At 44.2% G+C, this 52,945-nt stretch overlaps 3 protein-coding genes across 7 annotated transcripts in view; 2 read left to right on the plus strand and 1 right to left on the minus strand.

The window, feature by feature from the left end:
• LOC308315143 (solute carrier family 26 member 6-like) overlaps positions 1-4,666 on the minus strand; it is a 26,859-nt gene extending 22,193 nt beyond the window's left edge. The window contains exons 1-2 of the mRNA XM_080762982.1: positions 4,299-4,666; positions 720-859 (exon numbers count right to left, since the gene is read on the minus strand). Coding sequence (XP_080619108.1) covers positions 720-859; positions 4,299-4,438 — 280 coding nt within the window. The 5' untranslated portion in view covers positions 4,439-4,666. The remainder of the gene's footprint in view (positions 1-719; positions 860-4,298) is intronic.
• An 8,129-nt stretch (positions 4,667-12,795) lies between these two features.
• LOC308315283 (kelch repeat and BTB domain-containing protein 12-like) lies at positions 12,796-25,130 on the plus strand. Of its 4 annotated transcripts, none has more exons than XM_080763177.1 (11): positions 12,796-12,922; positions 14,328-14,532; positions 15,277-15,458; positions 16,122-16,254; positions 17,490-17,723; positions 18,084-18,442; positions 19,298-19,574; positions 20,722-20,869; positions 21,313-21,510; positions 22,812-22,991; positions 25,008-25,130. In XM_080763177.1, the coding sequence occupies exons 2-10, from the start codon at positions 14,362-14,364 to the stop codon at positions 22,970-22,972; spliced, it is 1,863 nt and encodes a 620-aa protein (XP_080619303.1). In that variant the 5' UTR covers positions 12,796-12,922; positions 14,328-14,361; the 3' UTR covers positions 22,973-22,991; positions 25,008-25,130. The 4 variants fall into 4 exon arrangements, with proteins under 4 accessions (XP_080619303.1, XP_080619302.1, XP_080619301.1 ...); XM_080763176.1 differs by lacking the exon at positions 25,008-25,130 and adding an exon at positions 23,341-23,355 and having other exon boundaries at positions 22,812-23,021; XM_080763175.1 differs by lacking the exon at positions 25,008-25,130 and having other exon boundaries at positions 22,812-23,129.
• LOC308315282 (NUAK family SNF1-like kinase 1) lies at positions 24,353-48,785 on the plus strand. Of its 2 annotated transcripts, XR_013964011.1 has the most exons (8): positions 24,353-25,426; positions 35,532-35,652; positions 36,334-36,485; positions 39,626-39,691; positions 44,436-44,555; positions 44,692-44,824; positions 45,678-47,532; positions 47,765-48,785. XR_013964011.1 is itself a non-coding variant. In XM_080763174.1 (7 exons), exons 1-7 carry the CDS (start codon positions 24,944-24,946, stop codon positions 46,955-46,957), a joined length of 2,355 nt encoding a protein of 784 aa, XP_080619300.1. In that variant the 5' UTR covers positions 24,353-24,943; the 3' UTR covers positions 46,958-48,785. The 2 variants fall into 2 exon arrangements, 1 of the variants encoding a protein (XP_080619300.1); XM_080763174.1 differs by having other exon boundaries at positions 45,678-48,785.
• Positions 48,786-52,945: the final 4,160 nt, after the last annotated feature.

The following is a 52,945-nucleotide window of genomic DNA, read 5'->3' on the forward strand; positions in this document are numbered from 1 at the left end:
CTACCACTTTGCCACTTAAACCCTATACTTATTACTTGGTTTGTTCTCAGGCCCCCTAAATCTGAGAATAACTGATCTACAAGCTCACAACTCAGCAGGGTTAAAGGTTTCTGAACACTGTGTTCGTCAGTACAGTATGTAAATGGTTCCCAAACTGGCAAATGATTTTGGGCTGCCAGATGAGTAGCTTAATGTGCAACATTGTTTTCTCAATCAACAGCAAACAAACCAACATACAGTATAATTATATACAGGGTATCTGCATTTTTCTAAGGTGACACTTAAGGACAACCTTTTAAAAAAATCACTAGTAACCATGCAACAAACAGGCACAAAATGTGAAAATACTACAAGCTCACATGTCAACGGCTCACATTGCGAGGCGTTGTGAGCTTGTAGTTCGGTTATTTGAACAATATTGGAACAGATAGTCAAACTAAATGTAATGCCTCAACACCTACAAGTGCTTAAGAAAAGGCACCAATCCAATTAAGCACTCAAAAAAGTAAAAAAAAAAAAAGAGATGGTGGCTATAAAATCTAAGTACTTTATTAATAAAGTTAAATCACCAACATGTTTCGACTCACAAAGGAGTCTTCATCAGGACAAGTATGAAGCATACAAGTGCTTGTCAGGGTGGGGTCCCCAGTTCAAATATGAGTCTTCTGAGGGGGAAAGTTTGGGAACCTGTACAGTTTATTGACTATACCTATACGCACCCTGTGGCAGATGCATGATGCCCACGCTGACGCCAGCAATGAGGTCTCCCACGCCGTTCTCTCTGATGGAGTAGTGGGGCAGCCAGGAGAGGACAGGCACACAGCCCAGGACCATCTGCTTCAGCCTGGGACCTGAGCATCTGTGGCCGAGGAGGGAGGGACAGAGACATGGGTGAGAGGAACGTCTCAGACGATCAGCAATGGTGGACAAAGTTAGCCTGGAAACCAGACGAATCTGCCACAGCTAAAAAGGAATTGTCCATCTGGCCCTGCCAGGCTATAGGACAAAGTACTCAACCCAGTGCTTAAGTCAAAGTACAGAAGATACTCCTGGTCTATAGCATTCTAAAGTACAAATTGCAAAGTAGCTAGGGCTGTCACAACTATACATTTAAGTTGATTCATGATTTCATTGTGATTTTGGCATTGAACATCGGAACATAATATGAATAAAAACGTAGTTTCTGTTTGCCCTTTAGGCTTTGTTCGTAATACAAAATATGCACTTGCAGATCTGCTATTTCTGCTTTTTATTGCAATATTTTGAAAATGTATGAAGATGTTTAAATATGGAAATGATTATGCTATCCGAAAATAGCCAATCTACAAGCTTACTTTGCAACGTAATAAACTCGTAGATCGGCAGTTATCAGCAAAGATACAAAGGAAAAAGGCAGTAGACCAAGTAGAGCCCTAAGTGAACCTTGGTCGACTAATTATATAGGGTGGTCCATGTGATTGTTCAATGACCTTGATTGGCTTTTATTTGTCTGTGGCTTGTAGTTGCAGGTCTGACGATGTGCGTGGTTTTCTGGGGGATGGCGGTGCAGTATAGTCTCTGTAGTCGGGACAGCTGCAGTACTCTGATAAACACATTTATCAGCTGGCCTTGTAGAAGGGTGACGCACTGGCTGCTCCGTCAGGCTAACACAAGATAACCTAGTGCCTCTTCTCACGTGCTAGGACAGAATTGTAATACTGCTATATGCAGTTTGCGCCGTGTCACATGCATATCACAATGTAACAAAGTTAAAGACAAAACAAAAAATAAAACAAGTAAATCACTCTCTGCCTCCAATCCCAGCACTGGTTCTTCCGGGCCAATTGCCTAAGATAGTTGGTGAAGAGGATTCGGCTTGTGATTGGCTGAGAAGGGGCATGGGGGTCGCTTCACGTGACACGATGGTGTTTTCTGCCAGTCTTTTTGGCAGGATCATGCGTGTGCACATCCGTGCATGATGTGCATGCACGTGCACGATTGAACGCTTTCCCCTCGATTCATAAGCCAAGTACCCAAATGGCTATTGCATAACAGGTTTACAGGTGAGTAACCTCGCGTCACCAGGCTTTCCACCTCTGAGGAAAGCCTGGTCTGTGTTTCTAAAGCGATGTGTGACCGGATGGTAAAATAAAAAAAAGACAAAAAAACGTTTGGTTTCCGGCTTTTTCGGCGTCACTTTGTTTTGGTCCACCCTGTTTGTTTTTAGTAATGCCAGTCGCGACCAGTTGGAATAAAATGGATATATCAAACAAACTGTTCCAAGACGTACTTGAAGAAGCGTGTCGAATTCATACCGTATGCCGCATCAAGGCTTTTATTGGGTAGGCGCTAAAATTATGATGTCCTTGATCACAGGGAATTTTGGGTACTTCTGATTCCAGTTTGTGGTTTCCTGCCCGATGACTACAAATGAAATCAGTGACTACAACATGACGTACCATCCACTCCCGACCGGATCATAAACCCGAAAAGGAACGCTTCCCAGGCTAACAGGTGAGTGAGTGTGCAAATGCATCCTGACTCCTCAAATTTGACTGGCTTATTTGATTGATTGCTGCCAAGCCAATCAATCGAAGCTATATGGGAAAAAAATATCGGAACAGGAAATGGGTAGGCTATGCCACCTTTTGGAAACCTGAGACTATACAGTTATATACACAGAGCCGATTATTGTCAACAAGTACATTGGGGGTGACGCAAAATAATCAAATATAAAACAAAGTTAATGTATAGCTATTGCAATCTTCGGCTGTGTTCTTTGCTAATCTGTGCGCATTCCACCTAGCCTACTAATTGAAGTGTTGACCGACAACTGTCTGCTCTTCAAACTGTGTCCTGACTCCTGAAATCCTGAATCATTCCCATCGTGAGTTAATGTTTTGTAAAAGATGTGGTACAAATAATACATCGCAGGGCTTCCGAGTTCCGACCCCAAGAGCCCTCACTGTGTGACCTTTGCCCGTGTCCCTGTTTGGCTGTCTGAGCTTGCTCATGTGAAACAAACAGTCGAGGCATCACTCAGCACTTTGTAACCGGCAGCCTGCTGCCTTGGGATGCTACAGTTGCATAATGGACAGTCTCTCCTTAGAGCCAAATATAAGCATGCAAACACCACTCATTAATCGAGCAGTTGAGACGAATAACAGTCTAAGTCCATACTAATTATCCATAGTGTATAAATCATAGTTAAATGGTCAGGACATATTAGAGCTTTTCTGGTAGGGGTCAGAATATTCATCTCAAAATGTCAATAAGTGACTGACACTCTCTCTGCGCATGTGCACACACACACACACACACACACACACACACACACACACTCATATAGGCCCCTACATAAATGGTAAATCGTGCATTTATATAGCGCCTTTATCCAAGGCGCTTTACATAGATTGGGCATTACCATTCACCCACCCAGCTCTATACCTCCTGAGCCACAGTCGCCCCTACATGCTTTTATAGCGCAACGACAGGCCTATGCATTTTGTAATAAAAAATAAATAATAATTTAGGCCTAATCAACCTACATTTTAATCAAACAATCAATCAGCAACTCACTGTCAGATATAGTTTCAGTGAGCATAAATTAGATTCATTTTAAAAGCATAGGCCTATAGCCATGCACATGCAACACACATCACTTTGTTTAGACATATTTGATGAATTCATGCATTCACTGTTCACAAGCACGTTTCAGAATGCACACAAATCAATCACCATCTTCATCATCTTACATCCAAAGTAACAACCTGATAAAAGTGCACAGAGGGAGAGACGCCAGCAGTGAGCAGCACTCGACTGTAAGTTTTTCTTTGTTCCAACATGATTCTACGACGTGACGTCCAAGTTCATACAGTACATGACCCATATAGCCTAACATAGCCTAGGCTATGGGTCATGTTTTTGTTAGATTGTAAACAGAGTTGGAGAGAGTTAAATGAGCTAGTAGCCTACAAGTATAGACTGCATTAGCCTACAGACCGGCTCTTTCTGTTTTAGTTTTAGTTTGGTTGTAGGGTGTGTAGGCTACAAGTTGCGCACAGTGTGCATGTGGCACACTCCTTTGATGGTCCTTTGGCACGTGCTCATTACGCACCAAACACACTGTGCGGCGTGTGCGCTGGGAGTAATCGAAGTTACCAGAGCACTGCACATTAGGCATTTTATCATTGTACTACAGTACATTCTGCTCCGTTCGTAGACTCAAACGGACCAACAGACGTTTGCAGCAGCAGCAGGGACCCTCTATCATAACATAGGGGCACTTGTCATTCTGCCCTCGTGTATTATCTGCTCACCTGAGATAATCTTTGACCCGTTCAGCCACGGACGGTTTGGTGGAGTGGGTCTTTTTGCGGCCCAGTTTGTCCAAGTCCAACTCATCCAGAACATCCCTCTGCACAAAGAACTCTCCCGCCGAGCGCTCCCTCAACTCCATGGTTATTTGCGTGAACAAGGACTTAAGCTAATTAAGCATTTCTTTTAGAAGTTGTTTATCTGCTTGAATGGGTCCACGTTCCTTGCAAAACTGCCCTATAGCCTAGCTACTTGTTAAAAAAAACTAAAAACTAAACTCAATATAAATAAATGTATATAGCTATATAAATTTCACAAAGAGTAAAATATAGAGTGAAAGTTGTTTTCAATGAAGACTGGCTGAGCTGTTAATGGCCTTACCTTTTGGACTGAGGCGTGATGTCACTGTCCTGCTCTTATGAACAACGGCCACACCCCCAACCCTGCCATGTCCCCATATCAGTCCCCATAACAGTCACACCTGGGGAAACCTGTGTGTGTGTGTGTGTGTGTGTTGTGTGTGTGTGTGTGTGTGTGTGTGTGTGTGTGTGTGTGTATGTGTGTGTGTGTGTGTGTGTGTGTGTGTGTGTGCGTGCGTGCGTGCGTGCGTGCGTGTGTGTTATGATTAACTTTGGGAAAACTACAGCTGCTGAGCTGCTACCACACAAGTTAAAACAAAAATATAAACTTCTGCTTTAACACAAAATAATACAATCCAGTCCACACACCACATTCAGAAGTTTTGAAATGTTATCACTATATAAATATATCTGCAAACGGGAGTCAATGTGGCGTGTGGATTTTATTTATTTACATTTTTCTTACATGACGAACCCTTGTTTTTGACCAAGTAGGTCTGTCTTTTTCTCAATTCAAAACAAAACCTGGCGCGCCAGTACTGGGAAGGGTCTCGTGATTAGAGAGCTTATCTTTTTGGCACGTCTTGTCAGGGTTGCAGTATTGGGGGGTTGGAGAGGAGTGTGTACCCAATCACAGAACACACAGACAGCCACATGAGGAAGGTTGAGGTGCAGGTAGAATAAGTCAGGGTAGAGGCCTGATTTATGAATGAATGAAAACAAATGAAATGCTGTATTTTGAACATGTTAAAAGTAAGTAACAAAACAACAACAAAAAACTATTTTGATAAACCCAACCCGACTATACTTATTCTCACTCTCAAGTCATCTATTATTACATCTGGGAGAATTATAGACAGTAGACAACTACATATTTGTGCCCATGGATCGCAAGGCATTTGCTGAGTATGCGGAAGACAGAAGTGCTTTGTCACCATGATACGTCACTGCGTAAGTAATAGTTATCACCATGACACTTCCCCAGTTGACCATTTACATAAAGACAATGATTTATTGTATTACACATTTTCTGAAATTGTAGCTTACTGTAAACTACTGTGGAAGGGTTATTTATCAGATATTAATGTACTTACATTGACAATTTAATATAGGTATATGGTTTTGCCGGTAACAAGACAACTCACCCCGTTTCTGTTCTCCTCCCAGAATTTCCCCCAGTGAGGGGTGGGAGAGGCTGGACAGCAGACGGCTGGACTTTGAATTTCTCTAACTATAAACTTTCATGACAGCAGAACAGCCTAAGTACAAATATAATTAATGAAAAGCTACTACAGGGAATCTGTTCACAGAAGTTGTTGTAGAATATGTGGGGATTATCTGACGAGGTACCATTTGAGTGGGCAAAACCTTACATAATAAATAATACAAAATTGTTTATAGGGTCAATATAAGTAAAATAATATAGCCTTTCTACAGGAGTATCTTTTTTCCATAAATTCCAAAAATAATACAAACAGCCAATAGCATATTACAAAGTTGTCTTTTTTAACAATATATTTATTGCGTTTTTCTTTTTTTTAACAAACAGACAATACAACAAAACAATACATAATACATCAGACAATACAATTACTTAAAATGAAAAACAAACAAACAAAAAGCAAAACAAGAACATACAGTACATACATAAATACAGTATAATAAAATAAAATAAGGGCACTTAGAATGGTAACAACAACAGAGTCCTTATGGCCACAAGACCAAACAGCTGCAGAGAATACAATTAGACCTTTTCAGTTTCCACCATTAAATGAGATAAATCATTAACCGTAATATATTGGATAAACCGTCCCCATATCTTATCAAACATCTTCTGTTTATTCTTCAAAGTATAAGTAATTCTTTCCAGAGGAAGACACAATGATAACTCCCTAAACCACTGAGCAATACTGGGTTTGCCTATCTTTTTCCCACGATAAGGCTATAGCCCTTTTGGCTTGTAGTAAACATAAATCTTTTGTTCACTACTCTGAATCTTATGGCCAGGTGGGTAAAGACCTAATAGAAACAGTTTCGGGTCAAGCTCAATATCTATTGACAATATCTTCTGAATCTCCCTCCTCACTTCTTCCCAGAATTATTTCACTCTTGGACATGCCCACAGACAATGCATATTACAAAGTTATCCCTGGTGAAAACTCCGGGAGGAAAAACGGGCAAGCACCGGGGTGAGTTGTCCAGTATTCGTTTTGCCCACTCAATTCATATTTAATGTTCCAAGGAGGTCTGGCTCATGGACTAAAAACTGGTTCTGAACTGAACAGGCCAACCGGTGGAAAGGGGTCTCTCTCTCTCTCTCTCTCTCTCTCTCTCTCTCTCTCTCTCACACACACACACACACACCACACACGCGCGCACACACACACACACACACACACACACACACACACACACACACACACACACACACACACACACACACACACACACACACACACACACACACACACACACACATGACAGGGACAAGGGGACACTGGGGACATCTGGAGGACAAGTAGGGATGTGCAGGAGGAGACTGGAGGCACCACCACAAGTCAAGAGGCACAGCTGTGACATGAGTCACATTCCTATATTGACATTGTTCTGATTAAAACGGCAATGTCTTTGTTGTAGGAACATATTTTTAATCATTCAAGCATTCTGACCATTATGTCCACACGCCTACATCTTTAAAAGGACTACAGTGTTGTCTTTCAATTTTGACTTTCACAAAATGAAAAATATCCCTTTTTCTTGTTATAGATGAAGCTCAAGCTGAGTTAGAAACCTGAGCTCCTGTGTGTGTGTGTGCGTGTGTGTGTGTGTGTGTGTGTGTGTGTGTGTGTGTGTGTGTGTGTGTGCGTGCGTGCGTGCGTGCGTGCGTGCGTGCGTGCGTGCGTGCGTGCGTGCGTGCGTGCGAGAGAGACAGTACTTCCCCTTTCTCCTTCTTTTGTTAAGATATTTTGTGGGGTTTTCTGTCTTTATTGATAGTACACAGTGGAGAGAGACAGGAAACAGGAAGTGAGAGATGGGGGGAGTGACACTGGCGCAGGAATCGAACCTGTGACTCACTGTCAGGTTGTATAGAGCACCTTAACCACTATAGATAGCGGCACGCCCCCTTTCACCTTGTGACTCCTTGTCAAGCCATAAATGCCAAATGGAGAGGATAATCTGGATTCCTACTTGATAAAGTTGGCAGCTCCATCCATCATTGAACAATTAATAATGTTATGTTTGCCTTGCCTTCGGTAGTTTCCCCTGGGCCCGGGAAAAGACTGCCCATAATTGTAAAATGAGGAAACTATAGTCATGGCGCTTCTTGGGAAAGTTAATCGTTATCCTACTCCAAATTTGGACTCTCCCCCCTCTCTGAATCAGTTTAAGGCCAAGACCAGAGCTTCTCTTTTTCCCCCCAGACACTTTCTATATTTTCTCCAAAGAACTCTTCCTCTTGACCTGTTCTAAAGTCTAAACCCCTCTCTCCTGCTGATGTTTTTCAAATGAAGTGGTCTTCAATTTAAACCCCACCTCTGCACAAATGCAGAGGTGATCTGCACCTGTTTTCTTGTTGGGGGGGAGGGCCCAGCACTACATACACGTGCTCGTGCTGCTGTGCATGTTTTCTCTTTAACTTGAATAGATCACCAGTGGGCGTCTCTCCCCCTACTGGCACACATTAACTTCAGTCGCTCACTTGGGAATGTGATAACCAGTGATACCATGTCTGTTTATTATAAGCGACTTTGGGCTTGTTTTTCAGTGAAGTCACTTTGTAAATATTGGTAGTTGCGGGTTTTTTGGGCTTGTTTCTATTTTTTTTTGGTGGATGGTGGTGGATTACATGGATTACAGATGTACACACGTACACACAGAGACGTGGTGAATTTATAGATAGATTGGCTGCCTCTAAGCCAACTGGAGACTTAATAAAAACCCATAGTCTGAACGGCATAAAATCCCATAATCTGCAACGCTGCAACGCTATGTAGCTAGAGGAAGCCTAAGGCCATAACAAAACACAGTGAGTGAACAAACTAAAGAACGTAGGAAACGAACGAAAACAGCCACTACAAAAGCTTGTTGCACCTGGCAGTTATGAGTCATTATTGTAGTATCCTTTTAGCTTCAGCTGCAGGGAGCATTGAGTCCTATACCTTTCACCAATAGCTGACTGTTGATGTAGTCATTGGTCCTGAGAGAATATTAATATCAAAAAGAATTAAGTCTAGGAATTAGTAAACATGGACTCATGGAGGCATATTTTCATTCGACTGGCAGACGTGCATGCAATAACATTGAACCAAAAAAAGAAAAGATTACAATCTTGTAAACAGACTGCAAGAACTATTAGCAAAGCAATGATATTTTGTTCTTCCTCCAAAAGTGGTCTTAAAAATACCTAAAATGTATATTAGGTTTCCCACTTGCTTGCAGCAGGTAGTACAAATGTCAAATACAAATGCTTTGTACTACTTACACACTCATAGCCATTCAGGCGGAGATCAAAGAGGTATAAAAGTGATGATTTTAAATCTTGCACAATGGATGTAATCTACATTTATAAACACAAGATCAAGATGGATGGCACAGGAAAACAGATAAAGAGATATAAAAAGATAATTCATCACATATTCTTATTGCCGTGACGTCTGTTGTTCTGTTCGCTACCAAAAATATTGGTAAATAATTTAACCAGAGGAGTAGCTGGTGTTATTTTGTATGTGCACCCAGTGATGTAGAGGTAAAACATTGGTCCACAGAGGTCTGCTTATCTTTAAACCACTAAAACTCTATACTTCGTTGACCAGGGTCCCCCGGGGTCTATAGGTCCGCTCCTTTTTATCCCTCGTCTAAACCAAATCTCTTCACCAAAAATATCTAATCTACAAGCTCACACCACAGATTGTGGTACTAACTAGTATTTGGTCACGGTGCCTTTTTGTCGGGGGCGGTAACTTGGACATAATACCTCCCGCTATTGACACACTGCATGCTTCAATATATTTTTTGTATATCTAGGAAATAAAAGGTTCCTGGTTCGATCCCTGGCTCCCCTAGTTTGGGTGTCTTGAAATGATGTTATGGCTTCAATTTTGTTATAGTATGTAATGTTTTATTATGGATACTGTTGACGATGATAGCGGTAGGCCTAACCGAATTAAGTGTCCTTGAGCAAGACACGGAGCCCCTAGCTGTTTGCATGGTTTTCTCTGTCATAATTTGTTAATGTATGTGAATGGGTGAATGTAATGCACATGAACGTACCATTTACCATTGACCAAAAAAAGACTGACTGACACAGCACTTTACAAACATTTGAGTCACAACCAATGAACATCCCAAAGGACAAGACGCGCCTCCATCCCCTCAGCCTGTAAATGAGCAGCCATGGTCACCAGAGAGTGTGCGTGCATGCGTGCGTGCGTGCGTGTGTGTGTCCGCGAGCGAGTGTGCGTGACTTATGTACTACTTAAGTGTCCTACTTAAGTGTCCTGAACAAAGGATTGCCCAATATCAAAGGTGACAATAAAGTTGTTATTGCCACAGCACAATTAAGGGCAACTGACCCTTGAGTAGACTTGATTGCTGATGTCCACAAAGATTTACTGTGCAAAAAGCATGGAATATGGATGTGTATATTACATGAAACACACGTTAAACTTTCCAACAAACTCCAGTAAACTCCCGAATTGTACCATCACACCTGTATATTACTGTATATTACTGTATATTACTGTATATGCTGCTAAACTTGAGGTTTACGGGCAAATCTAGTGCCCATAATTGCCCGTTATCTCCTCTTTTCTTTTCTAAATTTTTATCCCACGATTTTGTAACCCAGTTTTCTTTTCACCCAGTGCCAATTATCTAATGTAATCCTGGGCGCTACACTTCCTCTGCCAACCTGGGGGGGGCAGCGGACTGACCTCATGCCTCCTTCTATGCATGAGGAGTCCAAGCTGCTTCTTTTCACCTGACAGAGGGGAATTTCCCCGGCCGGACGTAGCGCGTGGAAGGGACACGTTATTCCGACCAGTTCCTTTCCCCTCCATCAGGCGCCCCGGCTGGCCAGGGGGATGTAGTTTTAGAGACCAGGATTACTGCATGTTTTTGTGAGGGTATCTACCCTAGGGGACACGGGGAGAACATGCAAACTCCTCTTTTCACACAACAAAGCAGGTGAGCTATGATGATGCACTGAAAATAATTATGGAACAATCAAGTGTGAAATGTTGAGTGTGACATGTAAATGTTGGTGTGGTATGTTTTCATCAGCATCAGAGGCACTTCTAGAACTTGCATAATACTGTTAATAGTAGTCTTTATTTTTTATTTATCAGGGATAATGATCTTCACAGTCTGTTCCAACAGAAAAACACATACCGGTAATATAGAACACAACATAACACGAAGACAAATACAAATACAAGAAGTCCCCAGTATACACTGAACCATCATATCAGTGAGGCAGTTTGTTTAGTGCAGTTACCAGTTATGGTTGAAGGGACTAAAACAAAACTTATAGCCATTTTTCTGTATCCTCTTCCAGGTGGCATGAGTCTGAAGTGACAATGTAGGGGATGATCGGTGTCATTTGCTATTGCGAGTGCCTAAGGTGTGGTGGCTTTATCATTATCTGAAAGTGTGTGTGTGAGCAGTCTGATAGAGGCAATATACAGGTTGGTAATACTGAAAGGTTTTTGTTTTTGTTAGTCATGGACAATGTAGTGAAGAAATATGGGGTCTCACGCACAGCTGAGTGCTGGAAGTGCAAGGATCCACCATTGGTGGGCATCCTGGTTCACACTCTGTGGGACTGTAATGGAGAGTTATTGGAAACAAATTCATAATTGTATCTGATAAAGGTTGATTTTCCCTTCTGCCCTAGGCTTTATATAACAAAAGCAGTGACCCAAAGCAGGTTGCTCACTGTGATTATGTAGATTTCATCCTCACGGCTATCATGATTGGTAGACAGGTGCTGATGCAGGGGTTGGAAAGCGTCGGGAGTCCCTCGTTTCATGACTGGTTTGTGGAGATACAGTAGGCAATGTTGCAGCATACGAAGAAATGGCATATGGGAGGTCCGACAGACTAGATAAATATACCCGGAAATGGGGAGGATACATAATGCATATTGCTGCCAGAGATCCCATTGTGGTGTTAGAGCAACATCCCTTTTTTCTCCATTTTATTTTTAATTAATTTGTAATTGATATTACCCAGGTTCAATGGCATTGTCTTCATTTATTTTTCCTTTTTGTATTGTATTGTATTGTATTGTATTATCTTTTCTGTAAAGGTTTGGTAGTGTAATGTATTGTATTTTATTATTTGTCTAGTTTTTTTTCATTTGTTGTCTTAATTGTTTGTATGATTCTTTTATGTACATTCTCAGTTATTCCTTTGTGCCTAATCTGAAAAAGCAATACAATTTGAACATGGGGTCTCATTTTGGCATTTTGTTGAAAGTTGTAAGACTTTAGTCTTGGGATAATTATTATAAAGAGAACCAATAATCAAGAGGGATTTATTTGTGAATCACTCATACAGGTAGGCTTACTAGGCCAGGGGTTCTCAACCTGTGGGTCGGGGGTCCCCAAATTATATATTTTTTTGCAGCTGAATGGCTGGAAAGTGGAAATGAAGAGTTTACATAAAGTACACATAGTACATGCATACACTTTCCCTAATGATTATATCTGGTTTCAGTATTTATTTATGGTGTAGGCTATTGTCTCTATTATTAAGGTTATTGTACCAGTCAATTTATATTGGGGGTCTGGAGGGGGCCGGGCGGGGGTCCCGAGACATTGCCAAAGCATTTCTGGGGGTCCCCAGCCGGTATAAAAACGTTGAGAACCCCTGTACTAGGCTACAAGCAGCAAAGTGTTTGTGGGACACCTTCACAAAGACTGTGCTAACATAACAATACAATATAACTAAACTTTCATTACTATTTAATTTTGAGGAAGCACAGTTGTGTATAAATATTTGAACGTTTTCCTGCATGTGCATGCATGGACAGTGGACACCTCCACAAAATGTGGACTGCTGGTCTATTTAAAACCTCTTTACTAGTGAGCATGTGTCACGACGAGTCACAGGCAGAAAATAGCATGGCACACTTAACTACCAGCAACAACGCACGGACAGCAGTCCGTGCAATGTTGTTTGAAAATACAGAAGGAGGCATAATTGAGATCATCCTGCAAACCACTGTGAGGTGGCCTGGAGTCCTGGACAACCTCTCAAAACGGGTATGTCAGTCAGTGCTCTGAGTGCACACACAAAAAGAATCCATCCATTCAGAATCATAATGCTGGGAACTGCTTTGTCTGCCGGGTGTGCGGTTACCTGTACGCAGTATAGTAGCCTATATTTAGCACGCTGAGTGCCCTTACTGTACGTTCTCCATAACTGTATTGTTTTTTTACCACTCAGCTATAGTGAGAGTGGTGCACAGCGTAACTTCAACAGTCGCTGGCCGCCCTGCTACCGTTGCACTCTAGTACCAGTGTCATTATGCTGCAGGCCTATAATAGCCTTGCCACATTGATGACCTGAACATTTTTAGTGACTACTTGTCCCAGGGCTATTTTAAATGTTTTTGGTTTTGTTTTGTTTTGTTTTTGATGAAAATAAATACATTTTATTTTACCACTAGTCTAATTCAGGGGTCTATTGCCCCTGTAATTTTCCCCCCTCCACACACACGACTCTCTGCCCCCAGTTTAGGCCATCTTTATCAGTGTACAAATTTAACCAAATGCACCCATAAAGTATTTGTACACTGTCAGAGGTGAGGGTCCATTTGATTTGTGGTCCCAACCTTGAGAACCAGAACCATGCAGTGCCCTAATCAGTAAATACTGTTCAGATCTGGGAAGGGTAATGTTTGGATAACAGCAAATCTAAAAGTAACTAGTAGTTTTAAAATAATTGTTGTGGAGTAAAAAGTACAATAGGCCTATTTGCCTTTGAGATGTAGTGGATTAGAAGTATTTATCTATTATTTTTTTGAAATTTGGAAGCACTCCAGTAAAGTAAAAGTACCTCAAAATTGCAGACATCTTCAATCCACCCACTGCTCGACTTCCATCTAGAATGATAACCAATTTGGAAGAACCCCCCACGGCCCCACCAGCTGACTTCACCATCCAATCAGCTTGGAAAAGGGAATGGTAGTCCAAGGAGGTCCCAAACAAACACCTGGTGTCAGACTGGACATGGCCCCTGCTGGGCCAGCCTTCACAAATGGGGCAGTAGCCCAAGCCCACTGTGTGTGCATGGTGAGGAACAAACTATGGAGCACATCATTGAAGTTTGTCCTCTCCAAATACTGAAAGGGAGATTATAGTCCCCCTCCATACAGCAGACTGCAGGAGGCAACCGCTTGGCGTAAGGACTTTGCATTCGCTAAACCTCAAAGTTGTAGGAGAATTCCATGATAGAAGGCTTTACCTTTATTTGTAGTTGTTACCCCCCCACCAAAGAGGTCCAGGTGTTATTTTGTGCAAAAGTGAATTATTGGCTATGAGCCCTCAATGGGGGTTGGGTTTTTGTTCATTTCCACCGCTGCTATATTATACTGTAGTCCTATATTATATTCTTTCTAAATTGAACAACTCATTGAGAAATGTTGTTCTACTGGCTGAGTGACAGTGACAGAGGTGGTGCAGCAGAAGGCTAATAATCAATGGATGCTCCAGTGCTGGAGAGTTCTCAGACTGAGAATGGCCTGACTCTCCTGAGGCAGCTGGACAGAATGAGATCAACTGAAGAGCTCACAGACGTGGTTCTCCTGGCAGAGGGCGTTGCCTTTCCTTGCCACAGGGTGGTGCTGTCTGCCTTCAGTCCTTACTTCCAGGTAATGTTTGACATTGCCATGACAGGACATTGATTGATTGATTGAAATCTTTATTAACAGTTTGCAGAATTACAGTACATTTCAAGCACAAACTCAATACAAAGACTGTTAACTGTGAGTGGACGACCCAATTAAGCCTTACACTTGTTTACAACAGGGTCCACATTGTTCAATTCATCAAAACATTTAGAGACAAACAGTACACAGTAAGAGAAGTCTTTCCTCTTTCTCTACTTGTCTTGTAAATATGTCTGTGCTTGTAGCTGCTGTACTCTGCATGGTTCAATTTCAAGAAGTATCAGGGAGTTATGGTTTTTGAAATATTCATTAGATTAGTTATAGTTTTTCAGTTTGGTGTGTGATTTCAGTTTTTAGGCTATGCTATGCTATGTCCTGCTATGTGCATAAATCATTTTAGGAATTGACATTTTAGCTAGTTTTTATTTATTCTGAATTGTGGGTTTTTAGGTATTATGGAGTAATGTTTGATTTATTAAAACTGAAAAAGGTAGGATCTAGGATGAAAGAATGCATGGTGGGAAAAACATGTTTTAGTTCGTTTTGCAATGTTATTTTTGTCTTTTTCTTTTTAGTCTTAGTTTTGGTTGACCCTGAAATTGGTACATGCAATTAGGAACTAAACATTAGGCCTAATAAATCATGTCTATAAATCCATACAAGCCTTTGTTGTGCTACTGTCATAGTGTCTGCTAGCTGTGCGTTCTATTGTCTACTGTCTCTCAGGCCATGTTTACATGTGGTCTGAGGGAGACCCGGGGTGGAGAGGTGGCCCTCAGGGACACTCCTGCCCACAGCCTGGAGCTCCTGCTGGACTACATGTACCGCGGAGAGCTGCACATCTCCAACGACAACATCCAGGGAGCGGCCGCAGCCGCCTTCCTGCTCCACGTAGAGGGAGCCTTCAGGTGAGTGACGTGCTCAGGTTATATATTCAGAATGGACTTTATTGTCACATCACAGGTTTATCAAAGGTGTTGAAATGTTTGTTATTTCCATGAGATAAAGGGGAGAAGAAGAAGGAGAGGGGGGCAAGGGGGAAGAGAGAGAGATGAATAAAAACAAACAAATTGTCTAAATATTTGGACATATACCGTAGCTTTCTATCCGGTAACTTTACTGAGGTAAGACATAAAGGTGTGCGAGCATAGCAGCAGATAGATACTGCACAATGTACATGACATGCTGGACGTTATGAGATAAAAATAAATAAATATAAAATCATGCTGTACATGGGATTAAGTGGCCACGTGTCGACCACTTGTTATATTAACAAATACATACCGAGACCAGTTAGTGTTTTTGGAACAATTACAAACCTGCTACAGACCAGGGAAGGAAGGCCTTCATCAGAGCAAGAATTTACCAAGTGAAAGTTCACTTTCGCCAGGCCAACACTTATTGGTTTTTAATGGTTCCAAATTCTGAAATGACTTTCAATTTACACTATCCTAGTTATTGCTATGGCAATGGATTAACAAAATCCATCACATATTAACGACAATTACATTGAGCCAAGTGTCTACAAAGTAGAGATAATCGTCTTCATGTCATCATTCTCACCGCTTCAGGTTGTGTCAACGATACATGGAGGCCAGCATGGACGCGTCCAACTGCGTAGGCCTGTACCAATGGGCCAAGGACCTGGGCACCACGGAGCTGGCTGATTGTGCCCTGAAATACCTGTGCCAGCATTTCACTCAGGTTCTCCAATTTGCTTCGGTTCTTCAAAGTTGAATTATGCAAAGTATGAAGTGATCGTATGAACTACAGTAAATATTTGTGGGCCTCCTCGGCCAACAAAAGATGCTCCTGCTCCTTTTGGACAACTCGCTTTCTCTTAGAACAATTTGGTCTTCGATTAATTGAATACTTTATTAATAGTTTGCAAAAGAGTAGAGAGGTTCAGTTTTCAAATAATGCTTAAATTAAGGATAACACAAAGTTCCAGAGGGCTTGTTTGTTTCCATTCGTCCCATGTGTTCAATTGATCAAGACATATAAACACATACATGCATACATACATACAAGAAATCATCAATACTAGGAGCAGTAAAAGTATCTATAGAAAGTATCTACTGAAACAAACAAAGTATTTACAGAAAAACAGTGGGGGTCATTTATTTTGGAAAGCTAGGTGACCTGTCCAGTTGCAAATTGTGCTCTTTTATGGCGGTTTTGAAGGAGGGTAGGACTGGGGAGTCACTCCTTTTGATGGCTGGTGGTAGGGTGGGTGCAGTACTTAGTTTAGACAGTTTTTGGTTTAGACTAGTCATTGGTTAGACCAGTCATTAGTCCTACAACTACAACCTATCTCAAACCCTCACCCTAAACCTAACCTCCCACAGGACAGCACACCTAAACCTAACCTTAACCCATGTCTAACGAATGACTAGTCTAAACTAAGTATGCACCCCGGTAGGGCATTCCACATTTTGGTAGCATAATACCGGTAGTAGAATTCATCCCCATGTTTGTACCGAATCTCTGTCTCCTTTTGTACTTTTTCTCAGGACTCACTCAGCATCAAATATGATCAGACTTTGCTGTGATTTAGGACTCCGGTGACATTCAGGACTAGACCAGATCATCACAGCCCATATGGGGATGATCTTTACGTCATTTCCAGGACGTCTTCACCAACTAAATAATATAGCTTATTCTGGGCTAGATCTGACTAGTTATGATATGACTTAAGTTAAGTCCTCTATCAGACTCTCTCCAATTCATCCAGGGACGTCTGTCTTAGTGGGCAGAATTTATGAATCAGGTGATATTCTGGGCCAGATCTGACTAGTCTTGGTTTGACTTGATTTGGCCCCAAGACGTCACTAATAAGTCAAGGTCCTGACCGTGCTTGTTGGGTAGGTTTCAAAAAGAGAGTATCGGCTTCAGGGTGTATCTACATCTTCTTCTCCCCTGCTCCTTGTTTCTTGCAGGTGTGTGAGGAGGAGGAGCTTCTGGAGCTGGACTCCCAGAGTCTTGGCGCTCTGCTGAGCTCAGACGACCTCAACATCTCCCAGGAGGAGAGCGTGCTGGAGCTGGTGCTGCGCTGGGTGGACAGGCGCAGGGGGGACTCCCAGAGCGAAGCCCAGGCCGCAGAGCTCCTCAGGCGGGTGCGGTTGGAGCTCGTGGAGCCCGGATTCCTCCGCAAAGCCAGGAGGAGAAACCCGGTGAGGAAGGGAGAGAGTGAGAAAGGGAGTTCAAATTCCGTACACACTCATCTGCAATTTAGAACTGAACACCCTAGACTTCTAATCTAGAGGGCCAAATAAATCACGCCCCAATGTTTTTCTATAAATATGCTTATACTTATACTGCCCCTATACTGACCTGATCTCTTGTATAGTATTGTATGTCTTGAATTGAATACACAGGACCACAATGGAAACAAGCCCTCGGGGTGTTTTGTGTTATCCTTTTAGCATTATTGTATAACTGTTACCTCTGTACCTTTTGCAAACTGATAATAAGGTATTCAATCAATCAATTAATCAATACCATCATGCATTCACAATCCATGCTGCTCCCAGGTTCTGCTGCGTGACGCCGAGTGCTTTGGCATGATCGATGCCGCTCTGCAGACCTCAGGCCTGCCCAAGATGGCGGCTCCCCCGCGGCCGGCCCTTCGCTATGGCATGGAGACTGCCAGCCTGCTGCTCTGCCTGGGAGGGGTGGACGAGTCCGGGGTACCCGCCCGCCGTGGGGGCCGCGCCGACCTCAGCTTTTGCTTTGTGCCCCGAGGCAGGCGCACGTACTACATACCTTCTCCACTGAGGGGCTCCGGGGGCAAGGGTCAGGTCACGGCGGGAGTGGTGACGCGAGATAACAGCATAGTGGTGGCTGCTGAGGCCGAGGACGAGCACAGGATGAAGAGGCTGGACTTTTACAGGTTTGTGTGCTTACGTGGGGGGAGGTTGGAGGGAGTTCTGTCTGTTGCACACAGGAACTAACAAGAACAAATGGCATGAATGTTAATTATGTCTGAAAACAGGGCAGTCCCTCGACCTCCTCGGGAGGCGGTTTTTCTCACCCAGGCCAGCCAGCTGGGTTTGCCGGCCCCCGTCACGGTACAACCCACCGTTCGGACGATATCGGCGTTTTAAGATTTAGAAGCACCGGCCAGCGAAAGCCACCTTATGTCCTCTCTGAGGAGCGGACCACCCCCCTCCATACCATTATGATTGTTTCCGCGAAGAAATGCCCTTTTTTCATTCGCTAAATGTAGCACTGGTTACCCCATGCAGTACATGGAAGCATGCATGCAGGGGGCATTATTTATTTTATTTTATATTAGTATTTGATCTCAAATCCCAGGTGCATCCATGCGATGTATTTTCGTTCTTTCAACTTAGAGATCATGGGTTCCATGATCGTTTCTTGTCAGGCAAATAATCATGTTTGAAATGGGGACCACCCCCAAAGTCCGGAACTACTCTGCCGGGGCTGGGAGGTACAATTCAAGTGGTGGGACTAGGCTCTGTGGGAATGGACCTGGGCCCCTCCTATGTCTCACCAGGTCCACTCCTGCTCTCACCAGGAGTACAGCGAGGACCTGTGCGTTGCACCAGACTCCCAGCACCAGACACTTCATTCAGGAGTGGTGGATTCTTGAGCCGCAATGGTTCCCGCAAAGCTCCACCTGGGCAACAGTGGTACTGCAGGATCCGCTTGCGGCTTGAATGGAATATTATGCGAGGCCCTCCCTTGCATAATATTCAATGGCCCCCCCCATCTGTGTCTCCAGATACGAGCAGCAGTCGGAGGACAGCGGCTGGGTGCAGCTTCTCTCGGCGGGATACAGAGACATGTACGCGCTGGGGTCGCTCGGTGACTCCATCTATGTGGTCGGCGGCCAGATGAAAGTGGGCCACCAGTACGTCATCACGGACAGCGTGGAGAGATGGTCGCTGAAGAGAGGAGGCAGCTGGCTCAGCTTCGCCCCTCTGCCGCTCCCCCTGGCCTGTCACTGTGTGGTCAGTCTGAGGGACCACCTCTACGCACTCGGGGGCTGGACGCCACAGGTACGGCACGCACTGGCCGCTCAGTCAAATACATAGTCCAAAATATATTATTAATATTATTATTTAACCACTTAAAACAGTGGTTCTTTTTTTCGGTCCCCCAAATTGATACTGTATATATTTGTCCGCGGACCCCCATCTGAAAATGTTTTGTGCCAGGGAATAGGGACCCTCCAGAAGAGAAGATTTGTGTTAAAACATAAATCACACTTTCAAGATTTGTTTGTTCAAACATGTTCCAAAGAAATAGCAGATGTAGAAGCTCACTGTGAGATTGTAGATCTGCTATTTTTAAATAGCCAACGATATAAATGGATAAAGTGGTTAAATTGATTGTGATGCTCTATTTTCCCCCTGGAACCCTGTCAAGGACCCCTGGGGGTCCCCGAACCCCACTTCACAATAACCATTCCACATGAATGTGTTTTTGACAACTTCTCTAACCATTCCACATAAATGTGTTTTTGACAACTTCTCTAAACACCAGAGTAGCTATATGGACATGTGCACAGACAAAGAAACAGACAGGCAGACCCCCTTCTGGACGTTTTTTGTACTGAACTTAATTTCCTTCTGGGTTCATCACAGTTCACGCTATATTGCATTTGCAGACAGGATGCAGTGTTTCCCGCGCTCTCAGTGCATGCCATTCCTCACTCCCTCCCTGTGTCTCTCACGGTGTCCCATAGGATGAACCGTTTTAGTATAAAAAAATACTATAACTACTAATGCTAGTACTGTTACCATTGTTGCTATATTATAAGGGTCTCTGCTATAGCGTAAGCATGTTTTTCTATACCTGTGCCTTATTGTACATTTATATGGTATTACATGTTTAGCTTTTTTCTCCCTACCTAAGGGTATGCTGATTGTGGATACTGCTGAAGACTTATACACAAAATTATTGTTATTATTGTAATAGTAGCACAGTAGGTACTTTGTGGACTGCACACATTTTTATTTTGCTTCTTGTACTCACTAGTGCCGTGATGAATAAGATTGTGATTCCTCTCTCCCTCCCTGCATGTCTCATCGTGGTGTCTCATATGGATGAGGTGGAAAGGCATGTGTTTGTTTATAATAAACCAGTTCATAAGAAACGAATCAAGTGAGTGTCATGCGGATAATTCCTTTCTCTGTCTCATAGGATGAGCCAGATGAGGATCCAGACAGGCTGAGTAGCCGTGTGTTCCAGTTTGACCCGGGCACAGACTCATGGACACAGTGTGCCTCCATGAAGCACTGCAGGTATCGCTGTGGCTCGGCGGTCTTCAACGGGGAGATATACGTCCTAGGTCAGACATCATCAATTTCAATGGGGAGTTGCATTCCACAGTTTGGGAGCAAGACGGGAAAACGATTCTTAAAAGTCATTAAATTGTATGATGGTTTACTAACTGCGAGAAAACAATGTTGCACATTAAGCTAATCAACCTTGGACACCCACAAAATAATTTGGCGGCCCCCAGTTTGGGACACATGTACTGGCCTAGACGACGAATTACATTTTTAAATCTGGAGTCTGAAGAGGTGAGTGCTGGGACGCGAGGTGGAGTCTGAAGAGATGAGTGCTAAGGTGTGAGCTTGTAGATCAGCTATTATTTGCTACTTTTGTAGCAAATAATACTGTACTTGTAGCATGACAAAGTAGGGCATTTTATTCATGAAAAAAAACCAATACATAATGAGTCAAAAATATGTACAGTAGATACAAAGGTTTGTGTGTGTTGCTGTTCAGGTGGTATAGGTTGTGAGGGGGAGGACAGTGGCCAGTCTCGTCGCTGCCTGAGCTCGGTGGAGATCTACAACCCGGAGGCAGACGTGTGGCGAGCGGGGCCGTCGCTGCCCATGTCCTTCCTGTCCCTCCGAACCAACGCCTCCAACGTAGGCGTGGTGGACGGAAAGCTCTACCTGTGTGGATACTTCAAGTCTGCAGGTCGGTGCCCCGTCAGTTAGAAAGTTCTCGGTCAGACTGGATTCCAGAGAGGCCTGGCATGGCTTTCTCTTCGCCTAACTCTTGGCTTTCTTTAAAGCAGTGGTTCTCAAACTTTTTCATTATATGTATATTTGCCCGCAGACCGCCATCTGAATTGGCTTTGTGCCAGATACCCCACAGAAGAGAGGATTCATGTTTAAAGAAATTCAAAATTATTATAAAGTTGTCGATATTTTAAAAGATTTTCAAAAGATCTGTGCAAGCTCACAATGCAGCATGAAGTGAGGTGACATGTTGTGAGCTTGTAGATCTGCTATTTTTGAATTGGTTGAAATTATTGTGATGCTATGTTAACTACTACTTTGGCTAGGGAACTGTCAAGTATAAATCAGGCATATAATATAAAGGCTGGTAATGTCAAGCCCTACAGTAATAATAGCCTACATATCAAAGTGTTATTTTAAGATTAAAGGAGAAGTTCACATACCAAAAAAGAACCTTTTGTGTCATCAAATTACTGGCTTAGGACTTTTTTATTTTTCTTTCAATAAGTTGTCAACTTGGTGGAGTGTGTGTGTGTGTGTGTGTGTGTGTGTGTGTGTGTGTGTGTGTGTGTGTGTGTGTGTGTGTGTGTGTGTGTGTGTGTGTGTGTGTGTGTGTGCGTGCGTACTGTATGTGTACAGTGTACTGCTTTATGAATTTAAGTTCCACGCGCTAAAGAGGTGGCATATGTCACACACACACATCACAAATGTGGGTCTAAAAACAGATGCTGAATGAAATTAAACACATCCTGTTGTTGTGACAACGCAACAACACGCCCTGGGAAACCGAGTCAGGCTGCCAGGGAAATGATTATGCAGCAGCGTATTGGAAATGAGATTTCGCGGGGCGGTGAATACTGTACTTACATTATGGCCTTGTTGCGTGACAACCACTGGTGTAAAGTAACTAAGTGCATGTACTCAAGTACAGTATTTACTGTATTAGTATTAGTATTAGTAGTATTAGTATTTCGAATTTTCTATACTTTTACTAAATATTGTACTTTTTACTCCACTACAATTTATTGAGCTTGAACTTGAAATGTGACATTTTACACAATGTACTATAAGCATATTTCGATGCCAACATACTTCTGTGCTCTTTCTTACTCGGGTGTATGTTTTGAACACAATACTTTCACATGTCACAGAGTATTAATTTCCGTACATTTGCAGTATTATAGATACTTTTACTTGAGCATAACAAATGTGAGTATACTTTGTTCCTCCCCTCTCTCTGCATGGTGACAATAACAGACCGTCATGAGATCATTACCAAGGAGATTCTGGAGCTGGACCTGGCGGACGGCGTCTGGACGGTGGTGGAGAGGCGGGCGGCCATGCACGACAGCTATGACGTGTGTCTGGTGGCGAGCCTCAACCCGCGGAACCTCATCGCGCCAGTTGAACTGAGTTGAATGTTTCCAGTGGTGGAAAGTAACTATACCGTATAGTACATGTACTTATGTACTGTATACACTTTAACCCATTCTGACCTGAGATCAGATTATAAAAATGTCTTCTACATCCAGTTTTCTGAAAAAGCTTATGTTTCTATGTCAGTCGTTCTTCGATTTTTCAAAAATAGCAGACCTACAAGCTCGTAGCGCGCCACTCGGTGGCACGCTATGAGCTTGTAGATCTGCTATTTTTAAATAGCTAAAGCATAACGTAATGCTAACACCAAAACAGGTTCCCGCCCCAAAATGGGTTAAGTAACATTTTTTGGTATTTATTTTGTACTTTGCCTGCCAATACGTTTGTACATTTACTCAAGTACATTTAGAATTCCAGACTTTTTATACTTGTATTTCTATATTGCTATTGCAGTAGGATACTTTTAAGTAAAAACAATTGAGTTCCTTTTCCCCAATACATTTGTCTATTGACATTAACAGTATAGTCCAGGGGGTCCTCTGGTCCCCCAGCAAACATGAGGAACAGTTTAACCACTTAAGCCCTATTTCCATTTTTTTTCCCCAGTCCACCAAACTTCAGACATATGATTTAATATCCAAGCTTTCACTTAGCTGTCGATTTTCTTTTTTCTTTTTTCTTTACCAAACTTCAGACATGATTTAACAACTTTCACTATGTGTTCTACCCAAATGAATACCATGAGGCCTCAGCCTCAAGAAGTCAAGATACTGCCTTTTGAAGGCTAAAATGAAGGATAATATTCAGCATAGCAGTAGGCCTAAGTTATAGCAAAATCTGAAATCTTTAGATTTTACTCCATCTTCACGCTTTATCATAAAATAATTTATTATAAAGCAGCATATATTATAAAACATTTTAGACTTTTCTTAAAGGAAATGTTACTTTTTATTTTAATTCTGACCAGATATATTATATATTTTTTACAGTTTGGCATGTCCAAAGATATGGTTTTCGGTTTGGATTTTGTAACTTAACAAATGTGTTACAGGCGTGTTCTGTCCCCCGTGAATATATTTCCCATCACTATATTCATAATAAAATTTAAAAGTCCCTTTCATTTTCTCTAGAATTGATCATTTCATATCCACCAACATTTCCAATCAGTGCCGTTTTGTTTTGAGAGACACAATGAAAGTCTTTCATTTCCTAACTTGTTGTGGCAACAATTGGGGCTCAGGAGGTATAGCTATTGTCTGTAGGCGGCAGTAGGCCTATGCTTTATTAATGTTGCATTATTGCAGTGGCTTAATTTCACATTTGTCTGTATGAATTCAAATCCAGCTGTAGGCTACCTCCAGAGTGGCTTACCTCCAACTATTTATGGCTCATTTTATTTACTTGGCATCATCAACCTTCAACCGTTTTCTCACCAGCTATATTATCATCACCCCAGAGGCCCAGACTACGCTGACATTAGTCTTCTAGGGCTATTAGGCTAAAAAGTCAACGAGTTCCCGAATTTATTTTCCTGAGCTTGCTCCCTGCTAAAAATGTCAACAAGCAGACGATTGAAGTGGTGATTTAAGCATGACAGTGTGACCCCGCACTGCATACCAAGCATTCCTTGTTCCCTCTGCCGGTTTAGCCGCTCAAACGTTAAGGCTGTCTGTCGGAAAGCCCTAGAATGCTCCTAAAAGAGTGCGGCCGGCGCGTCTGCACGTTGCTATGACAGCTGGCGTTGGTATGAGCTGGCTGGCTGGCTCCACCCAGTGACCATGTGGTTTTCTTTGCTCCTGTTGCTGTTTTTTGGGGGGAGCGAGAAGGAGGCGAGACTGGAGAGGAGGAGTGAGCAGAGATAACGGCGGCATGGGAGTTGTTGGATGGATGCGCAAAAACCTCTCCGCTATTCACGGTTCACGGATAATAATACGCTGCATAGAACCTCTCGACTCAATTAGATCAAAACCGATTCTATCTTTAGCGAAAATACACCACTTGGCGACTTTTGAATGACAGCATTTGAACAGAAATCTAACATTACTGGGGGTGGTCCTGTCGCCACCTCGCTCCCAGTGGTGTGGAGTGTTGTTGACAGGTGGTGCGCGCTGTGCGCAGAGAGGATGGGCAGGAGGGAAGCGGCCACAAGCGACGGCATGACCAACGGCGAGATGAACTCCGGTGACCGGTCCGACTGTCTGCAAGGCACGGCGGCCACCGGCAACGAGCCCGGCGGCGAGGAACCTCCCGGAGCCGGCGGCGGCAGCCACCGCCACCGTTACTCCTCCCCGAGCGCCGCGGAGAAGAAGCATCGATACGCGGACGGGCTTGCGTCGGGCGGCCCGGTCCCGACGGCGGCAGCAGCACCGCTGGATGATGTGAAGAAGCACCAGCACAAACACAACCTGAAACACCGCTACGAGGTGATGGAGACGCTGGGGAAAGGCACCTACGGGAAAGTGAAGAAGGCGGTGGAGAGAGCGACCCAGAAGACAGTAAGGCAACACACACACAACACGCTCAGCGTTTAGTTTAGTTTAGTTTTAGTTTAGTTGACTAGAATTGGCTACATACGCCTCTAGGCGCTATAGCCTACTTTGTGCAGCACTGCCTATAAAAAAGTGTACATAAAACATTTTAGAAGCTTTTAAAGGAATGCAAAATAGCCTATAATAATATGAAAACGTCAAAATCAGCTTTATAGCCCAGGAAATAATGGTGCAAACATTGTATACTATATGTTCAATTCATGTACAGTAACTACACGACGTGTGTGTGTGTGTGTGTGTGTGTGCGTGTGTGTGTGTGTGTGTGTGCGTGCGTGCGTGTGTGTGTGTGTGTGTGTGTGCATGTACCGGTATATGTGTGTGTGTATGTGTGTGTGTGTGTGTGTGTGTGTGTGTGTGTGTGTGTTCTATCTTGCCCTAATGCCCTTGGCCACTCCAGGAGGTCCCCGCCAGGACATTGTTTTGCACTTAGCTTAGTCTGCTGTCGTGCGTGTGTGTGTGTACGTGTGTTGTTCCAAGAATCTTGTGCCCAGTGCCAATTAAATATTAATACTGAGTAAGAGGTAAGAACTGAACTGTGTGTGTGTGTGTGTGTGTGTGTGTGTGCGTGCGTGTGTGTGTGTGTGTGTGTGCGAGCGCACGTGTGCATGTGCACGCGTGTGCATGTGCGTGCAATGCGTGTGTGTGTGCGTGTTGTGAACATGTGTGTGTTTGTGGGTGATCTCATTGGCTGGTGCTGCGGTGCTGAGCACATCTCTTGTTTCCTGTGCTGCCAGCGTTGAGATGCCGTTGGTCTGACTCACTCATTCAGCAAACTGTAGGGAGGCTGCTTTAATGGGTGTCTGACCGCTCTGCTAATTACTCAATGATGAGAGGCATATGGCTGGCACACACACACACACACGCACACACACACACACACACACACACACACACACACACACACACACACACACACACACACACACGGTTTGTTTCATTTGGTTCGAATTTTACACTACATTTTTATTAACTCTGGATTTCATTGAGGATTCAGCAGGGTATTCGTGGGGTAACATTAGGCAAAAATAACCGATCTACAAGCTCACATAACACCACGCTATGTGAGCTTGTAGATCAGGGATACAACAGTCCAAGTACAGAGCCACCGCGGGTAAGGGCTCCATCTTGCGCCACCCCACATTTCAAAATAGTTCAACTAGCCAATCTACTAAGATTGGCTATAGTTGAACTATTTTGAAATGTTTTAAAATAGTAAAAAATGGCAAATAAGTTTAGGGATAAGGGGTAAGAGTATAAGGCTCTGTCAATTCAATTCAAAGGGCTTTATTGGCATGAGAAAACATATACGTTTACATTGCCGAAGCAGAAAGCACTCTCTAGAGAGTTTTGACCCGATAGCCTTATGGTAACGACTTAAACCCTCTAGAGTCTAGACGGGGTTTAAGTGGTTACCATTGGGCAATCGGGTCAACATTCGTGTCAGATCCTGTGTCTATGTGAGACATGCCCTTTGGCATCTAAATGTCTTAGAAGAGCAGGGGGACAAAATTCAACCATCCCAATTGTACATGCTCACATGCTCTACCATTCAGATTGGACAAAATTACTTTTTATTCATAAAAACAAAGGTGAAATAGTGCCGCTTTAAAGTGCACATGCACAATAAACAACAGCAACCCAAAAAAGCACAATGTTGTCTGTATGTCGGCGACAAAACAACGTTAACTGCTGTAGGTTAATCAACAAAACAAACATCTAGTTTGCTGCCTGATGAAGATGATCTGGTTCATGTCAGGCATTAATGTGATCTGTACACCGATCTGCCACCAGGTCCCAAGTGTCTCTCTTGTTTGTTATCTACTCTTAAACAAACAGGGTGTAATAAGGATTATCTGGGTACATAATCAGATTATGGAACACATTCTAGATACGGAGGAAAGTGGAGCGATAAAGTACACAGTCAAATTATTTAGTGTTCATTTAGCTCAGAGGAGTGAGAGGACTATATGCGAATGGAACCCCATAGAGTGTACAAATGGAACCATTTTGGTTCCACACTCTTGTGGGGTTAAATTAACACTGATGATTTTTACTGTATAGGTGGGGAAGGGGGGGGGGGGGGGGGGGGTTATTCCTTGAGCTAGTAGCCAACACATACCAAGGATTCCTTGAAACAAAACGGACATTATTTTTGGAAACAAGACCTGGGGCCTGTTGTCTGAGAGAGAGAGAGAGAGAGAGAGAGAAGAAGAGAGAGAGAGAAAGTGTGGTGTAGAGAAAAGGTGGAAGGATCAGTAGAGGTTGGGGGATTTACCGGACTGGAACACACATTAGTGTTGAGTCTATTCAAACTCACCACAATGCCTGATTCAGGAGTGGGCGACTGTTTTCTACAAGGTGATCTCTCTAGTACGGCCTTGCACCAGAAAAGGTTGCACACGCCACTGCTTGGATTAGCATTATTTATTTTTTGAGGGGCGCCAGCCCCTCCTATACACAGGTTTAATGTTTGTCTTTAGTTCAATGTTTGTTTTGTGAACGCCATTGACGATGAAGGGAAAATGTACGTCATATTGTCTCTTTATTGTTAATGGCGTTTAACGTTTGTGTTCGCACCGTTTGTTTTACATCACCATTACATCACCTAATCAACATGAGTTAGACTACACAGTATTAGCGCCCCTCACTTCACACAGGTGTGATTTTTTACATTACCGTTTAGCAGTGCAAAATTCTGTGCTGCCTTACCGTATTTGCGGCCTCAGTAAGACGTAAAATAAATTGTGGTTTTCACTGTTCTTAGTGAGCTGGAATGGAAAGCTCACCCCTAGTAGAAGTAGGGCTATTTTCAGTGCATGACACAAGCAATAATTCAGCCTTAATGTGACAACAGGAGATACAGTAGGACACCGACGTAATGGGACGTTAATACTGCAGTTAGGTCACCAATTTGTGCTACTCTGTCTCTGTATTAAAATGGTATGACAGGTTCCCCACCTTCTCTCTGCAGGGCCCGTCTCAAAAAAACGTCTACGGCCACACTCGGATTACGTTTAGTTTAACGATCAATCAATGGATTGCATTCTGGCTTGGATCAATGGAAGTAGCGTAGTACACCTTAAGTGTTTTGCCAATAGTTTGGGGCCCTCGCAGGCTGCTGTACTGCATGTGGTGTCAGCCTGGGCCACATGCACTTACATGGCAAAGTCTGGGTGGTATAGAGTTCACCTCCAGACAGTAATAGAGAGAGACAATTTAGTGTTGTGTGTGTGTGTGTGTGCGCGCGCGCGCGTGTGTGTGTGCGTGTGTGTGTGTGACTGTGCAAGCATTGTAAACTGGAGGGTCTACACTGAAGTCCTCGGTGTTCATTTAACTGAGATGATCTGTAAGGGGAGAGTCCATTTGGTTCAATTTGTACTCTCTCTGAACCAAGTTAAATTAACTGAGGATTTTGCTGTGGAATTGGCAAAGATCCTGTATAATCCTGCTGTTAAATCGGCCACAGATGCAGTAGAGGCCTGCAGCGATGTTCAGACTCTCATGGGATGGTGTGTGTGTGTGTGTGTGTGTGTGTGTGTGTGTGTGTGCGCGTGTGTGCGTGCGCAGGCGTGCGTGCATGGCAAGTCTTGGATGGGGAATGATGGAACAGGAAATAACTAAAGTGGTCTGAGGTCGATCTTCCCAACCCTAAATGTATGTATGCGCACGCATGTGTGCACACACACACACACACACACACACACACACACACACACACACACACACACACACACACACACACACACCTCCTGCTAAAAGAACTGATAAAGCCATGTTGATGTTGACTGTTAATGTATCTCTAAATATATATTGTACAGAAAGGATCCATAAAGGTAGGATGGTCTGCTATACACAGTATGAGCTTTGCAGAGGGAATGCTTTGAAGAGACAGCCAGGCCATAGGGGTCATGGTAGAAGAAGTATCAGCTGCCCTTCCTTCTAGAGGCATCCTGCTACACTTCAGCATTCAGAACAACTTCTAGATGCATCCTGCTTCACTTCAGCATTCAGAACAACTTCTAGAGGCATCCTGCTTCACTTCAGCATTCAGAACAACTTCTAGAGGCATCCTGCTTCACTTCAGCATTCAGAACAACTTCTAGAGGCATCCTGCTACACTTCAGCATTCAGAACAACTTCTAGAGGCATCCTGCTACACTTCAGCATTCAGAACAACTTCTAGAGGCATCCTGCTTCACTTCAGCATTCAGAACAACTTCTAGAGGCATCCTGCTACACTTCAGCATTCAGAACAACTTCTAGAGGCATCCTGCTACACTTCAGCATTCAGAACAACTTCTAGAGGCATCCTGCTTCACTTCAGCATTCAGAACAACTTCTAGAGGCATCCTGCTTCACTTCAGCATTCAGAACAACTTCTAGAGGCATCCTGCTACACTTCAGCATTCAGAACAACTTCTAGAGGCATCCTGCTACACTTCAGCATTCAGAACAACTTCTAGAGGCATCCTGCTTCACTTCAGCATTCAGAACAACTTCTAGAGGCATCCTGCTACACTTCAGCATCTAGAACAACTTCTAGAGGCATCCTGCTACACTTCAGCATTCAGAACAACTTCTAGAGGCATCCTGCTACACTTCAGCATTCAGAACAACTTCTAGAGGCATCCTGCTACACTTCAGCATTCAGAACAACTTCTAGAGGCATCCTGCTTCACTTCAGCATTCAGAACAACTTCTAGAGGCATCCTGCTTCACTTCAGCATTCAGAACAACTTCTAGAGGCATCCTGCTACACTTCAGCATTCAGAACAACTTCTAGATGCATCCTGCTACACTTCAGCATTCAGAACAACTTCTAGAGGCATCCTGCTACACTTCAGCATTCAGAACAACTTCTAGAGGCATCCTGCTTCACTTCAGCATTCAGAACAACTTCTAGATGCATCCTGCTACACTTCAGCATCTAGAACAACTTCTAGATGCATCCTGCTACACTTTTTCAGCAGAATCACACACATTATTTGGATGAACAATGAACCCTTGTGAGTGAAGGATATTTCATAGGTCATACTTAGCATACTTGCGTGCTCTCTCTCTCTGTGTGTCTCACACGCACACGCGTGCGCGCGCGCACACACACACACACACACACACACACACACACACACACACACACACACACACACTTCCTCCTTTTATGCGCATGCCCCTTCATGGGGATTCAGACTAGAGAGCATTGTCCAGTGTGCCTGCGTGGATTCAGCTGATCGGGCATTCATGTAAAACACGGAGGAAGCAACATGGAGGTATGCCAGACATTTTGTGCCCCGGCATCCCTGAGGTGGCTCGTTCCAAACGCAAAAACAGTCATAGTTCACTCTTTACCCCTTACCCATTCCACCTTCCTACCATGTCGCTCCTCCTTTATCCAAGCCTCGGTCCCTGCAGCCTTACTCATGTGAAGAGAAAAGCCTGGTCACAACCTAAGGCAGAGAGAAAAGCCTGGTCACAACCTAAGGCAGAGAGAATAGCCTGCAGGTCACAACCTAAGGCAGAGAGTTTAACGGCGGAAGTGTCGGGCCGGAACATCCGTCAGGTGTATTTCCCCCGGATATGATATTTCTTCGACCAATCACAACACTTGTTTCATTCACGGAGAATGTAAACCGATTTGTAAATCGTCAACGTCAATTTCCTTTGCCAAAATCCTGCATCTTCCGCCACCAAAGCAAAGTCAAAGTCATACGATTTGTCACACACGTTACCGCAGTGAAATTTGTTCTCCGCATTTGACCCATCTCTTGGAGCAGTGAGCTGCAGCCAAGGAGCGGTGAGCTGCAGCCCTGCCGCGCTCGGGAATCATTTGATTAGTAGATTTGACCCCCCGATCCAACCCTTTGATGCTGAGTGCCAAGCAGGGAGGCATTGGGTCCCATTTTTACAGTCTTTGGTATGACCCGGCCCGGGGATCGAACCCCCGACCTCCCAGTTTCAGGGTGGACACTGTACATGATACACTGTACAGCGTAGATATTGATGCACTGTACAGCGTAGGTCTTGCCCAGCCTGTGCCTTTATCCCCACTCCCATTGTTCTCTCCATCTCACCTATAGTTACAAAGCATGGCCCACTTGGCCCAGGTATCTATTCTACAGTCACCTGCAGTGTGAGATGCATCCGATGCATCGCATCACTGTGGGTGACAAAACCTTTGCTTTTCATCACTGGGGTCTTCTCACCTTGTCAGTGGCCCTTAGAGGCCGTACTGTCACCCGACCTTGTCACCCGACCTGACCAAAGTGGTTTGAACTGACATCCGTTAGAACTCCACAATCTCTCTATTGGGGCTAAAAATACTAATTGCCTGAGGGTGGCACTTTGGGGTCACTCGGATGTCTTCCAGGGGTCTGTCCTGTTTTCCCCCTACACTTAATATCTTCACCGAAAATAGCAGATGTGCTATTTCGTCGAATGTTCGCCACCCAGAATAGGGACGCTAGGCGGGTTTTAGTGGTTAAATCCACCACCACCACCCCTCTGCCTTTTCTGTGCACTGCATGTAAGGAGACAGCGTTCATATACTGCACAGTTTGGTCTTTACAGCCACCTCAGGACTCACTAACGGACAAAAGCAGAAATTGGCATCGGATGACGGAAGGACCACAGACCCAAATGACCGAACGCACGCATGTGAGAGTGCACGCCACACCACAGGCAATGCAGGCCGCGTTGCATAACGGTTGCGGTTCAGAGAGCGTGTGACTGCTGTCCACTCTGACGTCCAGAGGACCTCTCCAGCAGCTGAGAATCCTGGTCTGCCGCCCTTCAGAGACACTGCAGGGGCTGACAGGCTGACCCAGGGCTTTAATCAGTGCTCCATGTGAAAGAGCGTCGACCCGGGGGCCGCTTATCTGTGGATCACTGTGACCTGGTCACCAATCTGGGAACACCATTGGGGTACCACCTACTTTTGTGCAGAGCAGGGGTCTTCAATGTTAATGTTAAATGTGCATTTTCAGACCATTAAAACCAATGCAATGGCTCCAATGGTTAATGTAAAAATAAAAGATTTCGCGGCCACCCTGCAGTATCTCTGAGAACCCCCTTGGTGTCCCGGACCCCCTGTTGAATATAACCCTGGAGTAGAGACAGGAAGTCGTTTTTTTTGGTCCTCCTCCCCTTTCTTAGTCCACTTCCTCCCGGGTGCTTCTGTGTTTATGCCTGCTAACAACAACAACAACAACAACAACACTGCATGTTTATGGCAGTGGTGCTGATACCACAGACACCGTCACTGTGGCACGGAGCAGGGACTGAAGCCTGAGCATGAGTAATACTACTACTACTACTAGGTTTTGTATGTAGTAGTAGTAGTAGTATGTATGTGAGTGTGCCGTTTGTCCAACTGCATTTACTATAGTAGTTTGTTCCATTGCTCAATTTGATTATGGTCGAATGCTCACGTCACAGTGTGTTTCAATGTGTGGAACGGAGTGTGTTTCAATGTGTGGAACGGAGTGTGTTTCAATGTGTGGAACGGAGTGTGTTTCAATGTGTGGAACGGAGTGTGTTTCAATGTGTGGAACGGAGTGTGTTTCAATGTGTGCTGTTGTTACTTTAAGGTGTGGGTGAAGTGTGCTTGCCTTCTTATCCCACCGCAAAAGGTCCGGAGGCCGCGCCCCCTTGCACCACGACACGCCCCCACGGCCCACTTGAGTGACAGCGACGCTGACAGGCAGCGCTGTGCCATAGGTCCTGCCAGGCAATGATTATATTTTGCACATATATTACATAAACGCCAGGTTGAAACGGTGAACAGGGACTCATGTTGGTGTGCGTGTGTGTTTGTGCATGCGTGCGTGCGTGCGTATTTGAGAAAATGTACCTTCTGGCGATGGTTTTCCTGGTTCTCTTGAGAGAAATGGCTGGTTTATGTTTAAAAAATCACACCTGTGTAACACAAACGGTGCCAACACAAACATTAAATGCCATTAACAACTAGAAAAAGTGCCCTTCTGGGCCAAGAGGATAGGAGTGTACAGTATGTGTGATGGCAAAATGTTTAGGTGTAATATAAACATGTTTTTGTTTGTTTGTGTATTAGTATCATTTTGTAGAGGAAATGCAGAGCCAGATCACTCATAGCATCTCTGAGGATAGAATTATGGATGAGCAGGACATGTGCAGCATTTTGTACAAAACGGGGCCACTCCTGAAAACATTGGAAGGCATCAGTGTAGAGTCTGAGAAATCCAACAGGCTCGTCTTGATCACATGACTACAGAGATCATATCATGTGTACCGATTTGCGTGAGATTTGGATGAAATCTGTGCGACTAACATAAACAACTTGTTTTGCAGAAATCGGCCTCATGGTGGCGCTATTACCGGCAGATGTGGAGGGATGCAGGGAAAATGTTTTTCCATGGCCTCTAGGGAGTGCGCATACATAAGTTGTATACAGATTGATGCAGTTATAGCTAAAAACAGGAATTGCCCTGTTATAGCGCCACCGTGAGGCTGATTTGGAAAAATAATTGTGGCATGTCGTCCTCAGCCTAGTGGAACTGGAAATGTGCGTGTATAATTTCACGGAAATTGCACACTGTTTGTGATTTGTGACATTTTTGTTCAAAACGGACCAATCATGTGAGCTTTGGAAGCCAATCTTAGCCAATCCGGATGGAAGATGGGAAATGGTGTAGATCCGTGTTGATCACATGACTATGGAGATAGTGTATACCGAATTGTGTGATGTATGGATAAAATGTGTACGAGTAATCTACAGAAATGTGTTTTGCCTAAATCGGCCTCATGGTGGCGCTATAACAGGCCGTTGAGGAATATCTGGGGCAGAGGTTCGTCGTTGGTATCCAGGGAGTGTGTGTGCAAAGTTTGGCATGGATCGAGCCAACAGGGACAATATGACTTTTCCCTTCATTGTCAACATCAGGGATCAACATTGGAATTATGCCTGATTTATATTCTGTTGCACACTGGTGTCGAGTGCCGAAAAATTACTTACGTTTAACTCAGGCTTTAGGGTTAGGTTTATCAATGGCTTATTATATATTGATGTCCTCACATGTATAGTATAACAACAGCAATCATGAGGGGGGGGGGGGGGGTGTTGTGATTTGTGTGAGATTAAAGGAACTGTGTGTGAACAGTGCAGCTGTCAGCCTTCTGTCTGGAACTGAGCTCTGATCACAAGAGATTCACTCTCACAATCTAGCTCCTAAAACCCACATAATCACCTCTAATACCCCAGGGTGTCACTGTGCATTCATGCTTGCATTGTGTGTGTGTGTGTGTGTGTGTGTGTGTGTGTGTGTGTGTGTGTGTGTGTGTGTGTGTGTGTGTGTGTGGTGTGTGTGTGTGTGTGTGTGTATGTGCGTTGCGTTGTGTGCATGTGTACATTCATGCTTGCATTGTGTGCGTGCATTTGTGCATATACTGTTCGTGTACATCATATAGTCTCATACATTTCTATGTCAATATTACATGAGCAGTGAATTTGGCCATGTGTTTCGTCTTGTACAAAACGGGTTTAGCACGACCAGTGAAATGATGAGGGAAATGGATTTAAACCTTTGTATGGTCGAGGAACTAATAGGTGGGGAATCCGTTTTTCACTGGCCCAAAATCCTCTGCAAAACGGGATAAAGGCTGTGTTGTCGTGCGCTTTGTGCAACTCACTAGCCAGTAGTCCCACTCACAAGTAGATCAATTTCATTGATTAGGTATAATAAATAATTGATGGTTGCAGCAGGCAGCCCTACTACTATGCTGTTTTACGTTTTCTTTTTAAAAATGCAATCATTGCTGTATTTGATGTCTTAATCCTATTCTGTATGGAAACACAGGTATTTCCATACCACTCAAAGCCTCCAGACTAAATTGGACCTGAGCGGACTCTGTACTTGGCCTGTTCTTACTTGTAGCCGATCTATAAGCCCATACAACGATGCGTGAGCTTGTAGATTGGCTATTTTCTCAAGCAGAAATGCTGGGGGGGCTGGTTGTTTCCCGGGCTAATCCTATATGCTAATCCTATCCTGTACTGTCCTGTACGTATGTTTGGTAGGTGGCCATCAAGTCCATACGGAAGGAGCGAATCACTGAGGACCTGGACAGAGTTCACATCCAGAGAGAGATTGAAATCACCTCGTCCCTCAGGCACCCCAACATCATACGCTTCCACGAGGGTGAGATCACAGTCAGAGACACACTCATGCACGCAGACATACACTTTGGAATTGGGATGTTCCCGGCTTTACTCGCGTCATAGCGTCCTTTAGCAAGACAGGAGCAGGTCGGTGCCTCGTCGCTGTCGGGCAGAAACCTCCTAACTCCATATTCTAACTTGTTCTTTTCTAAATCCATGCCCCTACGACTACTTGATCGCAGATCCGCAAGCTCGAGACGCGAGCTTATACAGTCTTGGCCATGTGAGGTTTCCACCAGACAGCGACTACGTATATGCACCATTTAGCAGTTTGTTTATTTTCTGTGCGCCCCCAAGAGTCTCACTAAAGACCTCCGCTGTAAGTCTTGCTTCGGCTGATGATGCAGTATACTGTAAAGTGAAGGATTATTACGCTACTGACCAACAGTATACTGTAAAGTGAAGGATTATTACGCTACTGACCAAATAAATCGACTCTGACTGGGCCTTACAATCCAACTTAAATCCACACACGCACGTACACACGCACACATGCACACACACACACACACACACACACACACACACACACACACACACACACACACACACACACACACACACACACACACACACACACACACACACACACACACACACACACACATTAAGTCTGGTAATGCATGGCTAATCTAAATGTCTCCCCCTGTTTCCGGTGCAGTGTTTGAGAGCCGAGATAAGATAGTGATTGTGATGGAGTACGCCAGCAATGGAGAGCTGTACGACTATGTCCACGAGAGACGCAGGCTGACCGAGACGGACGCCAGGGAGGTCTTCAGACAGATCACCTCTGCCCTCCATTACTGCCACAAGGTGTGCACGCACGCTCACATGCACACAATACATTACATCAGTGGTTCTCAAACCATTTCAGGTCAAGACAAGGACCGCCATATTGATATGTATTTGGCTGTGGAGACCCCTGTTACTGAACAAACTGCTACTCTGTAGCAATGGTTACTATCAGGTTATTATCTTCTAAACACTTCTAATAAAGATCCTAAAAATGTGCCTAAAAATATCACATACCGCGCCTTAAATAGCACTACCTTATTGGATTTTACGGTACATTTGGTTTCCTTCATGCAACTTTCAGAGTTAAAGGAACACTCAAGGATTTGACAGCGCACATTCATTCATCCATGAACCGAACAAGGCCGGAAAACACTGTTTATTGAAGCTGTGTTTGAGAAAACATTAGCCTGGTGATTACTGGAGCCAGTGGTATGCACATGCTGCGGTTTGTCCAACAATGCCATGAATAAACAGCACAGTCAAACTTAGTGTATAATTCCAGTAAATCCTAATGATCCTAATGCTTCAGAAGAAAACGTGACTGGAGTTTTCCCGACATCTTCGGGTCAATTCAGTGAGCACTTGACTGTATGTAACGGCCACACACTGACACAGGCTGCTCCTTGTGTCGACTGTATGTGTCTTCCTGGCATTGTTTTCATTGTGCACCGTAAAGTGCTCAGTTTTCCCCCAATCTTCTTTTCAAAAATAGCTAAAATAGCATACAGTATCTACGTGGTGAAACACCATTATATAACAATGTACACTGTATAAGATACGGCCGACGTTGTTCGTCAGACTATAGTCGATTCTAAAATGTATTGCATTGTCCCGAATATAAGAAGACTCTAATTATAAGACGACCCCCTGTTTTTCAAGACTCGTTTGTGGGAAAAAAAACATTGAATGTCAAATATTCTAGTCCCCGGTTATAATACGACTCCAATATACAGGTTTAATGTTTGTCTTTAGTTCAATGTTTGTTTTGTAAACGCCATTGACAATGAAGGGAATTTTTACGTCATAAAGTGGCAAAATGTGCCTCATTGTTAATGGTGTTTAATATTTGTGTTGGCACCGTTTGTTTTACATCCCCATTACATCACCTAATCATCATGAGTTAGACTTTAATATATTAGCGCCCCTCACTTCACCACACGGGAGTGATGTTTTAGGATATTTCCATTGGAAAAAACAAACAAACAAACAAACGTAGTATTATATTTAGACCAATAGGGTATTTGTAAGATTCTCATTTTGGCATTTCACAAAATGTGTCCGATTCTCCCATCCGTCAAAGTACCACATGAAATGTGTGTGGGATGTGGGTGCGGATTCCAGATGGACATCACATGACTGTAAAAAACCACTAGTGTGGTTCTGCGGCAGCCACTGAGTCAGGGAGGTGGACTGTGCCCAGCTGGCTTCAAACGGTGTTCCAGAATAGAACATGAAAGCTTCGGCGCGAGTGAATTATTCAAGATGCCTCTGAGGTATGCTGGACTCACGGAGGAAGTGTTTGGGCCTCAGGAAAAAGAAGGAACATTATTCCTAGCCAGGCTGTCTTGTTCCTATCCTTAAGGGTGGCGTGTACGTATAGCTGCACAGCGGCATCGCACACCATCAATAGTGGATTAACGAGCTCACAACGCACTGCAGTGCGATGCACTCTGAGCTTGTGAATCCGATATTCTTTGCGTGGTGCGGACACTGCGGTGTGCAGCCAGGTATAAATCAGGCTGGAGTGGAGGGAAAGGAGGGGGGGGAAGTGAACAGTTGTCTGCACTCTGCACACACAGTGCACACACGGCGCATACCGCAGGCTTACATACATGTACAAAAGCATTTCTAAAGGTCGCGGGTCATTTCCTTCACTTGATAGATCTTGAGAGGGTGTAATTGGCGAAAGAAAGTGGACCGTTCCGGCTCATTAGCCACGAAGCTAGTATGTGAAACTGACAACTTAAAGAAGACTCTCCCTGCATCGTTCACTAGTAATGTATGGGTGGTCCTATGGGTGGTCCTTGCACCTACAGCAGTGGTCCTCAGACATTTCAATGTGGACCCCCATTTGGAAATATGTTATGTCACGGACACCCATATGAGACGATTTTAGTCAGATAAAATTGTGTGATACTGTAGGGAGGGATCAGTGGAGAGAGTGAAACCTATGATCTAAATAGTTAATTTTCGTTCTCTCATTGGCCCTAACTTCTATCTGGTGAAATAACAGTGAATTAATGAATCATTTGTAGAAGAGTCTATCGGGGCAAGTATGAGCAGCATAAGTAGTTAACATAGCATCACAATCTTTTTAACCACAATCATTAAAACACTAGCCATGTTTTGTATGGAGAGTAGAGTATAGTTTGCTGCCTTCAGGGCGGGTGGTGGTCAGGGCAAACTTGTATATCTGCTAATTTTTAAAAACATTGAAAATGTTTAGAAGATTTTAGATCTTTTATTTCTTTTGACCATGAATCCTCTCTTCTGGAGGGGCCCTGGCACAACAACACATTTTCAGATGGGGGTCCGCAGCCAAATACATATCAATTTGGGGGTCCTTGGCTTGCCTTGAACAGGTTTTAGAACCACTGCCATTATATATCATTAGGCCGACGTTGGCAACGTCTCGGGTTGATTCCAACTGCGTGTCGGTCCCTCTCCCTCCCTCCCCAGCCTGGATTCCTTTCTCTCTCTACTGTCCCTTTTGTTCTAAATAAAGCTAAAGATGACACTGGAGAGAGACATTCCTTCCCGTTGTTGCACTTCAGCGTTTCCTTCACAGCGTCATCAGGGAAGCAGCAAGAGGCCCCCCTGGTACTTAGCGTCGCGCAAAACGATTCGGTGCTGTCTGCAATGTTAAGACATTCAGACGCGGCTCTGGCCATGAAATCGGACAGGAATGTTAATGGTTATGAAAGAATAATTGACTACAAATCTGGCCGCTCCAAAGATACCAAAAGCCTTTGATGAGAATAGCTAACGGAACACACAAGTCTGAGTTCATGCTGCATGCCATGCAGTCTTATTCATGCCAAGAGAAATGTGTCTGTAGTCTGTTACCGTAAAGTGGCACAATAAATATACAAGAGAGAGAGATTCCGAGCAGGACTTGATGTCTTCTCTTCTGTGTGGGTTCTTTTTTTTGTCTTCAGAATGGTGTTGTTCACCGAGACCTCAAACTAGAGAACATCCTTCTGGATGAAGAACTCAATGTCAAGGTAAGATGAACCATCATAACATTTAGATTGGTTGACGTCTTCATTGACAGAATCAAAATGCACAGACGTGTCAATTGCACACATTCGTCAAAAGGATAAACATAATACTGTATAAGAGAGCTTATTTCCATTATTTTCTTATTGATGTAAAGTGTGTGTGTGTGTGTGTGTGTGTGTGTGTGTCTGTGCATGCAGCCAGGGTCTGCATGTCATTTCCATATGAAGAGAGATAAAAGGAAGCATGTTCTGGAGAAAAATAAATAATGCTAGCATTGCATCTGGTAACCGGTAACCTCTGGCAACAGCTCCAACATAAAACGCAAACAAATCTCACATTCATGACATTGTGCTGGAATTCAATACCAGCCCCAGAATACGTTTAATATGTTGTCGAGGCATGTGTGCTCAGGACCGGCATTAAAAAAAAACACTGTGCCAGGTCCTATAACAAAACCCAGGGGTCATTCCTGGCCTTATTTGGTCATTCCACTCCTTATATGGGTACCGATACAAGGCCCGGGGGGAATGCACGGAATCTAAAAGGCAATTGGGCCAATCGGGGGTGGGTTAATGTAAGTATGCTCAAGTCTGTCCGTCAAAAGAAAACAGTGTTTGTGTGTGTGTTTGTGTGTGTGTGTGTGTGTGTGTGTGTGTGTGTGTGTGTGTGTGTGTGTGCGCGCGCGCGCGTGTGTGAGACTGTGTGTAAGTGTGCCTTCTCTCGGCAGCTTCTAGTTCATTCCATGCCGGATTCTTACCACAATTGCCTTTCACAGCACATACTGTACCACGCCAGGAAATACTGTAGGACTAATAAGCCTCAGTGGAATCCAGGGATAATGTATATATGCCTTCATACTAGCAGAAAAGTGTCATGTAGGCCAATGGTTCTCAACCTGTGGGCCAGGACCCTCAGTGGGGGTGGGGTATCCCCAGACGATTACTTTTGGGGGGGGTCGGTCTGAAAAGCTTAGGAACACTTGATGTAGGCAGTTATAGGCTTTGTTCGGACTAACAGGCAAACTGTTTTTGACTTTTTTGACTTCATGACTGACTTTCGCACATTATTTTCTTTATTTTGCAAGTGATTAGTTTATTCGGACACCGTTGACCTATTGAGCATCGGTTGCTGTGGTGATGACGAAAAGGACATGACGGTGTGACTGATGTTTTGTGGTATGACGGTGTGTGTGTGTGTGTGTGTGTGTGTGTGTGTGTCACTCACTGAAAATAGCACATCAACGTTCTCACAAAGCGCTGCATCGAGGCAACTGTTTGTGAATGTGCCCAGACTGAGACGGAAATCAGATTTATTTTAATCGCATTTCAACCCACAAAAGAATGTGATTCAAGTCTTATTACCGGAAATCAGTTGCCAACGTATGTTCTTTTGCTGATCATCAGACTTGATAAAAGTCTGATTCCAATATGAACAGTGGTGGAAAAAGTCCAGAATTAAAAAATGTAGGTCAAAGGTCAATCGAAATGGGTTTGAGAAGCTGCAGTGAAACAAACTGAAGGTCACATAGCAACTGGTATTTTTCTTTAATTATTTTCTTTTTATCCATGGAAGAGGTTGTGTTTTGGCTTCAGATTTCTTTTTTACCTATATACTTGCCATTAATATAGTGGTTACAACTGTATTCATTGATTGCCGTGGTGGGAGTTCTGCTCTGGCTTTGGTGAAATATTAAGTAGTTCCAGTCATTTTGTGGGGGGCACATGCAGGGGGCCACACATTAAAAGTAAATTAATCCATAAAACTAACATAATTTGTATTGTTGACCTATTTCTAAAATATTAGTGCAACTTTCGTTAATTGTTTACCCCTCTATCACACGGAATGTTTTTTGTGTCCATACTCCATATCACTACGCCCAAAAAATAGTTCCATGTGATAGATCGGTCAAAGTTGAACGAAAGTTGCGCTAATAGTTTAGAAATAGGTCAACAATACAAAAGGAAAGTTTTATGACTTAATTTACTTTTACTGCGTGGCCCCCAGTGCCCCCCACAAAATGACCGGAACTACTTAATATTTCAACAAAACCAGAGCAGAACTCCCACCACAGGACTCAGGCAATCAATACAGTTGCAAGCACTATATTAATGGCAAGTATTTCATACAGCTTAAGTTAAAAAAATCTGAACTAACCCTTTAAATAACTTTCCTCTAGTCTACTGGGTAAAAAAGAAGAAGAAAACTGTACCTCATCTCAGAAACAAACACATTTCACTTCAACTCTATATACTTTGATCTGCAAACTCAGTATGTGTCACATTGTGAACAGTGTTGCCATGTTCTGCTTATTATAAGTGACTTTGGGATTTGTTTTTCTGTAAAGTTGCTTGTAAATATTGATAGTTATTTATTTATTTATTTATTTGGATTGTTTCTAAAGTGCAGTTGCTTATTTGGGCTTGCTTCCAGTGGTTCTCAAACCTTTTCAAGTCAAGTCGACCCCCAAATTAATTAATTTGTCCATGGACATGGATAAATTCATCCAAATATGTTTGTGCCAGCTGGCACCCCGTACCAGAGTTGTGTTGCTAAGATTTTTCTAAAAGAAAAAGTTTAACTTTTTTCCCCAAAGATTATTTTAGAAAATCGGCAGTACAAGACATTAGATCTGTAAATTCTGCTATTTTCAAATATCCGATGCATATACGTCTGTGGCCAGCTTTTGGGCATGTTCTCATAGACCTGGTTGTTTACGTATTTCTCTCACAAAACCTGGAAACACTGATTGTGAACTTAATAATGTCGTCGTCACCCCCCCCCCCCAGAATAAGGATGCTGGGGCTCATGTGGTTAACAATAGTATAATCATCATAATAAACAGAAACAATGTGTTATAATCATTCCTCATCAGAATATAAACCAGAGGTCTAATAATTCCTCCGCTCCAGGATTCTGTATACATTGTAAAACAATGTAGACAAGTAGAGATCCCATAGTCTGACAATAGCCAGTGAAATTCTCAACCAAGTGCAGAGGAATTATATGATTACGGGAAAGTGATTGTTGTGCTATGAATGTGCGCACACATGTACAGTTATGTGTGTACAGTTATGTGTGTAAAGTTATGCGTGTACAGGCATTCTGGCCTAGAAGAATGTCTCACCCAAGAATCCAAGAGCGGTGGAATGAGTGGCTGAATCTCATGCGGGCTTAACTCTGGTCGGCTGACTGGCGCTGGTGCCAGGGAAGAATTTACACTGCTCGACACACAAACACACACACACACACACATGCACACAGACAGACAGACCACATGCACGCACGCACTCACGCGCGCACACACACACACTATTATACAAGGCTACTATCCTAGGTGTAGCGAAGAAGGGGAGGCTGACATGTTGAACCACACAACTCTTCTACTTCCACTTGGCTCATTCTGCTTCAGTAATCATAGTCACCTTACATAAATACACCATCAACACACATGAGTTGTATACATTACATTGTCAACCTCCGTCCGCGAGGTACCTCCCAGAACCGCCACTGCTCTTGAACACGCCTCTCTGTTACATGGAAATAAAGCTGTCATGTGTCTGGTACTGTCAACACCTCGGGGGGGGGGGGGGGGGGGGGGGGGGGGTGATAGTGTGCGAGCGTGCGTGTTAATAATCATTTCAGATAGAGTCAGTCAGCCTCGGTCCAGAGTTGACTGACTGCCTGTGGCTCTGGCAGCCTGGAGTGGCTGTGCCATTACATGACAGTTTGTTGGCCTGTGGTTCTTTGGTATCCCCTCACTCACACGGACCTGGCCCCAAGTCTCTCCCCTCACTCACACGGACATGGCCCCAAGTCTCTCCCCTCACTCACATGGACATGTCCCCAAGTCTCTCCCCTCACTCACACGGACATGCAGGCCCCAAGTCTCTCCCCTCACTCACATGGACATGTCCCCAAGTCTCTCCCCTCACTCACACGGACATGCAGGCCCCAAGTCTCTCCCCTCACTCACATGGACATGTCCCCAAGTCTCTCCCCTCACTCACACGGACATGTCCCCAAGTCTCTCCCCTCACTCACACGGACATGCAGGCCCCAAGTCTCTCCCCTCACTCACACGGACATGGCCCCAAGTCTCTCCCCTCACTCACATGGACATGGCCCCAAGTCTCTCCCCTCACTCACACGGACATGACCCAAGCTGACCACACCGTCTATTTTTGGGCCCTTTTGACCCGTTAAGACCTATAATGAGGCTGATGAATAGCCAACGCAAACATCTAAAATGACAGATGCTTTCCCAGTTTTAATGGGTTACAATGAACTGCTTTGGATTCTTGTTGGTTTTATTCTTGCCATATGGTTTGTGGTGTATACTCACTGAAAAGGAATCTGCACTATGGTTCTTTTGTTTATGTTTGTCATGTGTCACGTGTGTGTGCATGTATGTGCACTTGTGCCCGCCACTGCGGTGTGTGTGTGTGTGTGTGTGTGTGTGTGTGTGTGTGCGTGCGTGTTACAGTGAGAGAGCGAGTGTCTGTGTGCTTGTTGTTAATAGGTCAGTTGTGACTAATTAGGCCGTTATATCAGGACCTCTCACAGCAGTAGACATGTAGTCTGGATTGGTTTCTGCATTGCAGAAAGTGATAGGCTGCCTGTTCCATTTAATCATGTAAATCATGAATTTTATCTCCCTCCCTCTCGCTACCCCCCCCCCCCCCCCCCCCCCCCCCCCCCCCCCCTCTCTCTCTCCCTCTCTCTCTCTCTCTGGCTCTTGTTCTGCAGCTGGCCGACTTTGGCCTTTCCAACCACTTCCAAAAAGGCACCTTGTTGCAGACCTACTGTGGAAGCCCGCTCTATGCCTCTCCCGAGATCGTCAAAGGACTGCCCTACCAGGGCCCAGAGGTGTGTTGCTGCAGGGTTCATTCCCACTCATACAGCCAGAGCAGTGCAGCATTCAATCACAAGCCACAAATATCTATATCACAGCATTCATTTGCTATAATGTTTGTTTGTTTGTGTGTTTGTGCGTGTGGGGTAGGTGGACTGCTGGGCACTAGGAGTGTTGCTCTACGCCCTGGTGTACGGCAGTATGCCTTTTGATGGTGCCTGCCATGCGACCCTGACAGAGCAGATCAGCCAAGGCCGCTACCGCAGGCCCAACCCCCCCTCAGGTACACACCCACATGTTACAGTGGTTCCCAAAACGTGTTACTGCAGGAGACCCAAAAGAAACATTTGATGTCTCGTGGTGAAAAGAAGCTGCTTGGACTCCCCATGCATAGAAGGAAGCATGGGGTCAGTCCGTTGCTCTCCCCAGGTTGGCAGAGGGAAGGTATAGTGTCCAGGATTACATGATTAGATAATTGACGCTGGGTGAACGAAATGGGAAAAATCGTGGGCAAAAAATCCGAATCTTGAAAGTGTGAGAACTACTGATTTAGAAGGCAATGGATTAACTACTTAAGTTCTAAAGATGTCTACAGACGTCAAATAAAACCGTAGGAGGCCTATAGTACATCTACAGACGTCTTAAGGCGGTTGGAATGTTATATTGATTAATGTAGGCCCTAAGCTACATGTGGCTGTTTTGGATGATTTAGATATGCGATCTGTGGCTTTCAGTTCTGGTTCACGGACCTGGGGTCATTTTTGCCTTAAGCAAGTCCGCTGAGAATGGAAGGCACGCACGGCAGAAGCTACAATAATTAATTGATTAATAGCTGGCTCCAGTGTGTTAAAATAGCACAGTGGTGCCATCTCATCGACATCTGGCCCATGATTCGTATTGCCCGTTTGCCTGTTGATGTTCCAGGTGTTACTATTTGTATTCTGACCTGATCTGTTAATTCTATTGACTAGACTAAAAGACTAAGGTTTTTGATATTTAGTCGACTATAAGATTGACTAAGACTAAACAATTTCAGATGACTAAATCACTAAACCTATTCAAAAGAATAAGACTAAATCTGAATTTGCTGTCAAAAATGAACATTGCTGATCTGTAAACTCCGCCCCCCCCTCCAGATGCCTGTGCTCTCATCGACTGGTTGTTGACGGTGCGCGCGGAGGAGCGGGCCACGGTGGAGGACGTGGCCAACCACTGGTGGGTCAACTGGGGCTACGAGGAGAGCGTGTGCGACTGCCCCGTGTCCCCGCACCAGGACTGCCCCTCGCCGCTGCTGGCCCGCTACATCGACTGGCAGAACCGGGTCACCGCCACCACCAGCAGCTTGACGGTCGACCCCGCCCGCCCGTCCTCCGCCGGCTCCGTCCCCGCCGCTCACCCCTTCTACTTCAGCTTCCCCCTGAAGGGCGACCGCGGCGGCGGAGGAGGAGGGAGGGCGCGCGGCGCGCTGGCGCCCAGCCTGAGGAAGTCGCGCAAGGAGAACGCCATTCCCCAGACCGCGGCGCCGCGGGGCCCTTCCGGCGCGGTTTGCGCCAGCACGGCTCCCGTGACTGCCGCCGCTGCCGCCGCTGGGTCTGCCAGAAGCTCCAGTGCGGAGAGGAAGAAACCTAAAGGCATCCTGAAGCCCCAGAGGAGTTTTGACTCCGCTTTTCCAAAAGCCAACAAAGAAAAACCTCCCTCTCCGTCACATAAGGGCCCCCTTCAGCCTTACCACCCGCACGCGCTCCCCGATGTCCGGGCCACGACCCTCCCGCTGCCGCCCTCCGCTTTCAGCCAGCCGTCTTCCAAGATGCCCAAGAAAGGGATCCTGAAGAACCTGTATGGAGGGGAGTCGGGGTACGCCTCTGCTCCGGAGAGGGGGGCCTCTCGGTTGACCACACGAGGCGGCGAGGGTTCTGGCGACCTGTGCGACTACAAGCTGAACACTTCCCCTCTCAGAGCCGACGACGGCCCCACCATGTGCACAGAGGCGGTGAGGAGACGGAAGGGCATTCTGAAACGCAACGGCAAGTTCTCTCGCAGTCTGGACCTCCCCGACGACATTCACCTGTCGTCTTTGTCGGCCCCCATCGTGTTCCCCGAGGCGCTTCGGCGGCTCCTCCAGGGAGCTCCCATGGGGAGCGGCGGTGGTACGGAAGGGGGCTTCAGTCGGCCGCCTAGCGTGGTGAGCGAGGACAGCCTCTTCTCCTCCGACTCTTTTGACCTGCTGGATCTCAGTGTCCAATCGCGACGCAGGATTTTCTCTCGCAGCATGAGGCGAAGTGCCTGCAGCTCCGAAGAGGACTTGGAGGGACTCGGAGTGGAGGCAGACGGGCTGGAGTCACGCAGGGCTCGGCAGTGGGACACAGATGGGGATGGAGCAGTCTCACTGGAGGGCTTTAAGGACATGCTAAGATAGGCCTATATTAATGCATGTGACATTATGGATGTGAATGTCAGCACTTCGGTTCTGTCTCAGAAATGATACATGATGCCTGGTATGAGACATGTGTCTGTGGTAATCCACAACACCTCCCTGGAAGAGGTTTTTTTTGGGACCTTATATTTCCAATATGCATCTCAAGTACTATGTTGGACTGCAATGAATTGTCTGCCATCAATGAAAGCACTATATTTTTGGGAACACTTTGTCAGTATTGGGTGAAACATTTACACTATTCTGCACATCTTGGCACAAGAAGACCACACAGAGAGCAAATATACTGTAAACGTATACAGTAGTTGATTTATTTATTTGATGTATGGTCAAACATATAGTGGTGTAATCACAAAACGTTACATATCATGTCATCGAGTCAGTTTAATGAAATTGCATTGCTTTAATGACGAGTCTATGACCTCACCTGCACATGAGGTCCTATGTTTTGATAGCTTTATGACACATTTCTGTGTTTGGAAATATTTTGAGAGTGTAACTGAAATGGGTTAAGTCTGTCTGTGGGTTTAATAAATATAAATGGTGAATTTATACCAGTAAGACGCGTTAACGCGGGAAGCGAACGCAGCTATTGTGGCAGTCTGACACACACACAAAATGTTACTGTATATGTGGACCTGGCCCCTTTTGTGCCCATATATGGAGCTGAGTGATTTGTTTGTGATTGATGCAACACACTCCATATTTGGATACAGCGGGACAGACACACAGACAGACAGACATGATCTGCTAGGTCTCATAGTTAGTGCTCACTGCGTTCGCAAATAGTGCCGTTTATCCAAAGTGTGTATTACATTCACCCATTCGTGCACCGATGGCAGAGAAGACCATGAAGGCCTGTTCATCTCATCGGGAGCAGTTAGGGGTTCGGGGCCTTGCTCCAAGGACATTTTGACACTTAATCCAGAGGGAGCCGGAGGTCAAACTGGGAACATTCCCATTCCCAAGGGGGAGCTCCCCCAAATATTTAACCAATGTGACAAGTATCAACAAGAGCTTGTGACTAAATAATAACATCGGAACACAGGTTCAAGGTTCAAGGTTTCTTTATTTTGTCTCCCAAGGGAGAAATTTGTCTTGGACCCCAAGGACCCGCCCTGCAGCATACAGATACAATACAATACAATACAATACAATACACAATACAGGACAACAAAGGCACACAGTGACCCGTACAACATTTAAAAAAACCCACACACCAACATACCTAGTGCAAAAGAGGAAGAACATCACCTCATAAACTTCGTCTTCGACCCCTACCCTGTCTGCCCTCTGCAAGGACTCTGTTAAGGAGTGTGATTGACAGGTTATTTTGAACCATTTCCTGAACAGTTTTTGCCTGACAGCAACGCTATGATGGTGTCATTGTGAATCAATCTCTGGACAGTATAATGCAGCATGTCAAAAGTGACGTTAAACTAACATATACATACACAGTGCCTGCTATGTTGGGACTATGAATACATTAAACTGTAAATGTGGTATTTCACTACATCACAGAGTGTTGTACTCACTGTGCAGTGTGTGCACTGCAGTATTGAATGCGTCATTTGCTCCATTGCGCCAAACAGACAAGGTGTGATTGGGCAGGTGGATCACATTGCTTTCACTTAACCCCATTAATGCTGCTGTGGATTTTTGCATAGGTGGTTTGGGTACATTAATGTGGTTATAACTACAGTATGCCATTGTGTGTCTTATCATTTTCATTGTAATGAATGTATGCAATGAATTCTTTTGCCATTTTGGGTACTTCCATCTGAAAATAAATTATGTGAATCTTGTGTTACTCTTTCTGGCTTTGTGGACAGAAATAGCGGACGCTAAAATAGCATAGTATTATTGATGAGATAGGAACTTGACAGATTTGTGTTTCTGGCACGCTAATCCATTCACACAGATGTCAAAATGTTGCTAAAAATAAGTACAAAGAATTGAGAGAAAACATGGAAAGTAACATGTCAGGATCTAAGCACGTTCTAGAGATACAAATGAGTTTTAAAAACAATAACGGCCGTTATAAAGCACCAGGCCCTCTGAACGAAATGGCATTTTTTTTTAGACAAATTACTGTTCTTTTCCAAATATTTCTCATTCTGCACAGTTAACCCAGTCTGGGCGGGAACCCCTTTTGGTGTTTTAAACATGTTATAATTTAGCTATTGAAAAATAGCAGATCTACAAGCTCATAGCGCGCTACGAGCTTGTAGGTCTGCTATTTTTGAAAAACATTCACTTCTTTCAAAGTGAATGTTTTTAACTCAGGTCTAAATGGGTTAAGAGGTCACTTTCCTGTTTTTTGGTCCCAAATATGAACAGCAAACGAATGTGGCATTAGTGTTCGTGACATGCCAACCGCTATCCATTTGATAAACTCCAGGGCCATGCAGTCTCCATAAACAAAGAGCCACATTTACTCATGCTTTCATTTACTCTAGTCTAAAAGCATCTGAAGAACCAACCACCCCAACAGAATCAAAAGGTCAGAAATACTTGAGTGAGCATGAATAATGGGCTGCTTTCATTCAGTGTAGCCTCTCAGTGGTTTATGCAGTAAAATGAATGGTAATCAGAAGTGGACATATGTTTTCAATCATTTACATTGTAACCTATCCAGGAATTTCTTATCCAGGAATTCAGGCTATATTGTCCCCATTGTGTGTGTGTGTGTGTGTGTGTGTGTGTGTGTGTGGGGGGGGGGGGGGGGGTGCGTGCGTATATGCATGTGTGCTTGTCTGCATGTGTGAGTTTCCACCTGACCATTCACGTGCAGGTCAAAGGGCTTTTGTGCATGCCACGGAAAATATAAACATCTATCTACACTTTGCCACAGCCGAAAAAACAACATCTTTTTCCACCATTGTTTCCATTGTTGACTTTGAAGGAATTCTCCTCTAAACAGCGCTCTCATATCCTGTAGTGCTCCTTCTAACTTAATGGACTGAGCCTCTGATGAAACAAATGAAAGCTTACCACCGGCTCTTGTTTACATTTGAGTAGACAAGTCTGGCATGCACAGCTTTATACCAGTTGGTTCTTTAAGTGAGGTCCGTGGAGGTTCCAGGGCGTCAATGGAAGATACACTAGTAGTATTAGGTTACAACAAATCTTTTCAAAAGGGGGTCTGCGACCTAATAAGTATCAGTTTGGGGGTACTTGGACATAAAAACCTCTAGTCATTCTATAGGACCCAGTTTCCAACTTTAGTTCAGGCATCTGTTGGGGCACTAATGCAACAGGACCCCAGTTTTGTGTCTGTCAATCAACTAAACTCAACTTCATATAAAACCATTAATGCCAAATGTGTCAACCTTCTTCATGCTCTCTGACTGGAGCCCCGTGGTGGGCATAGCATCAACCCCCCTAAGTTTATACACGCCTCCATTAGGCTAGTAACATTTTACAGGTGGCATAGCTCTGAATGAACTCCCAACATTTTACACATGTCTAGCGGTTGAACAGCAGAGCAGAGGAACAATAATGACATTTCAAATAACACTTGTTTTGAATCCATCTCTTGGTTTGAGAGTGGACAGTCGGGGTTCGATTCCCTGGTCGGGTCATAGGCTACCAAGGTCTATGAAAATGGGAGCGAATGCCTCAGAGTAGGCACTGTGCGTCCATCAAGGGTCGGATTGGGGGTAAGTCACTGTGACATATCGTGTATTATAGCGTCATGTCCAGGGAAGGTCTTGTCTGGGAGAAGTACTTGTACATACACGAAGCTGCCTCACTCTACAATGTCTACACTGTAAACAGGAGACCTATATGGATCGGCAACGCTCACTTGTTTTGAAAAGTTAAATTACCTTACAACTGTTGTTCCCAAAGTTATTTTAATTAATGTTTACACCACGTATGCATTACAGACAGAAGGGGGACATACAGAATTTAGACTATTTGCTGCTCAGTCACAATGTCTATATGCAGAGCAAAACACTGTAGGCTACTATTTGAGTTAACATGGGCTTAAAGCTGCCTATGAGGAATTGTGCTTGGGAAGAGGATACAGCAGGGTTATATAAATTCCAGCTCAGTGTTGCCAAAAAATAAAAGACAAATTTATAGTAATTTACATATTTTCCAGGTACAAACAAGGATGTTTAAAAACAGATTGTAATCAATCAATCAATCAATCAATCAATCAATCAATCAATCAATCAATCAATCAATCAATTTGGGGGTGTTACCCCCTGTAGTGGCAGCAGAATATTGTACAGTACACCAACAAAGAAAAGGGTAGATGGAGAAGAATACTGTAGTTTGCTTCAGCTCCAATTATGGTAGCGTTTTGCAGGAGCATATTCATCATCTGCTGGGGGTGAGTATCTTCCTCATGGAAACTTCAGATAAACCAGATTAACGATACGCATCCCACTATAGCCCACACTGCTGTGACGAAAAGAGAGTTGAGCCAGAAGGCAAAGCTCTCTCTCTACCGAGCAATCTTCGTTCCTACTCTCACCTATGGTCATAAAGTGTGGATCATGACCGGAAGAATAAGGTCGAGAATACAAGCGGCCGAAATGAGTTTTCTCCGACGGGTGGCTGGCATCTCCCTCAGAGATAGGGTGAGAAGTTCAGTCACACAGGAGAGAGACTCGGAGTAGAGCCGCTGCTCCTTCGCCTGGAAAGGATCGAGCCAGCTTAGGTGGTTCGGGCATCTGGTTAGGATGCCTCTCGAGCGTCTCCCTAGGGAGGTCCTCGATGCACGTCCCACTGGGAGGAGACCCCGGGGCAGACCAAGGTGCAGATGGATCATACGTGGGTCATACGTCTTGTATCAAGGCAAGAGCCAGTGCACTGAGGCCCAGATTGCTACTATAGGCTACTACTCCTCAGATAACTGCGCTGAGGCCTGTGTCCAACAACTACTAGAGCTGGAGACAGACAAAGAAGGGAATCCATCTGTAATCATTTCTGTTCTCTGTCCCATAGGATTGGGGAGCAGAGCCTAATCATGATGATCAGCTCGCACCTGGGTCCGGGTGTCGACGCCTATAAATGCCTGCTTCCCCAGCTCTGCTCTTTTCAGTTTGCTCTCGACCTGCACCTTTCCCACCATGCACTCTTTTCAACATTTCTGTTAATACATTCAACACTCCTGTTGGCAAGGAACTCGAGAGCATCATTAAAAAACTTTGGCATATAGTAAGTACCGACCCACACACAAGTAGGTAATGTATTCAAAGATCCCCCAAGGGTGGTTTACAAACGTCCTCCAAATTTGAGAAATGTATTAGTAAAATCAGATCTACCTCTCCTAAGAAAAGGTACTTTTCTAGATGTCCCAGATGGGAACTATAGATGTGGAGCCTGCACACAGTGCAATTTCACTACGAAGTGCACCACCTATAACCACCCTCACACAGGGAACAAATAAATAAGATTAGAGGGCTCATTTCCTTTAATCAAAACAATGTTGTGTATCTAATATCATGTCCCTGTGGTCTCGCCTATGTAGGAAAGACCACCAGAGCTCTCAAAACCAAGATTGCTGAACACCGGAGCAACATACGCACCAGGGATCAACGCAGTCCAGTGGCCTTACACTTTGCTGAAGCACAACATAGTGTCTCCTCCCTGAGATACATTGGTATAGAACACGTTAAAACCCCAAGAAGGGGAGGTAACATTGATAACCTTTTATTAAGAAGAGAAAGTTACCACATTCATACTCTTCAAACCATGATGCCGAGGGGCCTAAACCAGGAAGATGAAATTGGACACTTTCTGTAGAAACCTTTTTTGGTTTGTTTAGAGTGAAGCTCTGCTTCTCCAACAGTTTTTTTATTTTTATTTAAAAAGTAAAAAATATGGTTAAAAAATGTACTGTCCTAAGCTTTAAAAAGTGGCCTCCTGCGTTGAATAAATCCAACCTGGTGCATATGTTGTTGTTTCATGTATATCTTTTGGTGTGTATTATATAGTTTTGGTTTCTTTATGTAG

This window comes from Protomyctophum bolini (genome assembly GCF_963924005.1).
Source record: "Protomyctophum bolini genome assembly, chromosome: 5".
NCBI classification, from domain to species: domain Eukaryota; kingdom Metazoa; phylum Chordata; class Actinopteri; order Myctophiformes; family Myctophidae; genus Protomyctophum; species Protomyctophum bolini.

Excerpts from the sequence above, each read along its gene's own strand:
- LOC308315283 (XM_080763177.1), top strand. The coding sequence starts at position 14,362 with ATGGATGCTCCAGTGCTGGAGAGTTCTCAGACTGAGAATGGCCTGACT. Across the intron at positions 16,255-17,489 it reads TGTGCCAGCATTTCACTCAG|GTGTGTGAGGAGGAGGAGCT; the intron begins GTTCTCCAATTT and ends TGTTTCTTGCAG. Across the intron at positions 19,575-20,721 it reads TCGGGGGCTGGACGCCACAG|GATGAGCCAGATGAGGATCC; the intron begins GTACGGCACGCA and ends TCTGTCTCATAG.
- LOC308315282 (XM_080763174.1), top strand. The coding sequence starts at position 24,944 with ATGACAGCATTTGAACAGAAATCTAACATTACTGGGGGTGGTCCTGTC. Across the intron at positions 36,486-39,625 it reads CCCTCCATTACTGCCACAAG|AATGGTGTTGTTCACCGAGA; the intron begins GTGTGCACGCAC and ends TTTTGTCTTCAG. Across the intron at positions 39,692-44,435 it reads ATGAAGAACTCAATGTCAAG|CTGGCCGACTTTGGCCTTTC; the intron begins GTAAGATGAACC and ends CTTGTTCTGCAG.